Genomic DNA, 72,089 nt, shown 5'->3' with positions numbered 1-72,089 from the left:
GAGGGTTGACTACTTTTTTTTCTATGTTTACCTCAGCACTTTCTTGTGTTGTGTAGTGTAGTGCATGTTATATGTAGTGCATGTTATGCATTTTTTTAATTTAATGGTAATATTTAAACACATGAACATGAGTTAAATAACAAATGGCTGACTATTAAAAAGATGGCTTTAAATAATTTGGTATGATGGTATTTTTGCTACTGTTGCAGAAGGTCAGATATACTTGACATGAAATTGGTGCATTAAAGTAAACAAAGGGACACAGTTTTAGACAGTAATAATACTAATAGATTTATTTAACAACCAACATGCTTGTTTTCCCTGGTAAAATAAAAGGATAAAAAGCTTCAGCTTTAGCTGTTTTTGCAACTCATTCCTACCCATGGCTCAGGCTTCAGGCTTCTTAACCCATGCTTTGACAAGAGGCCCATTTTCATAATTGGTGAGGAGACACGCAACAGTATAGAGTTGGTTGATGCTCCCAAAAAGTCATAAAGGGATTTCAGTGTCAAAAAATTTGTGCTCTTTCACTTTCGATCGAATGAGTCGCCTCCACATGCACCCTAAGACGAAGCTATGGCCTGGGTCTCCCCTAACTTCAGCAGCAGACATTTGAGACCGACCCAGCGGGAATGCTGGCCTGTAAATCTTACACGGTACAATGTCTTCTATCAGAAAACCACGATCTACCATGACAGCCATGTCAGGTTTTAAGAGGTTGATGATACCAGATTCCTTTGTGATCTGCTTATCGCTTATGGAGCCGGCATAGAGAGAGGAAACAAAGGTCACTGCTCCATGTGGAGCAATCCCAATTAGACCTTTGAGTGTGCAATGGGATTTGTAGGTGGAAAACACCTCACTCTGGAGGAGAGGGGAGGATGGGCACTGACACTTCAGCTCGGTGCAGTCAAGGATTACAGTGGTGTCAGGGTAGTCCTTGAAATCCTCAGGCAAATATTCACCTATCTGCTCCTGTGGTATCCAGATCCTGACTGAACCGAGTACCGTGTATAGGAAATTACTCCATGATGCTATAATGCGACTGACCGTGGACTGATGGACATTGTACCGGTCAGCGAGGTCTCGTTGTTTGGAGCCCAGGGCGAGATAGTTCAAAAACATGAAGCACTCATCAATGGGCTGGAGGGAATGGGTCGCAGACTTCGACTCAGTGAGATGTCCTCTCTGAGCCTGCCTCACACTGACCATGGATGGCACCTGGCAATCAGGGCCCAGAACTGCATCAGCAACGTGTATGAGGCAAACCTTAAGAAATGAGATACAGATATTTGATTGAATATGTGTAAATGATTTTCACAATTAACTATATAGCAGAATAAACAGCAATCACTTTAATTCAACACTGCTGATACTGCATTCAGACAGTATCACCAATTAAAAATAACTAGGCTAATACTCTGAGAAAATAATTTATTTGCTGCCCATGCATCTTTTTCGAAACTGACTAGGCTACTCTTACCTTGTAAAGAACCGGATGTCCTTGTCTGAAGCAGCAAAGCGATGGATCCCAAACCTCTGCTTCATCGTAAGGCTTTCAACTTGTTCCCTCAGCAGGCGAACCTCCTCTCGTAGAGCTGTATTTTCGGCGGTGACTGCGGAGGCAGGATCAGGATCACCGGAATCTTCCTCCATGGCTTCATCTTGTTCGGGGGCGTGATCGTCCAGCGGCAGCGGTCTATCTCTCCTCTCCCAAACACTTGTTCTTACAGGTGGGAGGGAGAAGTTATTCCATTGAAACAAAGCTGGGATAGATCCCTTTTTCAACAACCGTCGTCCTTTCTCCGACGCTGGTTCACGAAGATCTTCTTTCTTAAAATGCCGGCTACACACCCGGGTGTGAGGCGTTATCGCGAAGTTGTCCCTACGAAATGGCTTTACAACCCCACTTGCGTCTTAATTCTTCATCCGTGGGGAAAGTGTGGAAACTAAGGAATTGTTGTACTAGCAGAGGCCTGACACATCGGCACACAACAGTGTTCAGACGTTGAGCCCATAGATCGTTGATATTTAAATGTTTTCTTCATCATTTATTTACCTCGGCACCAAGCTTGTCAACAGCGGTAGGGATAGCATTCGAAATGGCAACGGTGGCTTAGTTGTAAATGGAGTCAAGCACTACGCTTTGGCATATATTACTAAGCGTTTGCAAAGCAGCATATTATTAAGTGTGCTTGCAAAGCAGCACACTTATTGTTCTTCTTAAAAAGTGGCACACCATCAATGTTAAAGCTAGCCTGGGTGTTCCCATGCTGCCTTGCGCGCGATTTGATTCACGCTGCTAAGGCAGCCTGGAGACCATGGAGCAAATTTTCGCCTGAGATAGGGGACCAATCACAGAACAAGGGGGAAAGCAAGACGATGATGAGCTATGCACAGACGCATTTGATAGACATCCGTGGCACCCAATAAACGGATCTGGGCATTTTTTTCAAATACGAGAAAATTAACGTTTGGTTCCCAGACCACGTCTCATTGAGAAGTGGTGGCGCTAGCCAGGCTATGTTAAAGCACAAATGTAGGTGCTCAACGATTCCTGGATGCTGAGACAAACGTTTGGTTTTGGAGTAGCATTGTCGAGAATGGTCAGAAAAATCTACCAAGAAGTTTGTAAATTAAAGGATGGGAAAAGTATGGGATTTTGAAATAGAAAATGTGTAGGAACCCTGTTAAAAGAAACCTTTTCTCTGTCTCTCTCCATTCAACTGGATCTCTCAATGTTCTCCAACATTCAATTACTTGTTACTACATTGTACATGTTGTCATACATTGTTCATATTTAGCCATATTTATTCTGCCCTTATAGGATAACTACTAATACACTGCACATTTAATTTATATTACTCTAAACCACCTTCTATAAACCAACTGTATACTACTGTCTGTCTTGTCCTGTCTATGCACCACCTGTCTATACTTTGTATATCACTTTTCTGCTTTTTTGATCTTCTAGTTAGACACAAACTGCATTTTGTTGTCTTTGTACTTGTATTCTGCACAAATAATCAAAATATATGTCAATAAATTCTGATGTAATTTTGACATCAATGTTTGTCACATTTATGTTTATTTGACATTGAAGCTTGATATTGAATGATATCAAAACGACATCAACATCTTGACATCAAATAGACGTAGAATTGACATCAAATGCCAACAAAGCTTGACATGGAAATGACATCTTGATGTAGAATAAATGTTGAATTGACATCAAAGCTTGACATTGAATGATATCAGAATAGCGTCAAAACGACATCAACATCATGACATCTTGATGTCAAATAAATGTCGAATTGACATCAAAGCTTGACATTGAATGATATCAGAATAGCATCAAAACGACATCAACATCATGACATCTTGACGTCAAATAAATGTTGAATTGACATCAAATGGCAACAAAGTATGACATCAAAATAACATCAAAACGACATCGCGGAGGTCAAAATATTGACATCAACTTGACATCAGTACATTGACGTCAATACAACTTTCATTCTAGACCTGTTTTTTGACATAATTTTGACGTCAATGTTTGATGTCATATTGATGTTGAATTGACATCAAATGCCCACTGGGATACTACTGATAGCCCATTACTGTACACAATAATACTGTGCCCATTCATTAACATATATTAAACATCAGGCGTCTTGTTTACACATTTAAACCATATTTGCACTTCGAATTTCGACTCCAAATTGTAGTAACTACATCTACTAAGTCTAAGGAAGATAACCAGTCTTTTCAAAGATTACGTTGATTTTATGAGAACGCCAGCCCTCAGAAAAGCAGTAACTATTCATTCATTCACTTCCTTTTTTCTAGCTCGCAAAATCGCGTTTTTTCTGTTTACACATTAAAACAATATTTACACTTCGAATTTCGCCTCCAGATTGTAGAAACTACATCTACGAAGACTAAGGAAGATAACCATGTAGTCTGTTCAAAGATAAGATACATTTTGACAGAACTACAGACCTCGTAAAAGTAGTACCTAAAATGACTCCATTCACTTCATTGCAAAATCGCGGTTGGTCTGTTTACACATTAAAACCATACTAACAATTTACATTTCGACTCCACATCGCTGTAACACCATACCAAGGGTCTTAAGAAGTGAGTCAATTTGGCTGATTACGTTAACGCATTTCCAGGGCTTGTCAGCTCAAAAAAAGCAGTGGCTATTGCTAACGCATTCATTTTCAATGCCTAGCATGTTAGCTAACATTAATAGGTTGCATATGACTACAGCAAATAGCTAACGTTTACGTTAGCCTAACTTACTTATTGTTGACGTTGACCCGACACGTTCATAAGTTGATAAGGAGGTCCATCAAACTAAAAGGGTTCGTTCTTCGATGTCTTCAAATTCGTTCGAATTCCGTGTGTATTCACCCCTTGCAGACACGTGACTTAAGTCACGTGACGGCTCCATGCTGGACGGCAAAAAGATGGGAGACGGACGGCAAATTACATTATGTCATAAAGATTATGATGAACTGAACACCATTACTATAACATCTTTGTAGTTCAATGTATTGCTGTTTGGGGTCTGATAGTCAAAGAAGATGCCAGTGGTGTTGTTAGATGAAATGGGTCATGATCGCAAATGTAAAGTTATTAAAACTGGTGGTAACAGCAAGGGGAGATAACGTTACGTTAGGCTACTGTAATTAACATTATGGTAAATGAACACCCATAAGTATTTCTGGACTAAAATATTGCAAAGCGATTTGGTTACTTTATTTGTCTTGCTTTTATCAGTTGTAACATAGTCAAAACGTTAAGAATGTCATATCAGAAAATGAATTGTGGTTGAAATACTCCCGAAACACAAAGAAAACAAACCAAAATATATCTATGCAAGAACATGGGATGTTGTTGTATTCCAAACAATAAGCCAACAGTCGTGGAAGGGCATTACTACGGTTAAATCTCACTATAATCTCCTAGCTGTGCAATATGTCCCATTACAACCCATTGATTTGATTCGTGTTCTTGCCGTCCACTAGGCTATTTTGCTGTGGCGCGAACAAAACGTGACGTCACTTGCAAGGGGTGAATCCTGTGTATCTTTCGTGCTGCTATCCTGTTGCCTCTTCCCTGCTGTTCCGGCAACAAGGTTTCACGCGAGATTTACGCCACATCCCAGAGAGTTGTGTTTTCCCAAGATGGCGCCCGTCTGTATGTGAACGAGACGTGAACGGTACTGTTTTTCTTTTTAATAAACTGCCTGTAGACTTACACAGTTCTCAATGCTTCGGTTTACATGTAGATACCCTCATTATGCTACGGTGTAAGTGTGTTGCTATTTGGAGCCTTGGTAGTGATTTATTTTAACTCTAGTCACAGCACAGCACCCAGAATGCATTGCAACAAACCGTCATGAAGGGACTCATCGTTAGGTCGGCTTTAAATAACATATAGAACCTATAGTAGCTTAACGTTGTCTGTAAGCTCCACAGATCGTGGCAAGACAATTGAATTGATTGCGGACTTCTTGCCGGGCAATGATGAGTAACTTAACATGAATGGTAGTGCTGCGTGGATGTGCTTAGTGAATGTGTGTTTCTCAAAGTTATAATCTATACAACTGTACACATGACTAGGTTTGAATGGTGCTAGCTGGGCATTGAACTGGGCTGAATGGATTGGGAAAATACTTTTATTTTTTTTAATGACCTATATGAACATGGTTTGGCTTTTAAAAAAAATTGATGATACAGCGCTTCACACTGTCTCATCTTTTTTTACATGACCTTTACAACTGGTGCTGGCAAGGCATTGAACTGGGCTTCATTCGAGGATTCCAACAGTACCTCATTTATGAAAATCGGACATACGGGTCAAAAGTTACATGCACACACCTTCATATACCTTGATGTAACTCAATGAGTTTACGGAAGTATCATTGAGTTACATCAATATGCTAACTGATTCCATCATCCCAACTGTAAAGATCCGAAGCTTCCCTAACCAGAAGCCATGGGTAGATAGAGAAGTGAGAACGGCATTAAAGACACGCACCATGACTTATAACGCTGGGCTTATTTTAGGGGATATGACGGATTACAAAGCAGCATCTTATAGTTTACGAGAGCTATTAAAGATGCTAAGCGGCTATAGAGACAGAGTTGAAGCTGATTTCTTGGAGGGTGATCCAGCACGAGTGTGGAAAGGACTCAACCATCACTGGCTTTGAAAGAAAGTCCCTCCTATGAAGAATGTGAGTAAAGCCCTCCCTGATGAACTTAATGCTTTTATGCTCATTTGACATGAAAAACACAGACTATATTGGACTAGCTGCAGCATGTGAAGCAAAATGAGGATGCACCTTTCTGTGTCTCTGAGGTCGATGTGAGCAATGCCTTTAGGAGGGTTAATTGTAGAAAAGCTACTGGACCGATGGAATTTCTAACAGGGTTTTGAAATCCGCGCTGCTCAGTTAGCTCCTGTGTTCACTTATATCTTTAACACATCATTGGCTCAAGAGACAGTTCCTACTTGCCTCAAGCAGTCTGTTATTGTTCCAGTACCGAAAACAAAAGTCCATCATGTCTGAATGACTACCGCCCAGTAGCCCTGACGCCTACAGTGATGAAGTGTTTTGAGAAGCTTGTGAAAACATTATCTGCTCATCCCTCCCTGCCTCCTTCTCCCTCCAATTTGCTTACAGAGCCAACAGGTCTACAGAGGATGCCATCTCAAACCTTATGCACACCACCTTAACTCACCTGGAGGAGGGGAATGGGAATTATGTGAGTCATACAGTAGTCATACCTCCATCATCAAGTTTGCAGATGACACAGTGATCTTGGGCCTGATTAGTAACAACAATGAACAGCTTGACACTGAATATCAATAAAACCAAGGAAATGGTAGTGGATTACAGAAGGCAGCAGCAGAACTACAGTTACACCCCACTAATGATCAGCGGGCAACCTGTAGAGAGAGTCACAAGTTTTAAATACCTTGGTGTCCACATTACTGAAGACTTAACATGGACTGTTAACACTCAATATGTTCTGAAAAAGTCCAGACAACGACTCTACTTCCTTCGTCAGCTAAGGAAATTCAAAGTTTCTACATCCATCATGAAGGCCTTCTACACTTCAGCGGTTGAGAGTGTTCTAACTGGTAGCATCATCACCTGGTATGGGAACTCCACAGTTAGAGATTGTAGTACTCTGCAGAGAGTAGTGCGCCAGCTGAACGCACTATAAGAACTCAACTCCCTGCTCTACAAGATATCTATTCCAGAAGAGTACTCCTAAGAGCCCAAAAGATTCTGAAGGACTCTTCTCATCCTAACAATGGATTATTCCTACCGCTGAAATCAAGAAGACGCCTATGTAGTCACAAAGCCAGAACTGAGAGACTCAGGAGAAGTTTTTATCCCCAGGCCATCCGAACTCTGAACTCACACTATACTGACTTTACACTCATTCACTACTCAGCACTCATGACCCCCCCCCACACACACACACACACACACACACACACACACATACCTACAAGACTTTTTAGCACTTTTACATCCCTCTCCCTATGCTACAGACCTTTTTATTTATTTTCTTATTTCATCACACGTCAAAACACACACACATACACACACACACACACACGTATCTGACTTTCTCCAACTTTTTGCACATCTCCATAGAACTTTTTTATTTATTATTTTTGATTTCTCCTCCATCTACCCATGTCCTTGATTGCCTAGCCTTTTCTGCCCCCAACCCCCCCCCCAACACACACACACTTACATCATCACTGTCATCACTTCACATACATACAACACACTGCTTGCTACAGTAAGCCTCCTCTACATACTTGCTGCACACTGCCCCCCCTACATACACAGCACATTGTCTTCAGGATCTTCTCCAACACACATCCTCTACATACTTACAGCACACTGCCCCCCACCTACACACTACACACACACACACACAGTCACTGCTCCACTCCCCTCCCACCACACACACATCTTCACTGTCATCACTCACATACATCATACATACAGTACTCTGTTTGCAATAGTAAGTCCCTGCCCCCCCGCCCCTACATACACAGCACATTATTTCATCAGGAAGCTTCTCCAACATACATCCCCAACATACTTACAGCACACTGCCCACACACACACACACACACACACACACACACAGTCACTACTCCACTCCCGCCCACACACACATCTTCACTGTCATCACTCACATACATCATACATACAGTACTCTGCTTGCAATAGTAAGTCCCTGCCCCCACCCCCCCCCCCCCACCCCACATACACAGCACATTATTTCATCAGGAAGCTTCTCCAACACACATCCCCAACATACTTACTGCACACTGCCCCCCCACCCCCAATACACAGCACATTGTCTCATGAGGAAGCTTCCCCAACACACATATTGCACACTGCCCTCTCCCTACATTCACAGCACACTATCCCATCTCCCTGTCATCCCCCAACACACACACCAAGACCCCTGGCAGTTGTTAGCCCCTTGAGCCGTGGATCTGCCCAAGGTTTCTTCCTTGGTAAGGGAGTTTTTCCTTGCCCCTGTTGCTCTTGGGTGCTCCTTGTTGGTGCCCCCACCCAATCCCAATCCTCCCCACCTTTTATGCAGCCCTTGCCACTTAATCCTTGCCTTGCCCCCCATTAATGCACAAATAGGCTGACACCAGACATAATTTCACTGCATTTCTTACTTCCAGTAACTATATGCATGTGACAATAAACTTCCTTGTATCCTTGTATCCTTGTATACACAGACAGCCCAGCCCAGCCCATTAGAGCTCTGCCAGATGGCTCAGAACTCGGCCAGGTGCAAGCTTAAACAATTAGAGCTGTGATGTCACAATCGAATTAGAATCCTTGAACATTCCGGCCATTCATTTCAATGGGGCCCAAAACGCCTAAAACGGAATACCGCTGAACGACAAGGGCCAGCGACACGAAAGTAACAAGCAAGTTACACCGGTTCGGGCCTGAATTTTTGGAGTTCGAACTGTGTCGATAGCTCAAACGGTCTAGGAGTATGGAGTGAGGATTGTCTCAAAATGATTTAAATATATATAAAAGGATATACATATACATACATTTATAAATATCCAAATACAAAATACAAATATAAAAATGTGACATACAAATAAATAAACAAATTTATATAAATAAACGATCTTTGTAAATATATTTTCGAGATTTGAAAAATAAATATGCTTGACTTTGTATGTGGAATCTGCATTTGTGAATCTCCTTTTGCTTTTATGTCGATGACGTAATTTTGAGACATTCCTACTGCACACCTAAGATCCACAAATAAATACCACTAGATTTGAATGCTAAGACACCCTCCACTGAACAACCAGCAGATGGCAGTGTTGTACAACATGTCTGTTATCAACTGATAGCAACTGAATCTTTCTGGACGCTGTTTTTTCCTAGTTCAGTTCAGTCAAGTGGTCTATGACTAGCAGGATTAATGACATGGAAGACACGAGATTAAATGGAGGGGTAAGTAATAACAACTAGCCAGAACGATTTATTATCGGTTTCGATGTGTAGTGCCATTTTTAATTTCATAGACTGTATAAATAAGTCCATTTAGCAATATTGACATTAATGGCAGTCTGTCAGATAGCCATCTCAGCTGAGCTGGTTTCATGTTACGCTAACCTAGAAGCTATGTTAACATCTGTAATGTAAGATCTGCAACATCTGTAAAACAGCTTAACACCTAACACAGCCTGTCACTTGAGTTGCAAGATACAATAACTTTAGGGAAAACTACATTTTATTTTAAAGGGGCCATAAATCAGATTTTAAGGGAAATCTTAACTTAATGTGTTTTGTGCAGGCACCAACAAAGCTGAACAGGCACCAGCTGTTTAGCTAGCTGTTAACGTTAGCAGCTGTACACTGACTAAATGGACTTACTTACAGTCTATGAAATTAAAAACGGCACTAGACATAGAAACCGATAATAAATCGTTCTGGCTAGTTGTTACTACTTACCTATCCATTTAATCCAGTGTCTTCCATGTCGTTAATCCTGCTAGTCATAGACCACTTGACTGAACCAGAGAGTGTCTAATAAGGGGAGAACTGCCACTCTCTGAAAACTTCCGGTTTCTGAACTGGTTGCAGTTCCTTCTGTGGTTCCACATGAGGGTGCTCGTCCACGAGTGCAGAATGCATGGAGGTCTATGGAGCTGTACCCCTCAAAATCCACTTCTCTCTTTTTCAAGTAATTTGAGTATTGTATTCGAAAGGGGAGGCAAAGAAAATACACTTGGTTGAGTATTATATTTTTTAAAGTCACTTAATTGTTCTTAAAAGCCTTTCAAATGTGTCAATGACGCCATTCATTAGCACAATGCTAGCGACCCAACCTGTAAGAAATCAAAAGGACATAAGTACTGCTCATTCAACTTTTGACCTATAACCCATGTTGAAGTTATACAAACTACAATCAAATCTGAGATTTGTCAACGACAATCAGGTGAAAGAGACAATTTTAGCCGCCTAGCTCCATTGACTCCCATTCATTCTGCACTCATGGCGACGCCCCAGTGGAACTCTGGTGGAACTGCATCCAAAATTCGGTACAATGGGACTTAATACGGAGTGGCAAGGCTCTCCGTAGACGGGCTCTGACTGAACTGAACTAGGGAAAACAGCGTCGGAAAGATTCAGTTGCTATCAGTTGATAACAGACATGTTGTACAACACTGCCATCTGCTGGTTGTTCAGTGGAGGGTGTCTTCACATTCAAATCTAGTGGTATTTCTTTGTGGATCTTGGTGTGCAGTAGGAATGTCTCAAAATTACGTCATCGACATAAAAGCAAAAAGGAGATTCACAAATGCAGATTCCACATACAAAGTCAAGCATATTTATTTTCAAATCTCGAAAATATATTTACAAAGACACGTTTATTTATATAAATTTGTTTATTTATATAAATTTGTTTATTTATATAAATTTGTTTATTTATTTGTATGTCACATTTTTATATTTGTATTTTGTATTTGGATATTTATAAATGTATGTATATGTATATATATCCTTTTATATATATTTAAATCATTTTGAGACAATCCTCACTCCATATTGGAGCAGTAGTTCGTCCAAAAAGTGGGTGAACAGGAATAATAAATAAAGAAAACTTAAGAAGAACAATAGTGGGCTTGCTGGATCAAACCCACTAATAACACAGTAGGCTAAATTATCAGCTGAACACATCTGCAAAAGAAGGGGGCGGTTACGTTAACTCCAGAGGCAAAGTAAACATTCCAGCCAGTTAACATGAAAGCCAGTTACCGTAGGCTATAACACCGCCCGGCTATCCGTATCTGAGAAAACTTTTTGGAAAAGACGGGCTATATGGACCCAACCAACTCTTTTTGGGAGGGAAGAACTCCCTCACACGGTAGGCTACAACAGGGGCGGACTGGCACCAAAAATCAGCCCTGGCATATTTGGCCCAAGCGGCCCTCAAATCGGTCGGGCACACCTAATTAAATACAAAATCTTTGCATTACCCTTAAATATGCATATCTTTTCAACTGTCATGGAGCACTGAAAGTGATGTAGGCCTCATTGGCTATCACTCTGACTGATCTGAGGTAGGCATGGAGCATATGATCTCCATATTCAAGTAGACTAACAAGCAATTATTAAAGAAGAGTTTCTGCTTGAATTTAAAGTATTATTTCAAATTATTCAATGGGCTACAATTGACAGCAGCACCAAAAATTACTGAAGCCTATGTGTAAAGAGTTAAATTACCCAGATTGTCTTAGACATTAATGTAATTTATACCAGTTATCACTGTAGGACAACTGAAACAACACAAAAAATAAACAGGGCTGTTGCTGGAAATATTTTATTCCTGTAGGCTATACTTCCTACCTACATTGCTGGTACATTTTGGAACAATACAGCTACATGAAGTAATTGTGTTTAGTGTCTGACAGTAGCCTAGGCCTATAGGTTATATATATACTGTAGCTTAGTTGGCTTGTGCATGACGTGACGTTTTGTAACCTACGTTTCCGTCAGTCTACAGTCTTGTATCCCTTCTTTACCATGATAACCCTCCCAAGATAGAACCACCACTCATGCCATCGATGTTGAATTTTGGGCGTCTGACGGAAACTGATCAATCTGACCAACAATTAACGTCGATTTGACACTATTTTGCTGTCCGGGTTTGCAAATCATTCATTTAGAAAATTTAAGTTGCGCTATTTGTTATCATAATCACAGCACGGCTTTACTATGTTATCATTAGGCAACCATATCATTACATTATCGCAATTAATAAGTCATCATAATCATCATAGTCAGCATGGCATGTCACAGCCTACCTGCTCCACCACTGAGTTCTAGTCATGTAGCCTCGGCTCGCACTCTCCACCACCTGCTCACTGTCCCTTGCTCTGTATATCCTCGTTCAAACTCAACGAACTTCAACATGTTGCTGACATATGCTAGACTACTTGCTAAATTGTATTGAAGCTTTTACATTGGTGTTCATTTTGCACAATTGCCACTACCGGCACCCGCCGCAATTTCGTGTAGGCAACTTCGATTAACTTTTGATGCGCTCACAGAATCCTGGCTCTGAGCCAAAATGGGAGGGGTGGGGCCTGACGTGAGCTGTTATTGGATCAGTCCAGTGTCAATATTGAAATGTAACCAATGGGCCGCTGATTGTCCTTCGTTTGGGCCGATCGTTGGCCAAAATAATTAAATTATATATATATATATAGCCTATTCTATCGGCCCAAAAGGTGCGTCGGCCCACCGGGAAAATGCCCGGTATGCCAGATGGCCAGTCCGCCCATGGGCTACAACCAGTGATGCCAGTAACGCGTTACTTAACGCGTTAGTTTATTTTGACCACTTTTTTCAGTAAATTGTAATCTAACGCGCTACTATTTACAAATCCAGTAATCAGATTAAAGTTACTTATCTAAGTTACTGTGCGTTACTATTTTTGTCAGTTTCCTTAATAAAAAGATATATTCTTTGCTTTCTTCTTGTCTTGGGGATTAATGTCATGTAGGCTATGCTCACGTTTTCAGCATGAGGACAATTCACGTGCAGCGACACAAACGTAAACAACAATGGAGGGAGAGCGAGAGATGCACATTTCATCAGTCATTACTTTGAGTGTGTGTCAGCTAAACATGACAACATAAAGCTGTCTAGCTAGACATCCCAAGTCTCCCGAAGTTTTGGGAGTCTCTCACATATTGATAGCGGCTTCCTGACGCCCGCAAATTAGGCCTACATAAAATCTCCCGGAAAATCTAGAGCGAACAAGAGCACGCAAGCCAGACCGGACTTCAAATCAAAGATTCTAGAATCTTTGCTTCAAATCGCGTGTGCATAGCTTAATGCGCACACAACGGAGAGGGAGAGAGAGAGGAGTGGTGCGTTTGTGCCTGAAGCGCATCCAAGACAGAGAGCATCCTCTGTTTTGCTAAATCAACCAATCAGTTTTCCGTGTAATTGCTTATATCTCTTTTCTCCCAAACATAATTAATCAGTTCAGTCAGTGTATCTAGGAACAGAAGCGTCATGGCAGCGTCAGTGCCCCTCAAAAGGAAGATTTAAGACCCATTTCACATCAGACTACACAAAAGTGTACCCAATTGTCTCAAAAGATTCAAACATAATGATAATCTTGCACACTGCACTGTTTGTAACAGCGACTTTAGCATTGCTCACGGCGGGTTAAATGATTGCAAAAGACTTGTTGAGGTGAGTTTCACAAGTGTAATTTCATTTGCATATTACTCAGGCCTATAGGCTACAAGATGGCTAGTTTTTACTATAACAATTTCTATCAATAGGCCTTCCTTATTTGGTGTACTTAGACATTATTGAACAAACATCTGAATTTCAGTATCTAAGTAGGTTAGGTTGGGATGTCTGCTATACATTGCTGTTAAATGCACTAGTGAGTATTGGCAAAACCGGTTATAATTTTTATGTTGAGGCGTTGGGGGTGTTGTTGGCAGCTGCTGAAAGTAACTAATAAAGTAACTTGTAATCTAACTTAGTTACTTTTAAAATCAAGTAATCAGTAAAGTAACTAAGTTACTTTTTAAAGGAGTAATCAGTAATCAGATTACTTTTTCAAGGTAACTGTGGCAACACTGGCTACAACCCATGCAGAGGCAACGGTGCCATGCACAGAGAAGTTAGACTAACGTGACAAATGTCAATATTTTTTTCCTCGACCGGCCCAAAAGTGAAGCGGCCCACCGGGAATCTCCCGATTCTCCCGATTACCCACCCCGGGCCTGCTTGGAGTAGCCTTCTCTTCAGTAGAGCTCGACATATAGTCTATCCCACTCAGGTAAGTCAATTGGAAACACATAAAAAAATAATTTATATCTAAACAAGCGATTAAGGTGTCTTGTTTTTGACCAGTGCAATTACAGTAACTTAGCTGCCCATTTTCTATGAACTTGATTAGAGTCTTGAGTTACCAAAGGAGAATAAACGATGACTGAGGCTAAGAGCTGGTTTGGGTGGGTGATTCAAAGGGAATGTGCAATATGATGCCTATGGCCTGCAGAGGTTTATCATGTTATTAAAAACGTACTATTTGATCTGATACTAAACTATCTGATAAAAATAATAGTTGAACAAATGTTATACAGAAAGGGTCTGTAATTTTCTAGCATCTTCCTCTTGCTTCATCCCAGCATTAAATTAGCACTTTGAATTATCACCCAGTACATAAGGTGTCTTCATTTTGTGTTGACACAGTATACATGACTAGACATTGACAGAATATCTCTCAGATCTTCTTGCAATAACCTGTCTCTCACACCAGACCTATCATTATGGACACCAGGTCCTTCAGTGCCAAAAAAAAAAAATAGTCATGATTATATTGGTCAATACTGATATCACGAATATTGAACGTTTCTTCAATGATTTCATCATCATGTTTGAAAAATTCAAAAGTAACCAAACAAATACATTTTTAAAATTCAACTGTAAAAAACAAATAAACATACATACAAAAAAGATAATTAATAAAGTTGCCACTGTAAAACAGGGGATGCACTTGAACTCATTATATTTCTATTATGTCGTTTTCGTTATTGATGGAAGTCTTGAATGATGATTAATTGATTATCCACAATATTTTAATTAGATGGTCAGAAACTCAAAATTCTGCTTGGGAACAGGGCTAGTTGGATTCAGCACATGTTAAATATGATAAAAAGTCCTGTTCCCAACTTTTACTAAGAAATGCCTCTAGAGCCATATACAAGGACTTTTTCTTGAAATAGCACTTGTCTATTTGGAGAAACGGTATACCGCAGCTCTGCTACGTTTTGTCCTTGTGTTGTTGCCTAAAGCGGTATGCTTTGCATTAGGTAGGTTGACTGTATAAAGCACTACCCTCTTTGTTTTAATTTTGAACTTCAACATATCACCTTTTAAACTTCAACATATCACCTGTATTACTTTATATTGTTATTAGTGTACATGGAAAGTGCAATTCATCTAGCAGGTAATGAATGTACAGTTAGTTTAGCATTATGTTTGCATTATCTCCGTATGGTCTAAGTCTGTGAATGTTTAGTGGTCTACGTCTGTAAATGTCTCTTAGAATATTAGTTAACTGTCGTTCTGTGCACCTGAACATCCCATGTCGCATTTTTCCATTGCTGACAGGGATGGTATACAGTATGAATGATGCATGTAATATAGCCCATTCAACTTAGTGTAGGCTACTTATTTTTATTTTGCTTGTGCAGATGCTTTTTTTGTGTACGCCAGTGCCTGAAGGCATGTTTTGTTTTACAGTAACTTTTCCTAAAGGAATAAATGTGATAAGCCAGTTTTGGTCTCAGTCGCTTCAACTTCTGACTAATAGTGTACTAATAATTGTAACCGGATGGTTGCCGATTCGAAACTCCGACCAGTATGGCTGAAGTGCCCTTGAGCAAAGCACCTAACCCCTCACTGCTCCCCGAGCGCCGCTGTTGTTGCAAGCAGCTCACTGCGCCGGGATTAGTATGTGCTTCACCTCACTGTGTGTTCACTGTGTGCTGAGTGTGTTTCACTAACTCACGGATTGGGATAAATGCAGAGACCAAATTTCCCTCACGGGATCAAAAGAGTATATATACTTATACTTAGATTAAGCGTATGTCCTTTTATTGTGTATAGTTTCATATTGTTAGTTTCATATTGTTGAATCCGGCCTGTGCAACACAGTTTATCCATATTGCGTTACATTATGGTATCAGTGACCAATCATCTTGCGGCAGAAGCATCAAAGGTTAGTCACACGAGTAAAAGAGTTTGGATAATCAATGTTTTTTAAACGGATATACACCGATTTCTGAAGCGTTGAGACAACATCCCTCCTACTGATTATGCCAGAAAACAGCCTCGACTACAAGCCCAGGATGAGCCCCAGAAACAATACAATTGAGGTTAATTTAGTGCGCGATACATTTATGCCACTGAGACACGGCGTTGCCACTGAAAGCTAGTGATAAGCTCCCTTTGTTAGTCAGCTAGTTAATGTTAGGCTATAATAATATTAGGCCTAACCAACCACAGGAAACCGTGTTTGCGATGTAACCTGAAAGTTTAATTTATCATAATTCACCAATAAAATAGCTCACCAATAAAATACAATCTTGGGTACAAAGTCATCACAACTAATTGTGGATGATGCTACTATAGCATTCAGACTAGACTCCTACACAGTTAAGGCTGCTAAGAACCAGAAGCATGTGTTTGTGGTTTGCTTGATTTTTTTTTTATTTCTATTTTCCTCTGACTGAGTTTTTTGGCCAGAGCCACTTTGGCAATCCTTCACACATCCATCAAACCCACAAAGAATCACACTTCGGTTGAGGTGAAGTGTGTGTGAGTGTGAAAGAGAGGTGGTGTGTGTGTGCGTGTGTGTTTGTTGTAGTTCTTGATAACTAACAGGTACAAACAGTACCAAGAAACGAAGGGGGCTTTTAAGTGTTTGTGGTTGAGGAGTGTGATGTGTGTCTACTTAAAGGAACATGCCACCATTTTATAAAATTAGGTTATTCACCGTCTCTCCTAAGAGTTAGAGGTCAGCAAGAAGCATCAAAGATTAGTCACACCGCATGTCATGTAAATGAGTTTGAATAATGAATGGATTTTTTTAAATGGATATACACCGATTTCTGAAGTGTCATTCTGACATACTGACTACATCCTGAAATTTTTGTTCTCTTTATTGTGATTTAATAAACTTTACAGACTTTAACCATATTTACTCCTTCTGAAGTTAACAATGAACTTATATTAATGTAGGAATTGAAGTGGTCAGGATACACACCGGTATACCGTGGTCAGCCTTACCGGTGACCGCGTCATGGTCTGCCTGATCACAGAATATAGGTTACCCACCTCTTTTTTACCCAGTGACGGTGGTAATTGGTCTTGAAGTGGGCCCGGACCAGGCTCTTGAAGCACTAGTTATTATATAGTTATTCATCTAGTTATTGATTCACAGGACATTCAACGATTTTACTAACACAACGGTTATGATGAAATATGGGTATATGATGAAACACTTTACGGTAAAGGTACATGAATTATCAGCATATCTTATGAATCATCAGGAATTGACATGAGCTCAGATACTCTCATGACCTCATGTATGAACAACATATCAACTAAAGCATTAGGTGCGATGGGTACATCATTATGAATTATGATTTCTTAAGCATGATAATCATAATGGGGTGGTGGTAGTGTAGCGGTTAAGGAACTGGGCGAGCGTGCAGTAGCTTGAAAGTTGTCGGTTCAATTCCCGGCTTCCACCGTTGTGCCCTTGAGCAAGGCACTTAACCCCAAGTTGCTCCGGGGACAATGTAATCCCTTGTAATATAGTTGACATATGTAAGTCGCTTTGGCTAAAAATGCGTCAGCCAAATGTAATGTAATCTAATGTAATCTAATAATGCGTTCATCATGTCTGTTGCCCCTCAACTGAAGTGGCGAATAATGACTTGTGTTTAGAACTGCAAAGTTGTGTTCAAATCAGAATTTGAGCAGTGATGACCACATTTGTGGAAGAAAAAGAAATCATGATCATGCTTAATAAATCATAATTCATAATGGTGTGCCCCACCATACATATTGGTCATGAATGCCCAAAGAAAGTGCCCAAAATTGCCATTTTGGCAACCAAAAAACATTTTGGCCATTTTGTTTATGCTAGTTAGACGCAAAATTCAGCTTGGGAACAAGGCTAGTTGGATTCAACACACCTTAATTATGTTAAAAAGTCCTGTTCCCAACTTTTACTAAAAAATGCCTCTAGGATGCACATATCTCAAAAATAGCACTTGTCTAAAAGGGGGCTTCAAAACACCAATGTCAATAAAGCTGCTTAATTTCGGCGAAAATCACATAGAAACACTAAACTACATTTCTAACTCTGTTACACCCACCTCCCCTGAATTTCGCCAAATTCGAGCAGCAACCAAACAGTACTTCCAAAGGCAAAAAGTACACTACTGTCAAACACTAGGGTCACCAAAGGACAGCCAACCACAAAGGTATCCAATAAGGATGAAGTGGAAGAAGAGGTGTGCAAACTCTCCAACCAACCACTAGCAGTAGGGTGCTACACCCCACAAGACCCATTTACACTGTGTACTAAAGCCACTAGGAAAAGAGAAGGAAACAAAACAAAAACAGAAACATTCTCCATAAAGCTAATCAGAAAAGCTTGAATCACATAACCATGTTACCAAACGTGTGTATGACCTCTCTAACTATGTCTAATCATGAAAAACCTGAAACACTGACCTGCAGATAGCCTGCACAGACGGATGTGTGTGAACAATATCTTGCCTTGACATAGTTTGAATCAGTCTGTCAACTGGCTTGAGAATCTGACCAAATCTAAACCTCACCTGTGTGGACCTGTCTTAACCAACTTTATTATAAGGGGCCCCACGCTGATAGCTATATATTACTAATATATTAATTAAGCTTAACCAACTTTATTGTAAGGGTCCTATGAGGAGTGGTTCATATTGGGATAGGCAGAAGCACAGTTTAATAACAATTACTTAAATAATAATATGTCATTAACTTGTATATTAACATATAGTTTGTAAATACACATTTAACATTTAAATGATGTAAGAAATAACTGTTAATTAGTGCCAAAAAGACATTTCGTTAACTATTACAATATTAGTTAATAGATTGTTTTCTATTTGCTAAACATACAGATTTTATGCAAACAACTAATATTTAATTAATGATGAAAAAACTATTAACTTGTGCCAAATAGATATTTTAGTAACAATTAACAAATATTAACAAAGGGTTAGGTAATGACTAGTTTGCTATTTATTATGGCACCTTATTATAAAGTGTTACCAATTTGGGTTCTGAACTAATCATGATGATGTCTGGTTTGAATCAGTTTGTCACAACCCTTGTGGTTGAGCTTTCTGATCACCGCCTATGTGGCCTGTGGTGTAGTAATTAGGACAGATACTGAGCTGGCATGTCAGGTGACAACTCAGCACGTGGTTTTCTTTACAACATAAGTTGTCTTAAAACATGTCCTAATTTTAAAGCCTTCTCATGTATTCTTCACAGAAATCCACAGGCAACTACTCCACCACTCAACATGAATATGTAAAAAAAGGGAGATATCAGGATTTCCATGTTCTTAATTGCTGGCTTGAGTGCGGGTCTGCGTGCTCTGGTCTGGGAGTTCCGATCCCTGTTTCAGCAGCTCCAAAGTCATAGTCAAAGTCCATAATATATATTGTGCTTTGGATTTGATGAGTCTGATTGGCTTCAGGTTGACATTCAAAAGTATATATATACTTATACTTCTTATGTATAAATCTCAACTGTAGGAATACATATTTTCTTGTAGCTGGGTCATTCCATGTCAAATCATGGCCTGCTGATTTCACTCAAAGCCCTCACATATGGTTTATTCACTGATATTGCGTGCCTGTCCAATGCCTCAAAGGAAGACCTGCGAACTCATACCTCAAAAGTGCTGTGTGCCTGAAACCTAAAACCATGGTTTTACCCACCATGACTTAACCTACTTCTGGTTGGGTTCACAGTCAAATTTGACCGATTGACAATTATTTTCTCTCAAAAATATTGTTAATTTATTCTGCCATGATGCTCCATGACTTTGTTAACACGGGGAATCTGAACACACAAAACAAATTTTGATCATAACAATGTGGGTGTTTCATTTAACTTTAGAACACCCATGTGTATTCAGGTCAAAGATGGCCGGCCATTAGAAATGAATTAGTAAGAACATTGTGTATAAAATTGAGTCCAGGCACATACCTATTGATCAGATGGACTGTATGTGCTTCTGTTCATTCACACACACACACACACAAACACACCCTCACTCCCCCTCTTTGTTTCTGCCAGCCCCCACTGGAACCTTTCCCCAATAGTATTTTCCCCTTTTTCAACTTGCATGAGCAAAGCTGGTAAACATAAAACAAAAACAACAGGAGGGTTAAGTAACTAATTTGTATTTTTTTCAATTTCTGTGATATGAACTTATCTTAGATTGAAAATATATGCTTCATTTGACTCATCAAGATGGAATTTGGTTTGACCCAGTTAAGCTGCACTTACAACTTGTGGTTGAGCTTCCTGATGACTGCCTTTGTGGTCTGTCTGTGGTGCAGTAATTAGGACAGGTGTTCAACTTCCTAGTAAGAGGGCTCGACTAGGCATGTGGTTTTCTACACATGACACATTTTCCATTTGCAACATGAATACATAGTGTTCAAAGTTTTTCAGTAATCAAAATGAAGTAGACAACCACACACTCAAGCATTTGCTTTTAGTAAGACTTTATTTTAAGATGTCCTAACTAGGCCATATGCCCTTTCGGCCCTAGGTCATCATCAGCATTGGAAAATGAATGAGATGAACAAAAAAATAATAGTTCACCACCACAGCAAAAAAACAAAGCAACTTCAAACAAATGGCAGGGATGAAGCCAGAAAATGTAATAATACGGTCATCCTCATTCTTGGTCAGTGTGAAGGTCTATCTGTCTGTAATGGCTGCCCTCTTTGGGACTCCCGGCAGACCAACACACACAGCAGAGGGTCTGCTATCAATCTCAGACTCACAATGGGAGAAAAAATGTCATCTGAAAAACTAGTCAAGCTGACAACAATTGTAAGACCATAGAGAAAAATGAGTGTGAAGACTGCTACAATGAGCACATTTAACCCTGACTTCCGATCTCCACATAATACACAAGATAATAATGCTGCAATGCAGGTCATTCCACACAAGATAACATTAATTGTCCAAGTAACAACATGTCTATGGAAGGTCAAGGCACACGTCCACAGAGTGAGGGAGATGGAGATGGATACGAGTGGAGAGGAGAGGCGTCTGGAGAAGAGGGGATTTCTGAGAGAAAGAATTCCCTCTAGCGCCACCAACTGGTGGAGGTAAAAGCCACAAAGTCTCAAGACAACGAATGGATGATGATGAGAAAAGAATAGGGTTCCAATTAAAACTGCCAACATCAAAGGGTGAGAAGGAGCTCCAGGGCATCGCTGAAGAGGAGGAAGATGATGAAGGTTGAGACTCTACCACCCCTAACCTGGAGCTGACGCAGTGATCGGACAGCCCAAACCAGAGCAGGCAGACCCGCACACAGGCCAGTGATGAGGAAAATTACTGATCTGATGTACAAGGAGTCTCTGGTTGTAAGGGTCCTGTCCGTGCTCCTTTGTTTGTTCCCCATGTGCTTTGTGTTTACCTACCTGTCGCCTGTCTTTGTCTCCGCCCCATCTCCTTATTTGGTCTGTGCTTCCTGTCTTGTTAGTTTTCCCTCCGTTTCTGTTTCCACACCTGTTCCCCGTTATTGTCTTGTTGGTCTCGTCCAGACCTCTGTCTTTCTGTTAATTAGTCTGTTAGTTTAATATTGGTTTCCACCTGTCTCTTGTTTTACCTTGATCATTGTCCACCTGTTCCCTGTTACCCATTGTGTATGTAAACCCTCTGTCTCCTCTCCGTCCTTGTCGGTTATTAGTCTATGTGGGTTGTGTTCTTGAATAAAGATTCTTGTAGTTCAACGATTCCCTTGCCTTGCCATACTTTGCCCGTGCAGCCGTGACACTGGTGTTGTTCATGATCTATCCTCAAATCTTTCTGTGAAAAATACTGTTGTATTACTTATACAAAGAATATTTGTAAAGTTATATAAAATATGCACCACGTTTCGTGTCTTCCGCTGACAAAATAAATAGTTCGCCACACAGTTAGAACTTGACAGTTTCAGATGTTGCGTGGCAACGTCTTACTAGCTTACTTTCCCTTTCAATGAAATTCCATTGCAATAAGCGAACGGAATTCTTGCGGAGGGATATGAAAGACGTTAATCAACCCGTTGCCATAGACAGCGGTGATTATATACTTTGCCGGTGATTTATATAGATTTAACATAGGCCCGAACGTTGGGAAGGCCCATTCATGTGAATGGAACTTTCTGCAGCACTCTGAAGAGCCGTGTAATAACATTAATTTAAAACTCAGGAGGCTAAGATCCCTTGTATTGTACAAGGCTTATTTTTCACATCCACACATCTTTTTTTATTATCATTTTACAATTGTGTAGCATATTTAGTCAAAAGAAAAATCTATTATGCTCCCTGATCACTTGAACCTACCGGTATGTCATCAAACCGTCTGTACAACATATAAACTTATGTCCCTCACATGCCATAAGCCTTGTTTTTCAAATATGATTTTTTTCTTTTTTTCTTTCTTTTTCTTTCTTTCTTTCTTATAAATCCAATATCCTCCCTGGCCTCATGACATCAAACCAATTGTGCAACATAGTGACTAATGTGCCTCACAGTAAGAGTTCCATTTACATGTTTTCAGTGGACTTACCTGAGGAGGAGTGATGAATATCTCTACATTCAGTAACTCTACTGAAGACTGAAAACCATGTGTTTACTTAGGGTTCTTGCCCTAACCCATCCCACCCACACACACACACACACACACACAGGTAATACCTCCCATGCTCAGAGAAATAGCTGTCTAAACCATGTAAATTTCATATCAGACAAATGGAATGGTCAGTGTTGTGCCTGAATGCGTTCATTGAACGATAGTTCATGAACTCGTTCATATTTTGGGTGAACGTGAACTGAACGCTCTGTATTACTGCCTGATGAACGTAACTGTGAACTCGGTTCATTCTGGTGTCTGTGAATGGCACACTCTCTCCAGTGCCGGTTCGGACCTCCATGGGGCCCTAGGCAATATCCTGCTAAGAGGCCCTCCTACCTGAACTCCGAGGGACAAAATGTAACCATTTTTTATATATATTATATGACACCTCAGTGCTCCCAATACAATCATCCCATCCCATTTTGGATGTCTACAGAAGTTACCAAATATAGTGTTTTTTCCCCATAAAGGACCGTCACAACTATAAATGCCCAGTTTTAATGTCTGGGCTGTTTGCTTTTGATGCTTGCTGTACATACAAAAAGCCCCCTTACTGCAGTTTTTTCGAAGTACAGCTCAGTAGTAGGTTACAGTGCAGTAGCATAGTATTTTTTGTGTCCAAAATACTGCATTCCATATAAGAACAGTAAATATTTCCTCCAAAACTGCAGTTTTGATAAATCTGTGGTTTGACAGCTGAAGTATTGTTATTAAAGTTATTTTTTGTAAGGGTCTGGGCCCACTTCCCCGATAACGACGGAGACACGCTCTTAAGAGGGTTTTCTACGATTCATCTTACGATCGTTCGTTTGGTTTTTCCGACTGTTTCCCGAAAATGCTCGTAGCGTGAACGCGCATGCACTGCTCTTACCATTTAAACTTCGGATCTACACATTAATTCACATCAATACGAAAATAGAAACACTTTGACATCTGCATGTAAGCATCCCAAGTAGGTTATATACCACACAGAGACATAAATAATTGTAATTATTTTAAGATTAGATTGTTGCACCATGCAATAATTTTTCGCGGTGCCACTTAAGAACACGTTTGAAGATAAGAAAGAAGTCGAGTAAGAAAGAGAGGAAATGTGTAGGCTTAGATTTTGATGCAATAGGCTGCAATAAGGCTTACTGATGCAATAAGCAACCACATGTTGCTTTCTCTGCTTTTTACCTCATAGGCCTAATAAAATATTCACTTAGCAAAGATAATGTCAAACTATTCTGGCAACGTCTCGTTTCATAACTTGATTGCATTTTTGTCCGCTTTTCATCACATTATTATGACCATTAAATGTAGGCTATTTTGCACGCTAAAATCTGATTCATCACAGGTAAACACAATAAAGAATGGGAACGTAAATTGGATTATGTATTCTAAGTTGTAATTCCTCTGTATGTCCTGTTGGTGACCGCAGTGAGAAGTAGGCTACTGTTAAGACGCTCTTAGCCGGTAACGAGTACTCTGGAGCACTCGTAGATCTAAGAGTGTTTTCACGATGCTCTTCAGCTACGATGGTTTCGGGAAACAGTCGGCAAATCTTAAGACGTTCGTAAGAGGGACTTTACGACGCTCTTAGGCTTAAGATGCTTTCGGGGAAGTGGGCCCTGGTTGTGCCCAATTTTAATACTTAATATAGGCCTAATTTACGATAGGCTATGCATCTTTTGTCCATGCAGTCCAACTTTTGTCAAAGTTAATACCCTACATTAGGTTACTTTCCATTTTGCATACGTTCAGTTGTAGGCTATAGCAGATAGCCTACATACCTGAGCGAACCCGAGGACGCTGTATGCGAAACGCATTGTTCGCTCTGAATAAAATCGAGTAGAAGTCAACAGTGTGCGGTAATCTTATTTTTGCTATTTAAGGATGTTCCTGCAATCTACCTGCACCTAACCAGGCTGTGCGTAGATCTTGGTTTCATTTGGAATTGTAAACATTTACTTCTTTTAAAATGTATGGGAAGAGTGAAATCACTGATTAGTTTCAACGGGTTCTCGCATGTTTCTGCTGAAAAACTGCTAGCCTAGTTTCATCCCGAGTGTACGTTATCATAAGCACATTTGAACATTTTTTTTTTTTTTTTTTTAAATGTAGCCAGTCACCCGCATTCAAAAAAGGGGACATGCAACTTTGCGAAGTTGCACGTTTTCTAAAAGAAAATCCGCACTTCTGTCACATCCACAGCCAACCTGAAACGGCACATTGAACTGAAGCACCCATCTGGCCTTTCAATGTATGTGCAAGCAAATAGAAAATCAAAAGACAGTCGAGACAGATCCACAACCCAAATCCCAGTAACTGTATACAGTAGCGGCTCCGTTGTCATCTCCCAGCCGCAGCTCCAGTCCTGGCGGTGCAGTAGTATATTGTTGGAGACCTGCAGCCTTTGAGTAAAGTGGAAAGCCCAGCTTTCATAAACTAAAATAACTGCTGTCTGTGGTTCTATATGGGCTGTGGCAAAAACCGAGTAGCCTAGGCCTACTGTCTGTACGGAAAAAAAAAAAAAAAAAACAATCGGTTTTGTAGCTGCCTGGCCGTGTTAGCTGCTGGCTGTAGCAACTCAATAGGTAAAACCGATTGTTTTAGTTTTTTTTCATACCGACAGTAATCGGTCACCTTGAGAAACAGAGATCTATGTTAAAACTCGCCGGATTTCTCCTTTAAGGTTTAAAAGATACCAGAGACAGATAACTAGTTCTGTAAAACAGAATAAAATAGAATCTTTATTGTCCTATTACAAGGAAATTTGTCGTTGCCTTCTTCACAGACATGCACTCGAGACTTTACAGACAGACAGGCTTCTATGGGTTAAAATACGTGAGACAGGCAAATAGTTAATCAGCTAATAATACAATAGAAACAATAAAGTGGGCAATTATGTGGTTGGGATGGAAGAGCTATTAACTGTAGAAAGCATACACAGACATCATTAGAATAAATGCTACTAACTGATAATAATAATAATAATAATACAAATTATTAAGTAAGCAAGAGTTGATGTCTATTGTTTTATTTATCATCCATCACATAACATTTAGTAGATTACACAAATAGTTTATTACTCATCAACAGTGACTAAAACAATAGACTAAGAGTCCTGTCTTCTCTGTAATGACTGCCTGTGGGTCACCTTGCTAGCCAACACACAGAGGAGAGGGTCTGCAATCAACCGTAAACTGGTGACATCGCCTAGCATACGAGTATAGTAAGCAACCAATCCAAGCACATGGAGAAAAATAAAGGTGAAGGCTGCAACAACTAGTACATTTAAGCCTGGCGTCCTGCCTGTGCATAAGGATAATTTACAAGATAATACACATGTAGTAAGTGTCACAATGCAGGTCATCACACACAAGATAGCATTAAGTATCAAAGTAACTATGGGATGATAAAAGAAAGCACACGTCCATAGAGTGATGGAGAGGGGGATTGAGATGAGTGGAGAGGAAAGGCGTCTGGAGCAGAGGGGATTATGAAGAGAAAGGATTCCCTCCAGCGCCACCAACTGGTGGAGGTAAAAACCACAGAACCTAGTCTTAAAGAATTCAGGATACACTAGAAAAATGTACCCTTCTCTGATTACAATCCCTCCTCTGATTGTATCTGCCACAATGAAAGCTCCAGGGCATTACTGAAGAGGAGGGAGATACTGAAGGCTGACACTCTGTCTCCCCCACCTAGGTGCAGTGATCGAACAGCCCAGATCAATGCAGGCAGACCTGCACACAGCCCAGTGATGTTGAACAATAAAGTTGTAATTATGGAGACATCTCTCTCATAATGTAGAGGTTCACTATGGTGAAATGCATTAATATCATCTTGATCATCTCCTGACTTAAAAGTAACTCCAATGGGATTGCTGTGGATGTAGTTCATGGTTTTTTTCTGGTCTGTAAAGACAAAATGATAATCACTTTTAGTAATAAACACAGAAAATATAAAAACAAAAACACCACATGCTATGCCATCTGACATGCATCTGTCCTAATTACTGCACCACAGACAGACCACATAGACAGCGATCAGAAAGTCCAACCACAAGGAGAGACATGTGTTGGTGAACTGGGTCAAACCAGACCCCTTCTTCTTTAACTAAAACGCCTGTGCATTTTTCACAGTTCACATCAGAAATATCTACTATGGTGCAGCTACAAATACACATTTGGGCTTACAGTAGCTTAATACAGTACAAGTGACAAAAGGACCCTAAACAAATTGATCAACATCTTGGACAATGAATGTCATCCGCTCTACAGCACTATCAAAAACCAAAAAAGCTTGATCAGCTGGAGACTTTGCTCACTGCCATGCACAACTGAAAGGCTGAGGAAGTCATTTGTTCCTAGGGCCATTGAACTGTTCAATGCCTCACTAAAGGGAAGAGGAGAGATAGACTTCTCTGCTTAGTCTGTCTGCCTCTCCACCCCCTCCATGTCCATGTTTTTTGAGTACTGACTGCCCACTACTGCTTACTACTGTTTTACTACTGTTTTACTATAGTACACTTTCTAATATACTTTCTAACCGCAGACAATTTGTACAGGTTCACAATGAACCATCTACCCAGACTATGGTAAAATATGGGGTGCCTCAAGGCTCAGTACTAGGGCCCCTGTTATTTTCTCTCTATATGCTTCCTCTAGGCTCAGAAATTAGGAAACATGGCATTAAATTTCATTCTTATGCAGACGATACACAACTATACCTTTCCATAAAACCTGACGAATTGACTCCGTCAAACTTGACACATGTATACGAGACATAAAGACATGGATGACGAACAATTTCCTGCTTTTGAACTCCGATAAAACAGAAGTCATGGTTTTAGGTCCTAAAAAGAGGGATATCCTATCCTCATCACAAGCTACATTTACTGATCTCCGACTATCCTCATCCACATGTGTTAAAAATCTAGGAGTTACAATTGACCAAGACCTATCACTAAGTAATCACATAAAACAGATTACCAAAGCTTCATTTTATCATTTAAGGAACATTTCAAAGATAAGGAAGTCTTTATCCCTACCAGACGCTGAGAAATTAATCCATGCTTTTGTCACCTCAAGGATTGATTATTGCAATGCTCTATACGCTGGCTGCAATAACACCTGTCTAAAGAGCTTACAGCTTATACAAAATGCAGCTGCTCGCACACTCACTAGAACTAAAAAATATGAACATATATGTACAATATGAACATATGAACAACTGGCCCGTACAGCCTAGCGACCCACCACCAGCCTATGGCAACTCTGCCCGGATTACTGGCCCGTCTGCCAACCCACCACATGCCCCTCGACAACTCCCTTCCCCTGGACAATTCCAACGCTGGACTATTGAACTTTCTGTCACTAAATCAGGAATAATAAATTACCATAACGGATACGTAATCATCCCACCTCTTGTAACTTTCAGCTCAAGTGCTTTTAACACCATGCCTTATTCTCTACACCCGACTATCATATGCATTTGTCATGTATACAGACCTTACTGTCATGTACTGACCCTAGGCAGATGGGTCAGGCCCTTGAGTCGTGGATCTGCTCGAGGTTTCTCCCCCCGAGTTTTTCCCCCCGTTACCCTGTTACCCATGGGCCTCTTTCTTGCTTTTCTTTTCTTCCTTTCTTCCCTTCTTTCTCTGATTGCCTACATTCTGTAAAACGCCATGAGACATGTGTTATGTTTTGGCGCTCTATAAGCACAATAAATTGAAATTGAAATTACACAGCCTAATGTTTTCACTACTGTTTTACTGCTACACTGTTTTTCATGCTATATTAGCACACATGATCAATGGCTGCGGTCAGGCTTCTGATACAATACTGAATGAATGAATGAATGGCTATAACCCTATTAGTTCTTGCACTGAAATAGTTTTTTATTTTACCTTGTCTACACTGTAACAAAGTTCCTGTATTTACAGTAAAGAACAGGCAAAAAAGTTGCCCATAAAGTGCTGTAAAAGTTTTGTTAATTACTGTAAACATTAATTACAACATATTACTGGATACGTTTTACAGTTTTTTTGCCGTATATAAAACACAACAATGTATTGTTTTATATGATAAACAACCATTTATTGTATTTTAATTTACAATATTATCTTGTATCCAATTCAAATTACATGAGTTACCTGCCAACTATTTTTGCCACTAAATAGCAGTTACTTGGATTAGATTCTCTTCAACTGTTAAATAAAACCAGAGTCCGAACTGCAAAATCATGAAATTTTATTATTAAAACGAAATACAGTGTTACATTACAGTACATTTTCAGAAGGTAACTTTTCTTTTTCTTAACAGCTCATTAAACATTCATTGGAATTCAAATTAGGAGTTGCAACAAGGTCTTGCAATAGCAAAAATCGTCATAATCTTAATTTAGTTTAAAGGGATATTCCATTACTTGGGGAATTACACTCATTTTCCATCTCCCTGAGTTAAACAATTGGTATTTACCTTTCTCCAGTTCATCCAGTCGTTCTGAGTCTGGCAAGTCACTTTTAAACGTGATGCTAGCAGGCGAGATGCTAATGGTCTAATCCGATTCAATGATCTATGCTAGGCTGAAGCTAAAAGTGGTATCGCCAGACTCAGAACGGCTTGATGAACAGAAAAAAGGTAAAAATCAATTTTTGAACTCAAGGGGAGGTGGAAAATGGGTGTAATTCCCCAAATGTTGGAATATTCCTTTAACCCTTGTGTTCTGGGTGCACTTTCGACCTTTTTGTTACTTATTTTTGAGGAACCATTCGTGTTACTTTTTGGCAATTTGGTTGAAAGAAACCAACATTTCTGCTATAGAAACCTTGAAAACGGGTCAAATGTGACCAAAAGACAACATGCGGGTTAAAGACCCAATTTAAAATCAGGACCTGGATTAAAATAACTGTTCACCCCAATAAAAAAAATAATAAAATAAAACTTTGGAAGATTAGAACAATGTCCGTTCAAATTGTGAGGAAGTCGTTTGTATACGACTTACAATTGAAGCCATTCAAAATCCATCAGCCGCTTGAGTAGAGAGGAGACAAGAGGGTTAATGCAGTTGCTGTTCTTCTCCTGTACCTTGCCGCTTTTTTGGCTTACTACCTTTGTTGTCTTGGTCCCACTGGAGGGGTCCAATGAAGCATCTGAAATCACAAAATCACATGAAAATAAACTTCATGAAAAAGTGCCTTAACTGCTCTACAAGATTGTGCAAAATACATCAGGCTGGGCAAATCAAGCTGATTTGCCTTTTTCAGATTAAGTACAGAAAACCTGCAACAGAAAAATTAAGCTGGTAATTATTATTCATTTCATTTCAGTTGTGCTGTCCAGGCAAGCTGAACCAGGAAGTAGCTCTTTAATGCAATGACTAATATAGGAAAAATTATAGGGTCATAACAGTTACAGGATTTCTAGTCACAAAATTGCATGAGTTGGGGTTAGATAGGTTAGTTAAGTTAGTTGCATCAACATAACCTCAAGCAGCAGGTCCTCTGGTTGAAAATTTCCCGACTAGCCCCTGCTTCAAAGGACAACAATACATCAAGCAAACCACAACAATGTAACATTTTAATATTCATTACATAATACACCATATTAAGTGTATTAAGCTGCTTTTCAGTGCTTTCAGACCACTCCTTACATTGGAACTATTTTGTTTGTGAAAAACATTCTGGATACGTACTGGAGCCTCACCGTGCAGGCTTCAGAGAGGCTCCACTGCGTATTTATACTGTCAGTCTGTAATGAACAAAAATTGTTCCAAGGTAGGGAGTGGTCTGAGGGCACCCTAAAGCAGGAAAATAAAATGTATTCTGTTGAGGACACAGAAGACATGTCTTTGGTAAAATGTTCTTCGGTTGTCTAAGTTTGCTGCTGTTGGGCTGGTCCAGAGATCTCCAATTAAAAGACTCATAGCACAGGGCTATGTCCATGCAACTACATCACTATGGGGTTGGTAACATGTACAACCTTGTGAAAAAACTCCAAAAGAACTATCCCTATGACTGCTTTCATAACAAAGCGCCTTCTCGTTTAGTCTCATTTATACCCCAATGAACCCATAAATAATTGGATAATTGTCAAAGGTCATGCAAATCTCATTTTTTGTTAAAAACATCTAGGTAGGTGTGTATGGTATGTTTATGAATCAGTATATGTATGTGGGTGTGTATATGCATGCGTGTGTGTAAATACAGTATATGTATACATATCCTTTTTTGTGTATTTGCTTTGAGCATCACTGCACCATAGTGGGGAGGGTGGGGGCTGAGTGGGCATAGAAAATCATGCATAACTGTAAAATGAACTTTCATCTGGGATTTCTTGTGAATGCAATTTTAAAAAAAAGAACAAAGCAAGTTTGCAGTTTATTCACCTAAATGCTCAGTCCAATGCAGACCTACTTTTCAAAATGTATAATCAAATAGATCTTATTGTCAATGTTTGAAAAACAACGAAACGCACTTTAGCAGCTCTCAGAGTGACTATCATTATTATACAATGAATTGGTTCTGCAATAATATAAAGCATTTGGGTAAATAAAGTGTTAACTTACCCTTTTTATAAACTCAAAAATCATGTTAAAGGGATTTACTGTAAGTAGACTTAAAGCAAAATAAAATCTCTGTTACTCATAATAGCAAACTTTACAAAATAATGATCAACCGCATTCTACTTCAAGCACATAGTTACCTTTGAATGAATTCCAGTGTGCAAGATGCTTGCTCCTGGTACACCAGATTGAAGTTGTAGTGAAGTTGTAGTGCTGCCATTCCAGCCACGAAGTTGGGGTGTGGAGGCACAACCACCTGACTCGATGCTCAGCATCCAAATGCTTGCTGTGAGCAATTCACCAAAACATAAATAAACAAATGGTTTACATGCAAAGAAATTCTGTTGCCTTCCACATAAACATATCATTTAACTGATGTGTGTCCTTCATAGCATCTGTCTTTGCAATGCTTTACAACTGATTACAAAAAAATAGACTAGCCTACCTAAGATAACTAGATGTACCGCCGAGCGGTACAAAATATGCAGTGGTGGAGGAAGTACTGAATCTCAGTACTTAAGTAAAAGTACAAATACACAGAGAAATATTTACTTTAGTAAAAGTAAAAGTACCACAATGACAACCCTACTTAAGTAAAAGTAAAAAGTACCTGCTTTTATAATGTACTTTCAGTATTAAAAGTAAAAGTATTTGCATAATGATTTATTCTCTTAATATCTATATTCTAAAAAAAAAATAGTATGGGCTGTGGCATTTTAATTAAGCTAGTTTTAGGTTAGGCTATATTCGACTAGATAGTTTTAAGCTAATGCAATTGTGCTTACCATCTGTGGCCCAGTTTACATTCTGACCTACAATTCTAGAGACTGTAATTCTGGTTATCTACTAGGGTGATCTGCTGAGTATATCATTCAGCAAAACACGAGAGCCTGAAGTTTAACGGGGTAGACCAGGGAAACGTCGGGTGGATCGTAATGCCAATTCTGCTGATTGAACAGAAAAGTTGCTGAGAAAGGTGTCTTTATGATTAGGTTCAGTTTCACTTGCAGACGCACATAGACATTGAATGAGCGCTCACATTTCTACCCCTCCCCCCCCCCCCAATTGTAGGCTATGCATCTTTATTTGATCACACACAATTAAGAAATATTTTCTAATCTGGAAAATGCTACGTTTTTTCCGGCCAGCGGTTCTATAATAGTCCACCATTCATTTGTGCCGCTAATGATCAGACGTGTGACAGAAGCATGGGCATAGCCTGTAACTTCGCTGATCCGCGAAGAGCAATCTCATCGGAGAGGAGGCCCTAACGCTGCAGATAACAGACAGAGAAAGGCACAGAACACAGTTGCATGTCCAGTGTAGCCATGGGTCTGGTGAATATAGCCTACCGAATGCAGATGGCTACAAGCTCACGCTTTGCCTGGTCTAGACTAGAAGCTTATGTTTCAAAGATTTAGAAGCTGGGCACGTAGCGCTCCAGAATCTGTGGTAGCAACCCCGCCCCCTGGTAAAACAAAAACGTGTTTGTCAGAGAGAAAAAAAATCTGATCATAAAATGTATCGTAAAAAGGAACGATGGTGTTGTAAAAATGTAGCGGAGTATAAGTACAGATAATTGCTGTAAAATGTAACGAAGTAAAAGTCAAAAGTATGCACTATAAATTCTACTTAAGTAAAGTACAAATACGTGGAATATTTACTTAAAGGAACCATATGTAAGAAATGTATTTCAATTAATCATAAAATGGCCCTGAAATGTCACTAGACATTAAGAAATCATGTTAATTTCAAATACTTATATCACTGACAACAGTAGTCCAGCCAGGATATTGTCATTTAAAAAGTGAAGTTGCAGCCCTCAACTGATGTTGATGTTGTGTTTTGTCATGTCATGTTGTGTTTTGGCCTGATGCGCCACCCTCCACCTATCTACTAATCACAAAGTCAGTAGTGTTTCAGCATCCGGGTTGGCAATCTCGAGTCAGGGGGGAGGGGGAGGGGGAGGGGATAAACCAGTCTACAGTAATTTGAAAGTGATTGCAGTACCAGTTTTGCCCACAATCTTACATATGGTTCCTTTAAGTACAGTAACGAAGTATTTGTACTTCGTTACATTCCACTACTGAAAATATGACCTCCGCCCAGTCCAGCACATTTTTTCCACAAAAAGAAATCACGCTGAAAGGCCTATATGATTCTAACTGTCTCACTAAATTGCATTATCCACACTCAATTCTCACTGGTATCTGCTAGACAACAAGTACCAAAACTTGATTAGTTCATAGATTTCACAACCCCACCCCCATCTTGCCTGTTCATAATTCTGAGAAAGTCTTGAATTGTGTGCATGTGTGCGTGTACATGTTTATGTTTATGTGTGTGTGTGTGTGTGTGTGTGTCTGTGTGCGTGCTTGTGTGTTTGCCTGCGTATGTGTGTTTGTGCATGTGCATGCATGCGTACATATGTCTACTGTGTGAGTATGTGTCATACGTATGATTACTGTGAATGTATGTGTGTGCGTGTGTATCTGTTTATGCACATGTGGCACCAAGTTTCGTCTTTCAGTGTCCCGGGAATCCTTGACGGAAATTTGGACATGCAGAAAAAAAAAAAAACCTTCGCTACGCGGCGGTCATAATTAGTCTTGGAGAGTAAGGAAGCTGTAGTGTTTCTTGTCAGCTGCTGCCAACACCTAAAAGACAAAGAAAAATGGATTCAAAATGTGTAGTAGGCCTAATTTTTCTAACCTCAAGACTGTTGTTGGTTAGCTATAGTTGTTGGTAACAACATCAATATCATTTTTGAAAACTTCATAATATAATAATTTCACACTTACAGGAGTCCCTCAGGTGTTTCTTTGAAGTGTGCCATAAGCAGGAGGATTATGACTGGCCATGGATCGCACTCCCTATGCGCTTCACCTCATCTGCATTAGTACCTGCTGGCTTCTGTTGGAAAAAAACTGAAGTATTAGCAAAGGCAAACGTATAATGTAGGCTATACATTATCTATTAAATCAAACAATATATCAATGCAGTCTGGAATGAATTGCCAACAGCCACTGAATTTTCGGAGCAGTGACCTCTGGACAAAACACGACCAGCGGATTTACGTTATGGGCTTTCGGTTCAATTAGACACGAACTAGCGGACTTCATTTGCAGCCTCCCTGGTGTGGGGGCGAAGCTGCTAATGCATGGTTAAGTTCGCTTACTTTTGCTTCACCAAATTTGACTTTAGTTTGCTAATGTTAGCTGTCTTAGGCCAACAGTCAGTCACACATAGCTAAATAAAACATCTTAACGTTAGGCTAACGTTACTTACCAAAGACCTGACTCTGTGGTGCCTGATCGTTTGGTAGGCTAGGTAGGCCTACTTGTTCTGCCGCATACCTGAGTGACGTTAACGTTACAACACAGACGTTGAAGTAGGCTATGCGTAGCTTAGTTCAAAATTAGGCTACATATGAACAGGGTTAACGTTAACATACCCACTATACCTTTACTTTAGTTTTACCACTAAACTGCTTCACCTGGGATTGCTTGTTCAAAATGTCTGAAAAGTCTCCACAGCTATATAAATTCACTTTATTTCTGGGCCTGCACAGACTGATACACGGTTAGGGTTGCCAACTTTCTGATATGAAAATAAGGAACGGGGTGGGGTTTCGATAATACACTTCAGTAAGTACACCGCATCCACTTCAGTTAGTGTGTGTGTGTGGGGTATTAAAATTATGTATGTATTATTGTACTAAATAGTGCATCATTTTATAAAATTGTGAGCTATTATTTACTAAAATGCGCACATAATATATTACATTCTATAGCCACTAGCCTACTCATTTTCTATCTGGTGCAAAACAAGAATCATTTCGATGCAAAAACAGTTAAAGAAATAACTGTTTGTAGCCTATTATACTCAAACCAAATAACTCTGAAAACTGAACTGGCGGATATGCTGTCATAGAAAAAAATATATTGAACATCACAAGCAGCTCCAGAAGATCTGAATTTGGTGAAGCCTTATTTTATTTCTTGCTTTTTTTTGCTATTCTGCAGCAAGTAGGCTAGCCTATTTGTTTATCTTGCACAGATGCACTGTAAAACTCATGACAAGACATGTCATCTCACGCTACGCTATCAGCGTAATATACATGACTCGCAGTGGCTCAAACGAAAAGTGCATTCTCTGTTGGGATAGTGATGACAGACAAACTGAGAGGGATAAATGACAGCAGCAAAGTTTCCCTTTATTTCATACAAATCGTGTATTTTTCGTTCATAGTCTAACTTATAATACTGATCTGTCATGGATTTGCACGAGTTGATTCTCAATAATACGGAACAAAATGCGTTCCGTATCAGTTCAATACGGAACACATCTTTTTCCTTGCAAATACGGGACGATTCCGTATTTTACTTAACAGTTGGCAACCCTATACACGGTCAACTTTAGGTTGGTTTAGGTAGGTTATTTCAACCAACATTAACAAGTTAAATCACAATTTAATTATGTAGCCTAGGTTATAATAGTATTGTAGCGTGTCTTAAGTTCCTAAAAGTAGTGGTCTAAGTTTCTAATGTGTGTATGGTTATGATAGGCTCTGTTACCTGGGCCAGGGTTGGGGTACCGCCCCCTTTCCGGGGGTAATGTGTGTAGTTTTGGGGGGAAAAACAGTAAGGAAAATTACGATGAGGTGTGTGAGTTGGGCTCCTATACGTGAGTGTAAAACTTGTTCTTGTGGCGTGACTGTGGCCGACAACAGTCAACATTAAACCCGGTTATGATAAACGGTCTCTTCATTGGCACAGAACGTTACAACTGGTGTCAGAAGAAAACTTAGTCTGATTCTGATAACGTAGTCGACCGCTCGGGCATTGGCGGACTACTGTTTGGAGGACACTTTTGCTGGTGGAGATGGAGCGTTCTTTTGGCAGAGGTTTTTATGTCAAGAAGGAGGAGGAGGGCAACGAGTACGGATATCCTCATCTTGTTCAAGAGCTGGGAGGACAAAATCTTTCCAGTCTAGGAGGGGAGATGAAACGTGAGTTACAGCCACCAACATCCGCTGGGGGTCCTGGCTTAGCGACTGCTAGCGCTGAAGTTAGCTACACGGCCCGCGCAATATTGCCAGCCGGGAACGTGCAGGGACAAAATGTAAACAATGATGGCGGCGCCCATGGACAGCAAGTGCCGGTAGCCATAAAAACGCCGAAATATGCGGGGAAGTCGGACTGGGAGGCTTTTTATGCTCAGTTCGAGCTTTTAGCTTGTGCAAACAGCTGGTCAGATGAACAGAAAGCCCTCCAGCTCGCCCTTTGTTTGACAGATGATGCACTGTCTTGCCTGCTGCTTTTAGACCCGAGTGAAAGGGGTAATTATGGAGCCCTGGCTGGTGCTCTAGGGCGCCGGTTTGGACAATGTTTTCGTTCGGAGCTGCTGCGCTCAGAGCTGCATGGACGTCAGAGACGAGCTGGGGAACCCCTGCGTGCGTTGGCGAACGACATCGAAGGACTGGCACGGCGAGCATATGCGCATATGCCCACACCAGTGCAAACGGAGCTTGCACGTGATCAGTTCATCAGGGCACTCTCTCCATCTGATCTGCGAGTTCACACTCAGCTGGCTCGCCCTCAAACCCTGACTGACGCGCTGGAGTACGCGCTGGAGAGGGAGATGGTCATGGGCGCCGCACAGCACGATGCCTCACCAATGGTCAGGACAGTAGGAAAGACAATGTCGGAGCGGCCACTGTGGGTGGATGAGGTGACCGAGATGATCAGGGGGCTGGCTATGCCTCCTGCCAGGCGTCAACAAACACAAGCCCTGGTGCGGCCACAACAACAGCCGCGCCTTTGCTGGGGGTGTGGCCAAGCTGGACACCTGGTGAGGAATTGCCCTGCCTTGACTAAAGCTCCGGGAAACGGCAAGGGGACGCAGTAGGCGGGACGCTGCGTGCCCCCACCCTAAAGTCCCGTTCATCACTGGTGGAGGCCAGCAGGGCCTCTCAGTACAACATGGGCCGGGGGCAGAATGTGGTTGTGGTGGGAAGGACTTCCATATCAGACTTTTGCCACATTCCCATTTGCATCGAGGGTGTTTCATGCACCGCCCTAGTGGACACGGGGTCTACAGTCACAGTGGTCCGGCCAGAGGTGGTGCCAGTGGGTACACAGCTGGAGGACACAGCAGTTCAGCTCCGCACAGTAACTGGTGAGCTAGCACCAATGAAAGGGAGAGGGCAGCTGATATTGACTGTGGGGGGACAGAAAATGAGACACACTGTGTGGGTAGCGGAAGTACAAGATGCCTGTATTTTAGGCTTGGACTTTTTGCGGGAGCAGGGCTGTCAGTTAGACCTGGGGAAAGCCACACTGAGCTTTAGTGATGGGCAGGTGGTGCATATGAGACCGCTGGATTCCCAGCACGCAGCTACACACACAGCCGGGCCTCACAGGTGCTGTGTGGGGGAAGGCAAACAGACAAGGGTGGCCAGTTCGTACCTGTCGGAGCCTCGGCTATGCCCTAAGCCAGCCACACGTAGCCTGGACTCTCCTGTCGGGCTGACGCCATCTGCAGCGGAGGGCTGTGAGAGTCTGCATGAGAGCGAAGCGAAAAGGAGGACAGCTCTGCGCGAGGTCTGGCAAAGGAGTGCCGGAGACTTGGATTCTGAACAGCAGGAGCGACTATGGCAGCTGCTGATAGAGTTCCGCGACTGCTTTTCATGTGACGAGGATGAGCTGGGACAGACCTCTCTCGTACAGCACACAATTGACACGGGTGATGCTGTGCCTATACGGCAGCGCCCACGTCGCCTCCCCCTGGGCCGACAAGACGCAGCGGAGCAGGCTTTGGAGGAAATGCAGCGAGCCGGCATAATAGAGCCCTCTGAGAGCCCCTGGGCATCACCAGTCGTGATGGTGCCGAAAAAAGGAGGTGAGTGGCGCTTCTGGGTGGATTATAGGAGGCTTAATGATGTCACCAAAAAAGACTCCTACCCCCTCCCACGCGTAGATGAATGTCTGGACCTAGTAGCCGGCTCTTCCTGGTTCTCGTCCTTGGACTTGAGGAGCGGCTACTGGCAGGTCCCCCTGGCCGAAGAGGCCCGGCCCAAGACCGCATTCTGCACAGGAAAGGGGCTGTGGCAGTTTAAAGTGCTCTGCTTTGGACTGTGTAATGCGCCTGCCACATTTGAATGCTCAATGGAGAGGGTGTTAGCTGGGGTTCCACACACAGAGTGCCTGGTGTTTTTAGATGACATTCTAGCCCATGGAAGCTCATTTGATTTGGCTATGGCAGCACTGTGCAAAGTTATGGAAAGGATCAAGGGGGCGGGACTGAAGTTACACCCTGACAAATGCAAGCTGCTGTGCAGAGAGCTGACCTTCCTGGGGCACCGAATAGCCAGCGAGGGTATCGGCACAGTGGAAGAGAAGGTGCGTTCCATACGTGAGTGGCCCACCCCAACAGACCAGAGGGGACTAAAAAGTTTTTTAGGTTTAGCTTCCTATTACAGGAAATTTGTGCGGGGATATTCGGGCATTGCTGCCCCCCTGTACAGGCTACTGCAGAAAGACCAGCCCTTTGTTTGGGCAGAGGACTGTAAAATCGCATTCAACACCCTCCAAGAGGCTCTGTCAAGCGCACCTATCCTGGCAGCCCCTGACCCCGAAGTGCCTTTCGTCCTGGACACAGATGCAAGCGGTGAGGGGGTGGGGGCAGTCCCATCACAGGCATGGCCGGAAGGAGAGAGGGTTGTGGCCTACTACAGCAAAGCCCTGAATAAAGCTGAGCGGCGGTGTTGCGTCACACGTAGGGAGTTGCTGGCTGTTGTCTTCACCACACGACATTTTAAGTACTACCTGTGTGGCCGCCCCTTCACCATACGCACTGATCATGCCTCACTGCAGTGGCTGATGACATTCAGAGAGCCTGAGGGGCAGCTGGCTCGTTGGCTGGAGGAGCTGCAAGGCTACGAGTTCAGCGTGATTCACCGTGCTGGAGAACGGCATGGCAATGCTGACGCACTGTCCCGTCGACCCTGTAGTGAAGACGACTGCCGGTATTGTGACCGCAGAGAGGCCAGAGAACAGCAGCTGGTTCTAGGGGCGGACAAGCGGGACAGAGAGGGGTGTGAAGAGACTGTCATGGCTTGTAGAGAGCTGCTGGTCGTGGACAATGCTGTCTGGGCCGCCGAACAGCAACAAGACCCGGACCTGCAGCCAGTGAGGTGCTGTGTGGGGGAAGGCAAACAGACAAGGGTGGCCAGTTCGTACCTGTCGGAGCCTCGGCTATGCCCTAAGCCAGCCACACGTAGCCTGGACTCTCCTGTCGGGCTGACGCCATCTGCAGCGGAGGGCTGTGAGAGTCTGCATAAGAGCGAAGCGAAAAGGATGACAGCTCTGCGCGAGGTCTGGCAAAGGAGTGCCGGAGACTTGAGTTGGGCTCCTATACGTGAGTGTAAAACTTGTTCTTGTGGCGTGACTGTGGCCGACAACAGTCAACATTAAACCCGGTTATGATAAACGGTCTCTTCATTGGCACAGAACGTTACAGTATACTTACATATTGTGGATAAGTGGAGTGGCAATGTGGTTGTGGCTGCTCCTCTGCAATCTGACATCAAGGTCTTGTTTTAAGCTAACGGCCTCGTGCAACACATTCAACAGTACAACAACTGTACTACGGCATCATTTACAGTCAAAGGAGGGTAGGGCGGACACAGTTTTCTGTGAATATCTCGAGAATTGTAGGGCCTAGGAGGACCACCTTTTTTGTATGTTGGACTTAAGGGGCCATGTCAACCCATCCCATAACCACTCATTTCATGTATAGCGCCACCTAGTTAATATGAAAAAGCAAAAATGAGATGTTGTAATCACAGGTACAGTATCACTGACCTGACATGGTCAAAACTGCACGAAATTGAAAGTGTAGGATCATTATGACACCCTCTGAATGCACGCCAAGTTTTTTGGAATTCCATTCATGGGGGGCCATACAATAAATTAATTTATGTTACTGTACACCAAGTGGTCTGTAGGTGGCCGGACAGTCTTCTGTGAATGTCTCGAGAACCGTAGGGCCTAGGAGGACCACCTTTTTTGGTCTTAAGAGGACAAAATTGTCCCCACCAATATTTTAGTGAACTCTGTGCTATTTGGACCTTTCCGACTGTAAAAGAAACACTGTCGTTTGATTGGCTGAAACCGAATGGGTTTTATCTGACACAAATGTGCCTTTTCTTCTTTGGTAGCATAACTGATTTACAAAGCACAAAAAGGGGCAAAATGTGCATGCTGAAGGGCAAAGGGAATATTAAAATGTTTTACACAGGCCTTTTTTGGGTTATGTATTGGTAGACAGCCTTGATAACTTAGCCTATACCGACATACTCGCTCGCTTTTCTGGCAGTGTCTCCACAAAGTGAAGTAGACCTAGGCTATGCTTTGACGCTGTTGTGCGTGTCAGACATAGACTGAATCTGTATGATCACACAAACCAAATCAAATTTTAAAAAATTGCAAAAGTATCGAAATCGAGATTCTTCACTTGCTATTCGTATTGAAATAATAATGTTGGTCACAAATGTTGAGACCAAACCTACGCCCTTGTTTTGGATGCAAATGTTTTAGATGTCTTCAAACACAAACATACCACAAATACATTTGTGAAAGTAATGCAAACATATTTCTCACTGACAGAACTGAGGATAGACCATGTACAACACCACAGACTCATCTCGTCCTTCCACATCAGATCAGTAATTTTCCTCATCACTGGCCTGTGTGCGGGTCTGCCGGCTCTGATCTGGGCTGTCCGATCATTGTGTTAGCTCCAAGGTGGTAGAGTCTCAATCTTCATCATCTTCCTTCTCTTCAATGATGCCCTGGAGCTCCTTCTCACCCCTTTCATGCTGAGGAATTTAGGAGAAGCAGTATATTTTCCTCATTATTAGTATCATTCTGGTCATATTACGTTGTGGTTGTTCTTTTCACCAGTTGGTGGCGCTGGAGGGAATCTTTTCTCTTAGATGTCCCCGCTGCTCCAGTCACCTCTCCTCTCCACTTGTCTCCATCCCCCTCTCCCTCATTCTGTCTGTCATTTTATTTACCCTGTCCTGTTTGCAATAAGATATGTGTATGAACACACTACATGTGTATTAACTTGTATTCCATGCTCACACTCAAGCAGGAAGCCGGGCTTAGATTTGCTCTTTGTCTCTCTCTTTTCTATGATCTTTCACTATTGCATTCCAACACTTTTCATCATTTCTGATTATAGATTGCACATGCTTTTTCCCATCGCAAGTTTGCGGTTGATTGCAGACCCTCTACTTTGTGTGCTGGTCTGCAGAGAGATCCCCACGGCAACCAGAGGGGACAGAGACAGAGCTCCACACTGACCAGAGATCAGTTTGACCACACTGTACTGTGTTTTTTCTGGCTTGCTGCTAGTTGTATAGTTGCTTACAGCTGCAGTAAATCAGCCTTAAGTGTGCTTGATGCTGCTGTGTGTTATGTTCCTATGTCATTTGGTTTCATTACTGTTTTGTAGGTTATATGCCACAAAGAAATATTTTTGTTGTTTCAGTTGAATGATGGTTTTTGTTTGTGTTTGACCAGATGCAATCACTCCTCAGCCATTTGTGGCAGATGTTTAATATGAGATTATAGTTGAAATAGGAGGATTTAATCTGGTACAATTGACAGTTGTAATTTTCTCTTTTTTATAATCTACACAAAATGTTTTCTTGTGACATCCTTATCTTTATTTTAAAGATATGTGAACTCAAATTAACACACACACACACACACACACACACAAAATACATATCATACATTTTTACCTTATAAATAAATGCAAATTCAGGAATATCACTGGGGCCATACTGCCCTCTGGTGGTCACATACCATTAACACTCATAAGAAAACAGACACAACATCCAAGAAATGCAAATTATATACATATAATATGTTGAACATTTATATATACATACAATATGTTAAAGCTGCCCACAATAATATAATATGCAGTAAGCGGGTAGATACACTCCAGCAGACACCATCTGCAAACACTGTGCACAAATTTCATCACCAGCAGCGGAGTGGACTGTCCGTGTGTGTTTCTCAAAGTGTGGTCCGGGGACCACTGGTGGTCCGCAAGCTATCCCAAGTGGTCTGCGAGCAGACGTGGTAAAATATAATATAGATGAGTTGTTTGCAATATTGAACCAACTTGTATGTAAATCCAAACAGTTCTGCAAGGTGCAAATACAATAAGCAAGGTGGTTCAGTGAGTAGGCCTATTGTGTAATACTGTTGAAGTAGGTTTACTCTTTCTTTTAGCTAGGTGGTCCGTGAGGTTTTTTTTTATTGGTTAAGTGGTCCTTGGTCGAAAAAGTTTGAGAAACACTGGTGTACAGTATAGAGTGGACTGTCCGTGTGTGTGGAGTGGCCGTGCTGACGTGTACTGAACTGCGCATGTAGCTGCCAGTTTTCAAGCGCTGGCTCAGCAGGAGAGAAAATCTGTGGCCCCCAGTTTGGCAAGTCGGCCAGAGTCTCCACCAAACACTAGTTAGCTATTTTATTTATTTTGCTTTATCAACCGTCTCTTGTCTCAGCAATACACTGGATCCTGGGCAGGGAGGGTCAGGGGTCAGTTGCCGGGGTGGTGGACACAGGGACTCATCTCTCTCTCTCTCTCTCTCTCTGATGTGCTCTAGGAAGTCCTCAGTAGATTTGTTTCCCCTGATGGTGATCCTCACTGGTCTGTTGCACTGAAGTCTCCCCTCTTTGAAGTGACTGGACACTTCAACAGTCCTCCTTTTAATCCTGGGAGCGAAAGAAAAAAACAAACATGGCCACTGTGTTTGTTACAAAGTCCATATCCACCTGCGCTCATCATTAGCAAATGTATGTCAGTAATGATCATTGTTCTACTCATCCTGTCGGCCTGAAAAAAAACGTGAAAAAAAATCGGTGCTGTCTGACGCAAGTTAGCCAGCTAGCGGCTAAAGCAGCCAAAGTGCCTACAAGCTATGCATGTACTAAACTGTGCCTTAGCGCCTCCTAACAGACTCAAAATGTCATGACAAGTGCTGCGCAACATGAATAGGGTCCTTACATGACACCACTGTGTGTGTTCAACCCAATAATTGTGAAGGAACAGTATAAATCCTGTGTTTGTAGCCTAGGCAGTCAACCTGTTTCCCTCCGTTGCTTCCTGCAGCCTAAAGTCCATACTGAGTCGAACTCAAGCCTATTCCCATTTCCATGGAGACCACACGTGAAGTTTATGTCCAACATAACAATGATCCAGCATTATATATTAATATTATACATCCTCCCTCTTGGCCAGATTAATCGCAGCCACAGCCTTAACTTCCATTGCTATGCAGATGACATCCAACTCTATCTTACCACTCCCTCTCCCCCTGACCCCCCACCACGCTCCCTCACTGACTGTCTTTCTGACTTAAAATTATGGATGCAAAACAATTTTCTCAAACAACACAGACAATACCGAAAATCCAACTGATTGGCCCTAAAAGCATGCTCTGAAAAATCTGTCTCACTCTCAACATCAATGATTACCTGTCCACTCTATACCTGTTGTCAAAAACCTTGGCATACAACTTGACTCCACCCTCAGCTTCGATCCTCATATCAAAACACTCACTAAGACTGCCTTCTTTCACCTCCGTAACACTGCCCAACTCCGATCCTTCCTCTCTGTTACTGATGCACAGACTTTGGTTCACTCCTTCATCATGTCCTGTCTAGATTACTGCAACTCACTTTTCCTTGGTCTCCCCACTAAATCCCTTGAAACATTGCAGTACACTCAAAAACTCTTCAGCCAGGCTCCTCACCTATACCAAAACGATCTGCACACATCATCCCCATTCTCCATCAACTCCACTGGCTACCAGTTCTGTCCCAGATCAAATACAAAGTACTACTACTCACCTTCAAAGCCCTCCACAAACTTGCGCCCTACATCTGAGACCTCTTGGCCCCTTGCCCGCTCACTCAGATCCTCTGATCAAAACCTCTTAGTTATCCCCCGCACCAGACTCTCCACCCTGGGTGGCAGGTCCTTCAGTCTGCGAAATTCTGGAACTCCCTACCCCAACCTCTTCGTGATTGTCCTTCTCTTCCTTTCTTCAAAGCACATCTCAAGACCTTTTTGTTTAATGATCACTTCTCCTCTACACCCAACACATACAGTAGCTCTATACAAATAGCTTGTCTTTGTTGTATTGTTATTGTTTGTCTGTCTGTTGTTGTGTTTTCCTTCTACTATGTAAAGCAACCTTGGGTTTGAGAAAGGTGCTATATAAAATAAACATATTATTATTATTATAAACAAAACAAAGCATGTGTGTGTGTGTGTGTGTGTGTATGTGTAGGAGATGCCCACCCTGTGAGTGTGATGGTGCAGTCTGGGCGTATTAGAGTCTCCTGTAGATGAGTAATCTCCTCCAGCAGTAAAGGACCACAGTCAGTCCAGACAGACAGACCATCACTAACTACAGAATGACCTGCAGACAGCCTGCAAGAGGAACACACACACAGACACCTCTTATGTCAGTCCAGACAGACAGACAGACAATCACTCACTACACCTCTCACGACAGGAGGAATACACAAGTTTCCCCATCAAGGACACACACACACACACACACATACACACACACACACACATACACACACATAGCCTACTGTCGGTGGATGTTCAATAGGCTAATTTGGCAATAAGCCGTTTAATAGACTACATCACCGAATTGCATACAAATGGAAACCAAACTGGTGTAGACGAAGGCGAACACTTTAACAGGGGACATTAATTGGGCATGAATCATTGTAATGAACGCTATTTGTCAATGAGCAGAAACACACACAACATTCAAACTATTGATAAGATGCACTATACAGAAACCGGTCTGTAACATTGGACAAATTGACTTATTCTGACTCAGACAAAAACCTTTTCTTGCTTTCTTTGCCGCAAACTCAGCAATGAACTCATAGACCAGCTTGCAGGTAACGTCTTTTTCAATAGAAAGGCAAGCCCACATATCTCTCCTGTGACATGGAGGTGCGCAAATAGTTCTCAATAGCTATGTTTTAATCTCGAAAAGCTTTGTTCACCTGATGCCAGTCACTGATCGCAATTTCAAAGTTCGGGAAGGTTCGTTCAATATTTAAGTTTTAAGTGCAGTAGCCTAACATATCTTGGAATTATATCTCGAAGTAGCCTCAGCTCCTGGAAGAGGTCAGTGCGTTATGTCCTGCGATTCGGACATTGCTCAAAAAGGGAAAAAAAACGTCGGGCTGGATTTTTTGTTTTCAGGGGAGCAGAATGAGAGAGAAATTTGGTGATCACCAATCGTTGTTTTGGGAGCCCATTAAGCCTTTTCCATATGGCGTCAGTGAAGGAAGGAGATTGAAGAAACATGCTGTCACGTCAGGTAGCCTAAAGTTCATAATGACTTCATGCTACATGTTTTGAAGGTTCTTAATGATCAGGAGGAACAATATTAGAGAAATTTGGTGATCACTGATTGTTTTAGGACATTAAGCCACGTTAAGCATTTTGTTTACAATAGGAGTTAATGAAGAATAAATGCTTAATGCAATGTTTGGCCAGGTGCGAGGCCCATCAGACGTGAGGCCCTCGGTGGCGGCCCCATTCGCCCGCCCCCCCCCCCCGCGATGGCCCTGCACACACACACACTACAGCCAGGCCAGAAAACAACCTGCAGGAGGAAAACACACGTTTCATCATCATGGACACACACAAACACAATCTACAGCCCAACCCGCAGCCTGCAGGGACACACCATCTAGTGCACACACACACACACACACACACACACACTGACACAAATAAATAATAGAATAGACAGCTGAGCTGCTGCTCTTACCTCACTTCCTGTAGGTTGGAACATCTATCGATGAGGGACAGGATGTTATCGGCCCAGACCTCCGTCAGACAGCTCACCCTCAGCTCCACCTCCCTCAGGCCAGCCAGAGATCCCAGAGGGAACAGGAGAGGACCCACGAAATCATACAAATACCGACTGCAATATCACACAGACACACACACACACACTGAAATACTGTGCTGTACATCCACCACCAACACAAACACACACACTCACACATTAAATGGATACTCAACTGCAACATGTTATAAACCATTTTGTTGCTAATATGTTATTTGAACGGTCTCGCTCAATATTCCTTCGATTCATGTAATTTTGCTCCCAAATGAAACTTTGAACCTATTATCAACCCTACATAGACCCCAGGTTGTTTTTACCAGGTTGACCCCAGACCCCAGGTTGTTTTTAAAGCAGATCTAATCTATGTTAATAGCCACAAAACTGGACCGATGCAGTCATTGTACCTTTCTATTTCATGCTTCAGAGTGTGAAAACTCTTGAGGTAGTCAGTCCAGTCCGAGGGTGTGACTGTGTTGGTGTCTACCAGAATGGAGATGTACGAGAGAGCAGGAGTGCTGCTCCCCTTCCTCAGGTGTTCAACTGCCAATCTGAAACACACACATATGCACACACACAGATTCAGTCTATTCAGTCTTTAGGGGACATTTAAGTGGCTAGTTGTGTGTGTGTATGTGTGTGTGGAGCCAGATGGTGTGGACCCACCTGAAGGTGCTGGCTGTTTTTCTCACAAAGAAAGATGAGCAAAGACTCTCCTCACAACTCTCCCACTTCTTCAGCACATGAACACTGCATACACACACACACACAGTACAAGCGTTTATCGTGCAGTGTGAGGCAGGGTACAGCAGAGAGGATCATTAGCATCAATAGGATATCTCTGGCTAACACTAGCTTCATTAGCTTATCTCTGGCTAACATTAGCATCAATAGATTATCTGTGGCTAACACTAGTTTCATTAGCTTATCTCTGGCTAACACTAGCTTCATTAGTTTACCGTAAAACTTCAAATAATAGCTGAGTCCCAAATAGACGCCTGTCTCTTTTAAATGCCTGGTGTGGCTACAGGTTTGGGTTAAAGGCCGGTCTCAAATAAAGGCCTGTTTTTTTTTTTAGTTTTGGGTTGTATTTAATCTTCTAAAACCCGTCAGATCGGCTGTTTAAGCCAGAATGGTGCAGACTGCACACACTAACGTTATGATTAGATGGCATTAAAATACTGCGGTGGGGAAAAGCATATAAAAAAAAGTATAACTTTTTTCAATATGAACTATGCCTATATGTCCAACTTCGACATTGTTCAATTTATTCCTTTTTGTTTCAAATTTGCGGATAGGCTGATGGTAAGCTTGTTTTTATGCTGGCCACAAAACAGAAGGGTTCACAAACGTTATTCTTTATTTTAAATGCGTACCACCATGGCGATAAAGAGTATGAAGTAAGCTATGATTTGAAATGTAAGCTTACTGTTGTCAAATTTGGCAAATAAAATATGGGAGAAACAATATGGTTCATGCTCTCTCATGCTGCTTCATTTGGGGTGAAAAGGAGGGAGAATGAAACATTACGCACATTCCACTTTTGCATAAATAATTCCTGAGCGGTTTTGGTCAGGGCTGAAAATGCAACTGTATTTGACAGAGGACAGATATAGGTTGCCCATGACAAGTGAAATATGAGCTTTCAGTGTGATATGATCTCTTTGTAAATTACGTTTGATTAAAACGTGTTTCATCTGTTCTGGCTATCCCCGCTATTTGGATATTATCTCACTCTATGAACAACATCTCAACACTAAATGAATGATGATCCGTAATTGTCATTGTCATCAGTGTGTTTGAAATAATTCATATTATTTTCCATCTTTGCAGAGGAAAAGTTTTGTGTAAAGGGAATTAAAGGCCTGTCTCATATAGACGCCTGTCTCTAATACTAGCCGGTGCAGTTTGGCGATTTGGGAAAATAAAAGCCTGGGCTATAATTATTCGGATTTATTATTAAATGAAATAGTACTAAATTGTTTTACGGGTATCTCTGGCTAACACTAGCTTCATAATTATCTCTGGCTAACACTAGCTTCAACAATAGCTTTGTGTCTCTGGCTAACACTAGCTTAATTTGCGTTGTGCCTCTGTCTAACATTAGCATTAGCTTATCTCTGGCTAATACTAGCTTCAATCATTTTTGTGTCTGGCTAATTCTAGCATTATTAGCTTATCTCTGGCAAACATTAGCTTTGTAATAGTTATTGCTGCTGTTGTACTCAATCTCCTGGTCCCTGATGAAAGAGAGGATGTGATGAGTCCAGCTCTCTGTCAGGCCTTGGACCCTCAGCTCCACCTCTCTCAGACCACGCACTGAGCGCAGGGTGGTGAACAGAGTGTCCACATCGGTCTCCACATCAGTACTTGTATTCCTGAGAGACCAAAACACCACAATACGAATCACTGTAGATGCTGGTGTTCCACAGTCAGTGGCCTCACAAATTCTACATTTCATGCTGTTGTCCAATCCGCTGACACCCACAATAAGGCTAAAAGGAATTTATGAACTTTACAATCTCTCATACTTGTTCAAGTTGTAAAACATATCCAAGAAAAGCTTCCAATTCCCTGTGGAGTATTCTGAGCCTGGGAAGGTGAGAGAGATAAGAGACAGGGGACTCCACCTGGGAGCACATGCACAGACACAACCACAATCACACATACAGTTTAATTGTCATTAATCTTCAGACTGTGTGTGCTTTGAGAGAAGAGAATGACTCACCTCTTCTCCTGAGCCAAAAGAGAAGGAGTGAGACTAGGTTTCCGCCAACTACGATCATCCACAGAAAAAGATGGGGGTGTCTGTGAAGAAGAGATCCCTAAGGTATTCTGTTCCACAGTCAGCCTAGAGAAACACACATACACACACAGCTGTTATTTCAAAATTGAACATAGGGTTGGCACATATAAGATTTTCTGGGATTGTTCTCTTTTTTGCTTCTCTTTTTGAGGGACTTGGTTCTATGACCCCAGACCCCACTTTGTAGTTGGATGCACCTGTTGCAGCTGGTATAGATAAAGTGAATCTCATCAGTGAAAAAAAGTGTTTTAATCGGTGCTAAAATGCGGGAAAGATGGACAAGGAACACATTCAAACAAACAAACCTGACGAGCCGGCAACTAAGAAAAAAATCAATGAACCTCTTACAGTATGTGTCCAGTGTTGGGAAGGTTACTTTTAAAATGTATTCACTACAGAATACAGAAAACATGCCCTAAAATGTATTTTGTAATGTATACCGATAGATTACTCAAAGTCAGTAATGTATTTTGAATACTTTGGATTACATCAGCATTGTATTATAAGTTGTTACAGTAGCAGTGGATCAAACAGTCATGTGATCGGTGAAGTTGTGAGACCCATAATGTCAACAATATAAGCCTATGTGCTATAAAACACTGTTACTGTAATGTCTTTGTGTCAAAGGACCTACAGTACAACAGAGATGTTTTGAGATTTATGAATTTCAACAGCACAAGGGGAGTTACATGCCTTTTTGCAGAACACTCTGTCATGAAACAAGAACCTATACTAGCCTACAACATGTTTTTCATTTAGGTTATCAATATAGAAAGAGAAAGGACGGTACATAGTGTGGTTAAAAAATATATATTTGCATTTGAGTTTGAAAAGCCTTGGCTTTCATGTTATAACTAGATGTACCGCAGAGTGGTACAAAATATGACACCCAGTCCAGCACATTTTTTCCACAAAAATAAGTCACGCTTGTCAAATTGTGTTCATTTCCTACTTTGTTCCTGCTTAGCTTCAGTAATTCAGCAAAGTCAGGGTATCTGCTGGTCTGGCTGCTGGCTAAAAACAAAAGGTGAAAGGCATATATGATTCTAACTGTCTCACTGAATTCATTATGCACACTCAATTCTCTCTGGTATCTGCTAGACAACAAGTACCAAAACATGATTAGTGCATAGATTTCACATGTAAAATTTTATATTTTATATACATTTATATACATTTTATACCACCCCACCCCATCTTACCTGTTCATAATTCTGAGAAATTGTTGAATTGTGTGCATGTGTGTTTGTACGTGTTTATGTTTGTGTGTGTGTGTGTGTGTGTGTGTTTGTGTGTGTGTGTGGGCCTGTGTGTGTGCATGTGCATGCATACGTACATATGTCTACTGTGTGTGTATGTGTCATACGTATGATTACTGTGAATGTATGTGTGTGTGTGAATATCTGTTTATGCACATGTGTGCATATGGAATTGGTTAACATGACCCCTGGAGGCAAACATACGCAAAACATTGGTCATCCTAGGCCCTACAGTTCTCAAGATATTTACAGAAAACTGTTGGTGTACGGTCACTAAATGTACACATAAATTAATTTATTGTATGGCCCCCCATGAACGAAAGTCCACAAAACTCTGCATGCATTCAGAGGGTGTCATAATGATCCTACACTTCCAATTTCGTGCACTTTTGACCATGTTAGGTCACAGATACCTGCGATTACAACACCTCATTTTTACTTTTTCGTTTTTAACTAGGTGGCGCTATACATGAAATGAGTGGTTATGGAATGGGTTGACATGGCCCCTTAAGATCAACATACAAAAAAAAGGTTGTCCTCCTAAACCCTACGGTTCTCGAGATATTCACAGAAAACTGTGTCCGCCCTACCCTCCTTTCGGGGGGTTCAGTCCAGCGGGGGGGCTACAGATCAAAACGAAAAACAATGGTTCCATGCTATCCTTGTGGGGCTACATGCCCACCAAGTTTCGTGCACCCCGGTCTTTCAGTGTCCCGGGAATCCTTGACGGAAAATTACTTATGCGGGGAAAAAAAACGGATGAAAAAAAACTCTGACTATACCTATATGACCGCCGCTTTGCTGCACAGCGGTCATAATAACTAAGAGAGACGGGACTTGTGAAGTGATACATCCACGGGCCAGAAGTTTTAGTCAGTCCTTCAATTAGCATTTGCTCTAGTTTTACCTGATCATTGCCTCCTGCTTGAGAGTGCTATACGGGGCTTTCTTCAAAGACAGGAATGAGCAGAGAGTTTCTTGTTCTAGCCGATGCTTCACCATTACACTTTAAACAAAAAGAACAATATTAGAAAACTGAGCAAATGGTTATTCATACAGTACAGTGATATTATTATAACAACAGTATAATTAATTCAACATGTTTGTGTTTCGGCTTTTATCAATTTACAAAACTGTTCATGGTGCTGCTAAAAGATTTATTTCCAACAGTCTGGGATAGGTCTGGAGGAGAGAAGACACCCCCCACACACACATTCAGAACCACAAACTTGCTCACTCCATTTCCTGTAGATTGGCACAGTTGTGGATGAAAGAGAGGAGCTCAAAGGCCCACTGTATCTTCTGGACTCTGGCATTCAGGTACACCTTCTTCAGCCCAGGTAGAGAGCGCAGGGAGGAAAACAACATCTCCACATTCTTCTCCAGCTCTGGGCTGGGGAACAAAAGGGCGCGTCACAAACAGAGACACCACCACCAGCAGAACACATCACAAACTGCATTCATTAACAGTGTTCCTACTTGCTCTTCAGCGCTCTCAGCTCATGGAAAGACTTGAGGAGGGGTGTCCAGTTAGCAATTTCCTCGCAGTTGGGCAGGGTGGCAGAGAGCTGAGACACGGCCGGCTGGGAAGTGCTGCCATCATCCTCAACGCTCACACTGATCACAAACACACACAGAACCAAGTGTTGCATTCAAACTGATGACCACCATGAACACACACAAAGAACCACCCTGTCTGTTGCCTCACGTGAAGCTGTGCTGGTTTTTTCCCACACGGAGGGATGAACAGAGTCGGTCTTCATGTCCATCCCCATTAGGTGACTTCTTCCATGTCAATGTGATACTGTTAAATAAGAAGGAAAAGATCATTGCAGTTTATTTTTCCTTGGAAATCTCAATGCTTTATGCACTGAATGGAACAACTGCAGGTGTGTGTAGCCTATGTATTCCAGAGGCATATCACCTTCAAATTACATCAAAATATATACAATACAAAATCCTTGATCACTGAAGTTAAATTTAAACTAGTTTTTGTCTTTCTTGGAGAAAAATGATGTAAAACAGTATGTACAATGTAAAATATGTAGTTTATTTGTTCTACACTAGGCTACTGTATTTTATTGTCGGTCATAATAGTGGTACTTGGAGAGCTAATTGTTTTCTGAGGTGGTACTCATTGTGAAACGTTTGAGAACCACTGATCTAGAGGTATAGGAAGCCTACAGTATTTCTCACCTCATGATGCCTGTGACTTTGTGTTTGTGTACATGTCTTATGACCATATTTGCTGTGAGTAAGCTGACTGTCTTCACTGAGAGGATAACTGAACCCACAGACTTCTGTTTTTCCAGAGCAGTGAGGACTTGCTGTAAACTCTCATCTGACAGCAAGCTGTTTTCCACTCTAAAAGAGAAGAAAAGTATTCAATACTCAACTAGACTGGCATATCACTCACTGTGTTGATGTGTTCATGTTCCGCCACACAGCCGACAGGCGGAGGCCAAAATAAAGGCAACTTTATTCTGCTGTGTATGACATTGGTGATGAACAGAAAAACAGGACATGACATCACCTCAATCTGCCCAGGATCCTTCCTGTGCTCAGAGCTGAGACCAGATCAGCAACATTAGCATCTGATAGGTCCTCCACATCCAGCCTGCAATACCACATTCATTACTCAGCATTCATCCAGAGTTCTGTCATACATTTAACTCTAGGACCTAAATGCACAACCCACTACGAAATGTGATGTACTCAAATTCCGTAGTGGGTTGTGCATTTAGGCCACCTTAAATTACCCCTGAAAACATACCAAAACCACTTCATTTATATTAAGAGGCCCATAATTTGTAAAACAGGCACTTCATTTTACATTAAAAGGCCATTTTAAGGTGTGACCCCTTAATCTACATTTAATGTGTCAGGGGTTCCATTTATTTGTTGTCATTAAAGGTGCCATGTGTAATGTCCGGCAAAAAATCAATTCATACTCCACATTCCATAAAAGATGGGGGCAGTATACCTTCAGAAAGTTAGTTGGTCTACCCTAGAGTAACAACCGAGACACGTGTATTGCAGTTTGGCTGGCGGTTATGTTGCCGCCTCCCATGGCCGAAACTGGTATTATGCCGAAACTGGTATTATGACACCTGTCGGGCTGTGGCTAGTAATTTAGCATGCTAATTCAGGTTGATATCTCTGCAGCACTATACCTTGTCATTTTTTTAATGACATCATCGCCCTTATTTCTTCTCATTCTTTTGATGCGTGTAGCTCATTTTTTGGATATTTTTACCTCAATTCTTACACATGGCACCTTTAAGGGAGTAATTAAGGACAATTTAAGTATATCTTCATTTTATTTTAAGGTGTTACGCTGCCTTCATGCCACATTGGATATTCGGAAATTCCAACCTCTGATAGAGGAAAAGTGACTTGAACGCAAATTCGGGTCGGATTTTACGCTCGGAGACTTGTGCGGAACTCCTGTACCTCGAGGTACCTGACTTGACATCATTATCATATTTTCCAACCACGACGGCCTCCCTTGTAACAACACAAGGTGAATCTCATTCTCATTTCAAATAGACAAGGTAATTTATCACTAAATTAACACTACAGATGCTACTCACCCGAGACATTTTCCTTCTTGCTAAACCATAGTAAGCAGTTCTAATAACTTATTTATGCATTTCCTATTTTCCATGCTGATCTCATGAACACACTTTTTTCAGTGGTTTCAGTGGTCGGGATATCTAAAGTTGGGTCCTCCGAGTTTTACGGTTGGCGTGAAGGCAGTATTAATACAGGGATTCCTTGATTAAGGGAGGAAATTAAGAGGAAATCGAAATGTATGGGGTAAATTCAGTAGGCTTTTCTCCTTAATTGACCTTAATGCACATTTTTACTTAAAAACTAATACTATAAAATAAGGATTTTAAGGTCAAAAGTAAGGCATTAATAAGTGGTGAAATTAAGTGGTTTTGTTTCGTAGTGACCACAATGAGGTTTTGAACACAACATGAAGTAAAAAAAAATAGGTTACACTTTATTTGAAGGGGTCTACATAAGGGTGACATGTAACCATCATAAGAATGACATGACAGATGTCATGCACATTAATGACACATTATTGATGTTTATGACCGTTGTCATAATGTGTCATTCGGTTTTTGGAATGTCAAGTTGACATTGTTTGGTTGTCATCATTATAACAACTTGACATTAGCCAAGATGACATTATTTGAGAGTGTCTCTGTCATGACAACTTGACATTAGCCAAGAAAATGTAAACCGTTTACAATATTGTCATGACGACTTGACATTAGCCAAGAAAGAAATGCAAAGTGTTTGGCATGATATTGTCATGACAACTTGACATATAACTGTGTTTGGCCTGACTCAGCTTCTAGGTTTGTGAAGTGGTGGGCCGGAATAATTGATTGTCATAACACCATTATAATTGTGTCATGAATACTTTCCTTGGCATGATATTGTCATGACAACTTGACAGATAACTGTGTTTAGCCTGACTTATCTTCTAGGTTTATGAAGTGATGAGCCTGAACAATTGGCTGTCATGACACCATTATAAATTAGATATACTCAACATATTGAACGTGCATTGCAGACATACAAAAAACAAATATGGCATCTCAGGGGGAATCGAACCCCTCAGTCCCTGTACTTTAGGTCAAAGGTAAGTATTCATGACACTGCCAGGAAACTATTGTGTGTAATAGTTCTTTGTGACAGCTTAATGACAAGTCAAAACTGTACCACTGTAGTTGAGGTCAAGAAAAGCATTCATGCCCAATTTATAATGGTGTCATGACAGCCAATTGTTCAGGCCATCACTTCACAAACCTAGAAGATAAATCAGGCCAGTTATAACAGTTATATTAACTTGTTCATGTAATAATTAAACAATTATGTCAAGTTGTCATGACTATCATGCCAAGGAAAGTATTCATGACACAATTATAATGGTGTCATGACCAGGCTTGGAATTTCACCATTCTGGGGGCAAGGCCACTTGGCCTTCATTTGGGTATATTTGGTGGGGGGCTCAAAGGCCACATGTCAGGGCACTAAGGCCAAAGTTAACTATACAGTAGTAGCATATAAAAATGATCAAAGTTGTATTTAGCCTATTCACTGCAGTAGACCTGCATCACTGTATGAAACAGTACAAAAACATGAAACATGACATATTACATAGAACTGTAAATCATCAGATCATCTAATAATTACAGATATCTAGGCTATATATAACATTTATTTTATATTTGGCCTGCTATGAAATCATGTATTGAACAATTTAAGCACAGCTCAGCTTTAAGAAACTCAAATAGCCTAGATGCATGCTTAGCATTTTGTGATCATTAAGGCTACTTTCACAAACTCTTAGTCAGCTGTCCTCTGATTTACCAATATCTAGGCGATATTTGTAACATTTATTTTGTATTTGGCCCGTTATGAAATCATGTGGAACAATTTAACCACATTGTAAAACTTAAAGCCCAAATTTGGAGACATCCATGCATGTCGAAATTTACTGCAAATTCAAAACTGGATTACTCTGGAACGGCTAACTGTACAGGGGACTGCTTTACACCTTTGTGTTCATTGCGTAAAAGACTAAATTCATTTGCGCTGTGAATGCTAAGATTATTTTGACAGGCCACAGGCTAAATAAAAATTAGTAGGACGCAAAGCAGAATATTGAAAGAAGGGGGCACCAAGGCCACCGTGGCCTGTAAACCTCTGATTTTCAAAGGGGCATCACAGCCAACGCAAGGGGCTACGACGGCCATGGCCGTCGTGAAATTTCTACCCTGGTCATGACAGTCAATTCTTCAGGCCCATCCCTTCACAAACCTAGAAGATATGTCAGGCCAAACACAGTTATATGTCAAGTTGTCATGACAATATTATGCCAAACACCTTGCATTTCTTTCTTGGCTAATGTCAAGTCGTCATGACAATATTGTAAATGGGTTACATTTTCTTGGCTAATGTCAAGTTGACATTCCAAAACCGAATGACACATTATGACAACAGTCATAAACATCAATAATGTGTCATTAATGTACATGACATGTGTCATTTTATTCTTATGATGGTTACATGTCACCCTTATGTAGACCCCTTCAAATAAAGTGTTACCAAAAAGTACACTCAGGAAAACATGAAGGCAAAACATGATGATGACCACAACAAAAGGAAAGAACAGTGGAAGCAAGGTTATAAATACACAGGGCAACCCATTTAGTGGAAACATAACAATGGGCAGGTGAGACACAAGGTAGCAAACAATTAGGCGAACATTGAGAGATGACATTGACAATGACAATGAGAGATGACAATGAAATACAAAGCCACATGGCTAAACCCGGAAGTCTGATTACATAGGCAGTACTGATGCAACTCCATGGACCAGGCTGCTAACAATGACAAAACAAAAAAACATGTTTCGCCCATCAGTCAATTATGAGCAAGTCTTGACTAATTAGATTGTAAGTATATTCAGGCAATTGTCACTCACCACAGTTCCTTGCAGTCCAGTTGTGACAGTGCAGGCTCAAGCAGCTTCAGCTTCTCTGCGGTCAGGTTGCAGTTGCTGAGATTCAGGCGTGCTATGGCAGGTCTGCACTGCAAACAGTAGTGCAATGCCCAACAGTCTATCCTCTTCAGAGAAAATGAGGCAAAGTCAAGCTTCCACCATTTCTTCATAGCGCTCCTCACAAACTCCTCCTCATGGAGTTCAAAAAGACAGTGGAGAATAAACAGTCTCATATCTTTCCCAACAAATGTTGCAACCTCTTCAAAAATCCATTGCTCTAAGATATTTCGAATAGATTTATTGTCAGCTGTTGATTTCAATTTGGCAGAGAGTAAGCTCCACACATTCGCATTTGAGAGACCAAAGAGGAAACGAATAATGGGCCGAAGTTGGATGGTTTCATCTGCAGAGGGTCCCTTCAATGAATTGAGCAGCTCCTTTACTTCCCTTAGCATCTCTTCCTCTTTTAAGGTGATATAGTACAGAGCTGAGATGAACTCCTGAATAGTCGGGTGTACAAAACCGTACATCACCTGCTGGACATTGTTCCAGCCGAGAGAATATTTCCGCAAGAGCGGGGATTTGGTCGGATCTGTTATTGTGTCATACACACTCTTCTCATCAAACAGCACCTCCCCTGTCAATGTCTTACTCTCTGCCAGTTGGCCAAGCCTCTTGAGCCGAACATTATCTATATGGGATGTGCAATAAAGCAGAAATATAGAGGTTCTGGTTACAGGAGATCTCTCCTGAAAACCTCTAGGATTTTTCTTCAAGACTGAGCAGATCATCCAGCACAGTATAGGGATTAAACAGGAGGAGAACAGGAAGTCATTTTCACGCACAAGCTGATACTCTTCCTCTGCTCTCTCCTGGTTCTCAAAGAACTTCTTAAAATAATCTCCTACTTTATTCTCAGAGAAGCCCAGGATCTCAGTGAAGCGCTGTTCCCGTTGTTGGAGCATCTTCCTTAGCGCCTTTGAAGCGGTGGGCCTGGTGGTCACCAACAGGAAGGACTCGGGCAGGATGCGTCCTCCCAGCAGTGCATTGATGATGTATGCGGGGGGCGCTCTGGTGAATGGCTGGCTGGGGAGATGGGAGCTGGGCTCTACTGCTGACAGCCTCAGCTCATCAAACCCATCGATGATGAACAGCACCTTGTGTGGAGCGTCCTTCAGAGTGTGCTTCAGAAGGTGCCCAGTGACACTACTTAATTTCCCCATGGGGCTGATAAGTTCCACCAGACTCCTTTTTTTTTCTTCCTGATGAAGAAGTTCCTGCCTCAGCTCTGTGCCCTTCAGGAGAAGGACAAGGGCAAAGCGCTTTAAGTAGGCCGCACCAGACGCCCAGTCACACATGATCTTTTGTACAGTGAAGGCTTTGCCACACCCTGTGTGTCCCTGAAGAATGATTGCATTTGGATCTGGTCTACCATCATCAACGCTGAAGAGCTTATCTAAACTGCAGGTCTCCTGGAATATTTCTCCTGCAGTCGACACTTTATCTTCCTCTACATTCAACTTAATGATGAGCGGGTCAGTGTAGTGGTCGTGTAGATTATCAGGAAAGGGGCTACGTTCAGACTCAACACTGGATATGACCCATTCTTTGTATCTGGTGAGCCCTGGATAACATTTTAAAAAAATCAGTGACACGACTAAGCAAATTCAAGTATACTTCAATACTTCATACTTCACAGTGGAAAGTCTTTTGCCCTAGATAGAGACATTGAAAATGAAAAAGAAGGACATTTTAAATGACAACATTACCTTGATGTTTTTTCAGGATGCATATTGAGAGAACTACAGTGGACACCAGAAAGAACAAGACGAAACTAGCAGGGTACAAGCGATGCCGTGACAGAGCAAACATAATTCCTAAAAAATACAAAATGACCTAATTGACCACAGCATTGTTTCATTTCATTTATTATATAGGAAATGATTAAAAGTAACATTAAGTTACAGTTTAAACGGGCCTGACTCATTTTAAAAACTGGTGTAGCACTGACAACTTAATGTTTTTCATTATTATTTGCATTAACAGAATTAGCATAACAGATTGATGTTACATTTATTAATACTAGGGCTGTCAAATAACTGATTAATTTTGAATAATTAATTTGAGAAAAAATAACTGATTAAAACAATTAGTGCAGATTAATCGATTCCGTATGACCTTTGACCCCGAGCCGTTCTAGTCAGTAAAAATTAGACTGTAAAATGAAGGAGAGAGAAGAAAACGTGCTGCCTGGATCATTGATTGGAACATTTACTTTTAAAAAACAGCCTGATGGTGTTGATAAAAATAAAATGTTGAAAATAAAGTCCTTTGCAATGTCTGCAAGTGTTGACATTGAGGGGAGTGTTAATTTATTTTCATTGTGTCCCCTAGGTTATATCTGTGGCCTGAAATGCCTTGTATGTGACATTTTTTTTTTTATCCCGAAGCACTTTTGAATTTATTTCCTCAGCATATTAGGTCATATCATAGATTATAGATTATGGCCATTATTTGAACAGTGAAAATAATAATAAAAGAGTTTTTGAACATTAATGTCACTAATGCTGATTATTCAATGATTCATTTGAATTTAAATATTTACAATACTTTCACAGCAAAAATTATATATGCGATTAATTTAGATTAATTAATCACAGAGTATGTAATTAATTAGATTAATTTGTTTAATCGATTGACAGCCCTAAATAATACATAATTTTAGAAGAAAAGTATAGTTCGCCAACTCCACAAACTGAAACATACTTACGTGGGACATGGGTCGGATTCTCTTTTGTCATTATCGTGTTTGAAACTCTGCAGAGAAACCTGCTGCCCTCACTCTCCAGGACAGTGACACTCCTCCTCACTGTGAAGCCTTCATGGTCTATTCGGACAAGTGTAGCTTCAGCTGGGAGGATTTGTCCTTCACTGTCCAGCCACTCCATCTGGGGCTCAGGGGACCAGCCTGAAGATTCACACTGCAGACACACACTCCCATCTCCCAGACTCTCAACAGAGATGTTTGGAGTGGAGCCCACAGCTACAGAGAAATGGAAGACAATCAAATGAGCTCAAAGATTTAGGAATCACAGGCCTGGGTCCAATTGCTGCTAGAAAGATTGAGCTTTATGTCTACTCCCTAAAGGTTGTATCAGTGATTTCAGGCCCAAAAAAGGGCCAAACATAAATGATCATATTCATCTAATTCCTAACGATCCGCTAGCTGCCTGCCCCATAAGCAAGCCGTCAAAAAACGCGCCTCTGTAGGCAGCCTAGGCACTAGTGATCGATGGCAATTCTACAAGATAACGATTATTTTAACCAATAACCGACGAGGTGCGCATTTAGGAACGTGAGGGAGGAGGAGGGAGTAGCGAGCTAGTTTTCTGTTTTCTTTGAACATCAACAGACGTGACATATCCCCACTCTCACTGATACAACCTTTAATACACCAAAAGGCACTTAAAGGTTGTATCAGCGATACCGAGCTAGCTCTCTAGTCCATCCCCCTCCCTCCTATGCAATTAAAACTCTCCTTAACGCACATCTCGTCGGTTATTGGTTGAAACACTTGTTGGTAGCAATTGTTTTTGTGTACAGATCTCGGAGCCTTAGGCTGCCTACAGAGACACGTTTTTTTGACAGCCTGCTTATGGGGCAGACAGCGTGGCTAGTAATTTAGCATGCGTGGCTAGTAATTTAGCATGCGTGGCTAGTAATTTAGCATGCGTGGCTAGTAATTTAGCATGCGTGGCTAGTAATTTAGCATGCGTGGCTAGTAATTTAGCATGCGTGGCTAGTAATTTAGCATGCGTGGCTAGTAATTTAGCATGCGTGGCTAGTAATTTAGCATGCGTGGCTAGTAATTTAGCATGCGTGGCTAGTAATTTAGCATGCGTGGCTAGTAATTTAGCATGCGTGGCTAGTAATTTAGCATGCGTGGCTAGTAATTTAGCATGCGTGGCTAGTAATTTAGCATGCGTGGCTAGTAATTTAGCATGCGTGGCTAGTAATTTAGCATGCGTGGCTAGTAATTTAGCATGCGTGGCTAGTAATTTAGCATGCGTGGCTAGTAATTTAGCATGCGTGGCTAGTAATTTAGCATGCGTGGCTAGTAATTTAGCATGCGTGGCTAGTAATTTAGCATGCGTGGCTAGTAATTTAAGACCTAGCTAGCGGATCGTTAGAATAGATGAATGTGATCATTTATGTTTGGGCCTTTTTTTTGGGCCTGCAATCGCTGATACAACCATTAAAGGTGCCATGTGTAATGTCCGCCAAAAAATCAATTCATATTCCACATTCCATAAAAGATGGGGACAGTATACCTCCAGAAAGTGAGTTGGTCTACCCTAGAGTAACAACCGAGTCACGTGTATTGCAGTTTGGCTGGCAGTTATGTTACCCGCATAACGCTTCCCATTGCCGAAACTGGTATTATGACACCGTCGGGCTAGTAATTTAGCATGCGTGGCTAGTAATTTAGCATGCTAATTCAGGTTGATATCTCTGCAGCACAATACCTTGTCATTTTTTTTAATTACATCATCTTCTTATTTATTCTCATTCTTTTGATGTGTGTAGCTCATTTTTTGGATATTTTTACCTCAATTCTTACACATGGCACCTTTAAGCTCAACAACACTGAGATTTTGAAGTAGACCACCTACCCTCCACTTGGAGTTCAATGTTGGTGTCAAACACCCCCTCAGTACATACAATGTAACACCTGTATGTATTTGCATCTGAGAATTGGACTGATGTGAGCCTCAGCGAGACGTTTCCTCTCTGCAGCCCCTCTGTGGACAAGCTGGTTCTGTTTTGGTAGTCTGGGAGCTGCAGGTCGGCCTCGTCCTTGTGGTTTCTGTAGCGATGGACTACAGCACTGCCGATGAGCCACATGACCTCCATGTCCACGGCACTGATGTTGGGTTTGAGCAAACATGGTAGGAGCGCGTCCCCACCAGCCACACCAACTACGGGACGATCAGGACTCACCACCACAAACCAATCTCCAGAGAAAGAAACCAAATATTTATATGTGTTATAGGAATGTTCTGGTGCAAAAACAACCTAGGGTCTATTTTCAGAAGCTAACAGGTTCATAATGTTGTTTGAGAGCATAATTACGTAAATTGATGAAGTTTTGTGCAAGAACGTACTGTAGTTTGCATTAACACCAAATTGTCTTACAGTGAAAGCAAACTGGGCATAAAAGTCACGTCAAAAACAAACTATTTTACACCACTGACAATGTTCAAAATAGAATGACACTTCTGTGGTAGTGTGGTGAGGTTGTCTGCAGACAAATCAAAGTGTTGTAAACATTCTAAGTGTTTTGAAAGGTTTTAAAAACTTTATTTTATGAAGGGTGTGCTTTTAGGATACCTTAGCTGTCTTCCTGCCGCAGCCACCGTGAAGGAAGCAAGCCAAGGAAGAGTTGCTAGACTAGCCCTGGCAGCAAATGTAATTTGCGTCTAGATTTCTAGGCTAGCCGACTCGCGCTCACATACACACAGTGCCTCTCTGTACCTGCTGTAGTGAGGGTGCAGTACTGAAGCAGAAATATCATGCAGATACACTTCATCTTCCTGCAGGATGGTAGCCTTAAAACAAACACACAGGGCAATGAGGTTACGAACAGAGTGAAATGACCCAGAGGTGTCCATACACATGACAGCCCTTTTGCAGGGGCGTCTGGGGGGGAAAGTGGGACTGATTGCTAGGGCCCCAAGGAGGAAGAGGGCCCTTGAAAAGTCTGGAATATATTTTTTCTGAATATTTTTATTTCCAAATTAAATCCCATAATGAGTACAGAGTTGCTCTGATTTTTAACTCTGTATTGTTGTTATATGTATGTCGCTTTGGACAAAAGCGTCTGCTAAATACCATAACCATAACCATAAATGTCATGTTGAAGTGAAGTTAACGAGTGTCACCTTTACATTATTCAAAGCTGCTAGGCTACAGTTGTTCAGGAACTACTCCACTGATGTTGTCTATGTGAAGAAATCCAACTTGCCTAAAATTGTGTTAGGAAATATCAATGTAGGGTTTTATAAGCTGTATTGTAATATGCTATAGTCAATTATCAATTGAAACCGGACCATCTAGCATTTTTTTTTTTTTTTTTTGGGGGCAGAATTATGTTCTGTAATAGGACCTACATTTTCTAGCTGCACCCCTGGCTGGTTGAATAATCTAAATGCTATTGTGCCTCCTTTTAAATTTCCTTTAGCAGGGCACACCTGGCCATTCTTTGTGAAACGAAAATGAAATACTGGCAGTCCACATTTGCACTGCAACTGCGTAGCCTTGTAAGTCAGGGTTAGGGGCAGGGTTATGCTAGTGTAAAGTTACTGCTTTTCTACTGCTGGGTGATCATGTGCTTGTTGCTTGTGTTGTGTTGTCTGGGTGAGTCTGAATATGTGTGTGAGTGAAACCCGGTACCATAACCTGAGCATAACCTACGATCAAGGGTGTCTGACTGTTTTTTGTCTGTGTCTGTCAGTTTGTTTATTTCCTGTATTGTTTACATAATTACTGTTTAATTATGCTGGGGTCATCGTGGGTTTTGTTTAACCTTTTTTATATTATTTTTATTTTGGGACATGTAATCAGTACTGGCCTGGGAAAATTCCATCTGGGGGCAGTAATACAGCGTTACATGCAAGGGGGCAGGCGAATTCCCAGAAGTTGAACCACCCATGGAGCTGTGGTTATCAACTCTCTACTAACCACATAGAACGCCCATTCATTTAGGATTTTTTTGAAATCCCATAACTTCATATAACATATATCCTGTGCCGACATTGTAGTTTCTGTTTTTCGCATGGGGAGATAACCAAATAAGAAGCTTCCAGCCAGCACGGAAACTCATGAACAAATCCATGTAGCCTACAATACCATTGTATGTTAAGGTAAAGCCATGAGGCAAGTAAACCTAATAAAAACGCACTAACGTTAATCATTTCAGAGGTTTTCAATGGATTGACAGTAGGTCGGAAAAGTAGAAAGAAGATTAGGCTATAACTTTTTGTTTTGTTTTACCATGACTGTGTTTGAAGATGGGCATGTAGCCCCAACCATGGATTACAAGATTCAGCATGGAACCATCATTTTTCGCTTTTGATCTGTAGCCCCCTCGTCCATTTCTTTTACTGTCTGGACTGGACCCCCCCTTTATCTGGTGTGTTGGTTTTGTAAAGGAGGGTAGGGCAGACACAGTTTTCTGTGAATATCTGGAACGAGAACCGTAGGGTTTAGGTGGACCATCTTAAAAGGGCCATGTCAACCCATTCCATAACCACTCATTTCATGTATAGCGCCACCTAGTTAAAACTGAGGTGTTGTAATCGCAGGTATCTGTGACCTAACATGGTCAAAACTGCACAAAATTGGAAGTGTAGGATCATTATGACACCCTCTGAATGCACGCCAAGTTTAGTGGAATTCCGTTCATGGGGGGCCACACAATAAATTCATTTATGTTACTGTACACCAACTGGCCTGTAGGTGGCCGGAGACAGTTTTCTATTAATATCTCGAGAACCATAGGGCCTAGGAGGACCACCTTTTTTATGTTGGTCTTAAGGGGCCATGTCAACCCATCCCATTTCCACTTATTTCATGTATAGCGCCACCTAGTTAAAAATTAAAAAGCAAAAAATTAGGTGTTTTAATCACAATATATCTGGCTGACATGGTCAAAACTGCACAAAATTGAAAGTGTAGGATTATTATGACACCCTCCGAATGCATGCCAAGTTTCGTGAACTTTCGTTCATGGGGGGCCATACAATAAAATAATTTATGTGTACATTTAGTGACCGTACACCAACAGAGTTTTCTGTGAATATCTTGAGAACCGTAGGGCCTAGGATGACCAATTTTTTGCATATTTTTGCCTCCAGGGGTCATGTTAACCCATTCCATATGCACACATGTGCATAAACAGACACACACACGCACACACATACATTCACAGTAATCATACGTATGACACATACTCACACAGTAGACATATGTATGCATGCATGCACATGCACACACACAGGCACACAATTTCTCAGAATTATGAACAGGCAAGATGGGGGTTGTTACGGCCGGCTCGTTTACTGACCGCAACATAAAGGGAAACGGACAACAAAGTTCCAATTTATAAAAGATTAAGCAACAATAGTAATACCAAACATGGTGTGTCTAGGGGGAAGATGAGTGTTGGCGTGCGTGTATGTATGAATGCAATGTCAGCATCAGTATGTAAGATGACTAAATGGTAGACAAAAGAAGATAGAAAGATTAGAGAGAGAGGAGAGAAAGAGTAAAGTGCCAGTGCAGAGAGAAAGTCAAAATGGTGCCTGCAAGAGAGAAGAAAAGTGCCTCCTGGAGAAGAGAGGAGAACTCCTTATATAACCACACCCTGATGCAGGTGTACACAATTCCTAATTGACCTAATCAGGCCCTACCTGCCCGTGCACTGACAAGGAGAGGCCTGAAGGGGCACAGGGGGTCGTAACAGGGTGGGGTTGTATAAAATGCGTGACTTATTTTTGTGGAAAAAATGTGCTGGACTGGGCGGCGGTCATATTTTGTACCACTCCGCGGTACATCAAGTTTATTTTTTGGGTGTGTATACCAGGTCATTTGCTATTGTACGGTTTGCTGTGTCGTTAGAGAACCAACTTGAGGGTACCCATATTGCACTGCTGCACTTCCGTCTCTGGAGGCTCATTTTGATATTGTCTTACTGATTCTGTGAGTTCCTTTTAACTAAATTGTGTTGTCATCTGCCCATGTGTACTTAATAAAATTAACGTATTTGAGGAAGACTGCATCTCTTGCCCCATTCATTTATGTGAGTGACCTAGAGTGGGGAACCCAGGCCTAGATTGCTTGGGGAAATTAAATGGGTTCCGAATTCCAGCAATAGTGACTTGGTACTGCCACACAAACATGACCATAAATGGCCTCCCTGAGTTTATCACGATCATAAATCTAACTTGCTCCTTGAACTTGGTAGGCTACCTGAACTTTGTACTCATCTCGAGTGTATAACGAAGGAAGTTAATTTAGTACAAAACCTTTTCTGACAGGTCCTTGAGCAATTAAGCAAAAATCGGGCACTGCTTTAATAACTTAAATGAAAGAGTGATATTTGCACCCAAAAGTGAGCAACACATGTCAGTCCCCTCATGTTGTAACCTGCGTTATATGAAGTTAACCATTAAGTGTGCTTATCTGCACATGACAAATCATGTTGAATCACATCAGTGCTTTAATGCAGTTCAGATCTGAGGACACTGACCTCTGTGCTATTACTATGCCTTCATGCTTTCAGTTCAAGAGGAAAATTACATTTTAAAACAAAATCTAACTAAAAACTGAAGGGTCAGCGACCAACATGCATAATTGCCACATTTGTCAGTGTTTTGTGAACAGGCTACGTTTGCCCTCACAGAGATGAGACGTTTTTGAGAGACGCTGATCCACTGAATAACTGACATTGTTGATTAACAATTAATGTTACACTGCGCTATTAATCTGCTGGATTTACTTTCTATGAGTATAAAAATCCATAAGATTTAGTGGCACAAATGTGAGACGTCTGTGAGCCTCCCGGGAAAAAAAAAAAAAAAAAAAAAAACACAAACTGGCACAGAAACTGATAAGAAAGCAAAGATTGAAAATGCACTGTTTTTTGTCAGTATTTTGAAAGAAATGCTAAATAGTTTAATGAATATATTATTACATACCAGTCAATTTTGGAGAATTATTTTGTGCTCGAAGAGCTCGCTGTAGCTGCTGCCCTTTCTGTTCTTGCTGGCTATGACTGAGCAGCTTTCACTTTGAGAGGGTGTTTACTTTCTTCCACATATTATTATGACCGCCGTGCAGTGAAGCTTTTTTTTTATATAGGTTTACGTGGCTGTCAAAAAGGTTTAGTCAGTTTTTTCTTCGTTTTTTTGTATAGGTTTACGTGGCTGTCAAACAGGTTTAGTCAGTAAAACCATTGTTTTTCGTTTTGATGCGTCTCCCCCCAGCCGGACTGGACAAAAAGGAGGGTAGGGCAGACACAGTTTTCTGTGAATATCTCGAGAATTGTAGGGCCTAGGAGGACCACCTTTTTTGCATGTTGGTCTTAAGGGGCCATGTCAACCCATCCCATAACCACTCATTTCATGTATAGCGCCACCTAGTTAAAAATGAAAAAGCAAAAATTAGGTGTTGTAATCACAATATCTCTGGCTGACTGCACAAAATTGAAAGTGTAGGATCATTATGACACCCTCTGAATGCATGCCAAGTTTCGCGGACTTTCGTTCATGGGTGGGCCATACAATAAATTAATTTATGGGTACATTTAGTGACTGTACACCAACAGAGTTTTCTGTGAATATCTTGAGAACCGTAGGGCCTACACACAGGCGCACACACACACACACACACACATATATAAACATAAATACGTACATCCACACATGCACAAAATTCAAGAATTTCTCAGAATTATGAACAGGCAAGAAGGGGGTGGGGTTGTATAAAATGTATATTACATGTGAAATCTATGAACTAATCATGTTTTGATACTTGCTGTCTAGCAGATACCAGTGAGAATTGAGTGAGAGTTGAGTGAGCAATTCAGTGAGACAGTTAGAATCATATATGCCTTTTACCTTTTGTTTTTAGCCAGCAGCCAGACCAGCAGATACCCTGACTTTGCTGAATTACTGAAGCTAAGCAGGCTTAGTTAGTACTTGGATAAGAGTGTTGTGTGCCATGTTAGGTACCAATATTCATCAGATCCCCATTGACATAGTGAAATGAATAATGGGAAAAATCAGGTAACTGGTGCCATCTACAGGTCAGACATAGGAAGTGCCACATCAACAGCCAATAGGGCCGGAAAATCAGCCTTATTATTTCTGTATAGACCTATTTACAGACAAAATATTTGTGAAGTGTTCTGAAAGTAGGATAAATTGATAAACATGGATGTGTAATATTATAGAGCCTTAGATGAAAAAATGTGTAGGCCTACGTAAACCATTCCTAAATTGTCTTGACTTAGTTGATGTTTTACATGTGTGCCCTGTGGTACAGTAAACGGTCAATGTCCTTCTCAACAGTAATGTGAGAGTATCCCATGTTTCTTCAATGAACCTCTGTTTTTAAGATGATGCGGTCTCTTGTAAATTCTCTGCTACCTGAAGCTGAAGCTGATTATCACTCCCAAAAAAGTGATAAATGATGGTTCACAGTTAAATAAGGAGTTGTTTCAACACCCCCACACACACACACCCTACCCCACCCAACCCAACCCAACCCCACACAACATACATGGCTCGATTGTTTTAATTTTGCATAAGGACCTCAATGTGTTACAATGTGTATAAATGATGATTTGATTATTTTAAACTAGGTTGAATGTGACGTATCACTTTGAATTTGCAAAGTATGTTTTCACAAGAACATACTTTGAAGCAACACAGAACAGACATCTCATGTATAATGAATGATTGCTCTTATGTATAATGAATGATTGCTAATTGAAGAATTGTGCAAAGGAGTTTCATACAGGTGTATCAGAGATTCAGACTTATGCAAGGAATCTATACCACCTGTGAAAAGATGTTTTCCTTTTGTTTAGCACGGGAAAACCAATAGAGTTTGGGGCTTTTGAATGACACCTGTGTTAACTGTTTTGCAAAAGGGTGTGAGAAATGTGTGAACCCAATGAAAATGTGTGAACACATTCGCAAGAGATGACTTCTGCTGTGCAAAGAAAGTAGTCATGAAGACCAAGTGGGTTCTAGTTTACTTAAGCAGGTAAAAGCAATCGAGAAAAACTGTAATTATCTAAAACTGTTTTCACATGAGAAAATGTGCCAGAGAGTTAGCAAAATAGTGTAAGTGCAGTGAATTGTGCCTACAGTTGTGCAGTTGTGCCCCCCCCCCCACACACACACACCCTACCCCACCCAACCCAACCCCACACAACATACATGGCTCGATTGTTTTAATTTTGCATAAGGACCTCAATGTGTTACAATGTGTATAAATGATGATTTGATTATTTTAAACTAGGTTGAATGTGACGTATCACTTTGAATTTGCATAGTATGTTTTCACAAGAACATTCTGTATATAATAATGGATAAACAAAAACAACGAGCAGAATATCAAGAACAGAATATCAAGTCAACTTAATTCATTTCTCAACATCATCTTCTCAATATCTTCCCATTCAAAAAACAGAAACATATCATTACAAATGAAAATTCAATGCTCAGTGATGTAACTAAAACATAGCAGAAGTCTTCAACTTCATCAAACAAAGACCATGGTGCTCTGTCACTCTGTTACTACACTTCAAAACACAACAAGCACTGTATTTCGCACAATAGGTTTCCGCGTGTGCATCGGCAATGAGTTTGAAATCGTTGTTACTGTACATGGCAGACAATGTGGCTAAATGGATCCCTGGTGATGGTTGGGACTGATCTTCCTACACACCAGCCAGCAGAGCAGAGGATCGGTAGTCACACGTAAGGCCCCAACACAGAGACACATAGAGCCGTGTTGACTGAAAATTTGGATTTCCAAAAAATGGAAATGCCACCATGTCCAAAACCATGTAATGGCTGGCACATAGATGAAACCCATAGTAATCAAAGCAATGACAAGAACACGGATGCCTTGTCTTTTGGAGTCAGGGGAGCCAGATGTTTTAAAGATCATCACACAGTTAGCAATGACTAAAGCAAAAGTAAGTGCCCATGGCAACATATTTAAAACCAGACCGATTGCATACACATAAAAAAAAATAGGGACACATATCCAAATGAGGACAGAGAGCACAGTGGCAAAACAGTGAGAGGACAGAATACCGGAGTACTGAGGATTTCTGATAAACAGAGCACCCTCTAGTGCCACCAGCTGGTGGAAGTAGAGACCACAGAGTGTTAAAGAGGCCATGGCTGCATAGAACAATGAGCAGGAGTATGTGTGGCATAAGGGGGTTGGGAAGTCCAGTATTAATATGGTCACCATGAAGGGAATACAGAGCAGCTGAAGAGCATCACTGAGGAGGAGAGACATGATGAAGACTGAGACTCTGCCACCACGACGGCGATGCATCCACAGCGATCGAACGGCCCAGATCAGAGTAGGTAGACCCACACACAGGCCAGTGATGAAGAAGATTGACAGTCGGATTCTTATGAATTCTCTGATGTCACTGTTGTTGGTGTCCATGGTTTCTTCTCTGGTCTGTCAATAATAACATGAATGTTATGCAGGGGTGGACAGTAGAAGTAAATTTATTTGATAACTTTAAGTATGATTTTCGAATTTCTGGACTTCCCTTGAGTATTACAGTTTTTTCTGATTGCTTAAGCACATTTTTTGTAACTATGGCTTTTTTTGCAAAACTCTACACACAAATAGGAAAACCTTTCACCCAATCAGCAAAACATTGTAGTTCTCTTGCAAAAAACTAACACACCTTGATTAACTCTTCACACTTTAAATTAAAAATGATGTTTTAAATCAAACAGTAAACACAAGCCATCACAATAATTAGCACACAATGTGGCAACTACACACTGATGGTCTGAATAAAAAACACATCTGGCTTTTGCTTTCTCTGTGCACAAGGTAGACTATGTCAGTTTGAGGTCATACTTTTGTCATAGTTCTGTAAACATACAGGGATCCAAACTTCAAGTATTGGTGTTTATTTACACACATCAAAATAAACACAAGTGTGTTTTTCCAAGTCAAAACACAAAATAGCAATTTCAGACAAAACAAATCAGTCTACATCGGGTCGTCTCTATCAAAATTCCGTCTACATCACATGCAATGTCCTAGTCCAAGGCACCGGGGAAAATATATTCTGGAATGACTGTTTTTGTGGCTGTAAAAGGGCTATTTCTTTCTCTTCTCATTCTTCCTGTTCCCTCCATTGTACCCATTGTACATTACATGTGGCTTATTTATAGTGCTTAGGCTGATTGCAAAGTAAACTACAGTTTTTCTCGATCGTTTTGATACCTGTGTCAACTCTGACATCACATTCTCAAAACAGTTACATGTTACACCTGTGTCTGAACAAAAGCACTCTGGACAAAATGACACATATTGCTTGCAAAAGGCTCTTACTCTCTCAAAACACTTACGGTTTTTTCTTAATGCTTAAAGACATTTTTTGTAACTATGGCTTTTTTTGCAAAACTCTACACACAAATGGCAAAACCACTCGCAAAACTAAAAGCACAAACACTGCTTTGCACTCAGTTTGCAATTTTGTAACACACACTTTGCACAACTGTAGGCACAATGGCTATTATTTACACTATTTTGCCAACTCTCTGGCACACTTTCTCATGTGAAAACTGTTTTAGATAATTAGTTCACTTTGCAATCAGCCTAAGCACTATAAATAAGCCACAGGTAATGTACAATGGGTACAATAGAGGGAACAGGAAGAGTGAGAAAAGTAAGACTTAGAGGAGGCTGAAGAATAGGACGTGTAGGTGAAGAAGTAAGAGGAGGAAGAGGATGCGGAGGTGAAGAAGTGAGAGGGAGAGAATGACAAGGACAAGGAGGTGATGTTAGAGGAAGAGGACAAGAAGGAGAAAGAGGAGGATGGGGAGGGGGAGGAGGAAGGGTAAGAAGAGGAAGAAATAGCCCTTTACAGGCAAAAAAATCAGTCTACATGTGGGGATATTGTCATGTCAGGCCTGGATACGGCATTCCAGAATATATTTTCCCCGGTGCCTTGGACTAGGACATTGCATGTGATGTAGACGAAATTTTTTGAGAGAGACCGACCGATGTAGACTGATTTGTTTTGTCTCAGTGAAATGCTATTTTGTGTTTTGACTTGG

At 41.2% G+C, this 72,089-nt stretch overlaps 1 protein-coding gene across 3 annotated transcripts; it reads right to left on the bottom strand.

Annotated features, from left to right (window-relative positions):
• Window positions 1-42,968: 42,968 nt before the first annotated feature.
• LOC125289773 (NACHT, LRR and PYD domains-containing protein 1 homolog) lies at window positions 42,969-67,121 on the bottom strand. 3 transcript variants are annotated; one of them, XM_048236756.1, is made up of 20 exons: window positions 66,951-67,121; window positions 62,728-62,801; window positions 61,866-62,207; window positions 59,963-60,235; window positions 58,962-59,069; window positions 57,175-58,816; window positions 53,200-53,283; window positions 52,863-53,030; window positions 52,375-52,470; window positions 52,146-52,283; window positions 51,904-52,059; window positions 51,574-51,672; window positions 49,330-49,452; window positions 49,133-49,231; window positions 48,827-48,979; window positions 47,268-47,351; window positions 47,009-47,152; window positions 46,524-46,679; window positions 45,017-45,148; window positions 42,969-43,425 (listed from the first exon to the last, which is right to left on the bottom strand). In XM_048236756.1, exons 2-20 carry the CDS (start codon window positions 62,780-62,782, stop codon window positions 43,182-43,184), a joined length of 4,296 nt encoding a protein of 1,431 aa, XP_048092713.1. In that variant the 5' UTR covers window positions 62,783-62,801; window positions 66,951-67,121; the 3' UTR covers window positions 42,969-43,181. The 3 variants fall into 3 exon arrangements, with proteins under 3 accessions (XP_048092713.1, XP_048092715.1, XP_048092714.1); XM_048236758.1 differs by lacking the exon at window positions 62,728-62,801 and having other exon boundaries at window positions 66,951-67,120; XM_048236757.1 differs by lacking the exons at window positions 62,728-62,801; window positions 66,951-67,121 and adding an exon at window positions 62,584-62,703.
• Between the last annotated feature and the right edge of the window lie 4,968 nt (window positions 67,122-72,089).

Source organism: Alosa alosa, chromosome 24, assembly GCF_017589495.1.
Source record: "Alosa alosa isolate M-15738 ecotype Scorff River chromosome 24, AALO_Geno_1.1, whole genome shotgun sequence".
Taxonomy (NCBI): Eukaryota; Metazoa; Chordata; class Actinopteri; order Clupeiformes; family Clupeidae; genus Alosa; species Alosa alosa.
Note: the sequence above shows the minus strand (reverse complement) of the source record. Positions and strands in the feature narration are given on the sequence as shown.

Coding starts and splice junctions, on each gene's coding strand:
- LOC125289773 (XM_048236756.1), bottom strand. CDS start 62,782: ATGAAGTGTATCTGCATGATATTTCTGCTTCAGTACTGCACCCTCACT. Junction 49,453..51,573: donor AAGCAGGAGGCAATGATCAG/GTAAAACTAGAG, acceptor GTGTTTCTCTAG/GCTGACTGTGGAACAGAATA. Junction 46,680..47,008: donor CTGAAGCATGAAATAGAAAG/GTACAATGACTG, acceptor GTGATATTGCAG/TCGGTATTTGTATGATTTCG.